Here is a 72,089-nt window from a genome sequence, read left to right on the forward strand (position 1 = left end):
TCATTCCTGATTTGGCTCTCTGTTTGTCTGTTACTGGTGTATAAGAATGCTTGTGATTTTTGCACATTAATTTTGTATCCTGAGACTTTGCTGAAGTTGCTTATCAGCTTAAGGAGATTTTGGGCTGAGACAATGGGGTTTTCTAAATACACAATCATGTCATCTGCAAACAGGGACAGTTTGACTTCTTCTTTTCCTAACTGAATACCCTTGATTTCTTTCTCTTGCCTGATTGCCCTAGCCAGAACTCCAACACTATGTTGAATAGGAGTGGTGAGAGAGGGCATCCCTGTCTTGTGCCAGTTTTCAAAGGGAATTTTTCCAGTTTTTGCCCATTCAGTATGATATTGGCTGTGGGTTTGTCATAAATAGCTCTTATGATTTTGAGGTACGTTCCATCAATACCGAATTTATTGAGCGTTTTTAGCATGAAGCGCTGTTGAATTTTGTCAAAAGCCTTTTCTGCATCTATTGAGATAATCATGTGGTTCTTGTCTTTGGTTCTGTTTATATGCTGGATTATGTTTATTGATTTGTGAATGTTGAACCAGCCTTGCATCCCAGGGATGAAGCCCACTTGATCATGGTGGATAAGCTTTTTGATGTGTTGCTGAATCCGGTTTGCCAGTATTTTATTGAGGATTTTTGCATCGATGTTCATCAGGGATATTGGTCTAAAATTCTCTTTTTTTGTTGTGTCTCTGCCAGGATTTGGTATCAGGATGATGTTGGCCTCATCAAATGAGTTAGGGAGGATTCCCTCTTTTTCTATTGATTGGAATAGTTTCAGAAGGAATGGTACCAACTCCTCCTTGTACCTCTGGTAGAATTCAGCTGTGAATCCATCTGTTCCTGGACTTTTTTTGGTTGGTAGGCTATTAATTATTGCCTCAATTTCAGAGCCTGCTATTGGTCTATTCAGGGATTCAACTTCTTCCTGGTTTAGTCTTGGAAGAGTATAAGGGTCCAGGAAATTATCCATTTCTTCTAGATTTTCCAGTTTATTTGCGTAGAGGTGTTTATAGTATTCTCTGATGGTAGTTTGTATTTCTGTGGGGTCGGTGGTGATATCCCCTTTATCATTTTTAATTGCATCGATTTGATTCTTCTCTCTTTTCTTCTTTATTAGTCTTGCTAGTGGTCTGTCAATTTTGTTGATCTTTTCAAAAAACCAACTCCTGGATTCATTGATTTTTTGGAGTGTTTTTTGTGTCTCTATCTCCTTCAGTTCTGCTCTGATCTTAGTTATTTCTCGCCTTCTGCTAGCTTTCGAATGTGTTTGCTCTTGCTTCTCTAGTTCTTTTAATTGCGATGTTAGAGTGTCAATTTTAGATCTTTCCTGCTTTCTCTTGTGGGCATTTAGTGCTATAAATTTCCCTCTACACACTGCTTTAAATGTGTCCCAGAGATTCTGGTATGTTGTATCTTTGTTCTCATTGGTTTCAAAGAACATCTTTATTTCTGCCTTCATTTCGTTATGTACCCAGTAGTCATTCAGGAGCAGGTTGTTCAGTTTCCATGTAGTTGCGCGGTTTTGATTGAGTTTCTTAGTCCTGAGTTCTAGTTTGATTGCACTGTGGTCTGAGAGACAGTTTGTTATAATTTCTGTTCTTGTACATTTGCTGAGGAGTGCTTTACTTCCAATTACGTGGTCAATTTTGGAGTAAGTATGATGTGGTGCTGAGAAGAATGTATATTCTGTTGATTTGGGGTGGAGAGTTCAATAGATGTCTATTAGGTCTGCTTGCTGCAGAGATGAGTTCAATTCCTGGATATCCTTGTTAACTTCTGTCTCGTTGATCTGTCTAATGTTGACAGTGGAGGGTTGAAGTCTCCCATTATTATTGTATGGGAGTCTAAGTCTCTTTGTAAGTCTCTAAGGACTTGCTTTATGAATCTGGGTGCTCCTGTATTGGGTGCATATATATTTAGGATAGTTAGCTCTTCCTGTTGAATTGATCCCTTTACCATTATGTAATGGCCTTCTTTGTCTCTTTTGATCTTTGATGGTTTAAAGTCTGTTTTATCAGAGACTAGTATTGCAATCCCTGCTTTTTTTTGTTCTCCATTTGCTTGGTAAATCTTCCTCCATCCCTTTATTTTGAGCCTATGTATGTCTCTGCATGTGAGATGGGTCTCCTGAATACAGCAGACTGATGGGTCTTGACTCTTTATCCAGTTTGCCAGTCTGTGTCTTTTAATTGGAGCATTTAGTCCATTTACATTTAAGGTTAAGATTGTTATGTGTGAACTTGATCCTGCCATTATGATATTAACTGGTTATTTTGCTCGTTAGTTGATGCAGTTTCTTCCTAGCCTCGATGGTCTTTACATTTTGGCATGTTTTTGCAATGGCTGGTACCAGTTGTTGGCTGGTTTCCATGTTTAGTGCTTCCTTCAGGGTCTCTTGTAAGGCAGGCCTAGTGATGACAAAATCTCTAAGCATTTGCTTATCTGTAAAGGATTTTATTTCTCCTTCACTTATGAAACTTAGTTTGGCTGGATATGAAATTCTGGGTTGAAAATTCTTTTCTTTAAGAATGTTGAATATTGGCCCCCACTCTCTTTTGGCTTGGAGAGTTTCTCCCGAGAGATCTGCTATTAGTCTGATGGGCTTCCCTTTGTGGGTAACCCGAGCTTTCTCTCTGGCTGCCCTTAAGATTTTTTCCTTCATTTCAACTTTGGTGAATCTGGCAATTATGTGTCTTGGAGTTGCTCTTCTGGAGGAGTATCTTTGTGGTGTTCTCTGTATTTCCTGGATTTGAATGTTGGCCTGCCCTACTAGGTTGGGGAAGTTCTCCTGGATGATATCCTGGAGAGTGTTTTCCAACTTGGTTCCATTTTCCCCCTCACTTTCAGGCACCCCAATCAGACGTAAATTTGGTCTTTTTACATAATCCCATACTTCTTGCAGGCTTTGTTCATTTCTTTTTCTTCTTTTTTCTTTTGGTTTCTCTTCTCGCTTCATTTCATTCATTTGATCCTCAATCGCTGATACTCTTTCTTCCAGTTGATCGAGTCGGTTACTGAAGCTTGTGCATTTGTCACGTATTTCTCGTGTCATGGTTTTCATCTCTTTCATTTCGTTTAGGACCTTCTCTGCATTAATTACTCTAGCCATCAATTCTTCCACTTTTTTTTCAAGATTTTTAGTTTCTTTGCGCTGGGTACGTAATTCCTCCTTTAGCTCTGAGAAATTTGATGGACTGAAGCCTTCTTCTCTCATCTCGTCAAAGTCATTCTCCGTCCAGCTTTGATCCGTTGCTGGCGATGAGCTGCGCTCCTTTGCCGGGGGAGATGCGCTCTTATTTTTTGAATTTCCAGCTTTTCTGCCCTGCTTTTTCCCCATCTTTGTGGTTTTATCTGCCTCTGGTCTTTGATGATGGTGATGTACTGATGGGGTTTTGGTGTAGGTGTCCTTCCTGTTTGATAGTTTTCCTTCTAACAGTCAGGACCCTCAGCTGTAGGTCTGTTGGAGATTGCTTGAGGTCCACTCCAGACCCTGTTTGCCTGGGTATCAGCAGCAGAGGCTGCAGAAGATAGAATATTTCTGAACAGCGAGTGTACCTGTCTGATTCTTGCTTTGGAAGCTTCCTCTCAGGGGTGTACTCCTCCCTGTGAGGTGTGGGGTGTCAGACTGCCCCTAGTGGGGGATGTCTCCCAGTTAGGCTACTCAGGGGTCAGGGACCCACTTGAGCAGGGAGTCTGTCCCTTCTCAGATCTCAGCCTCCGTGTTGGGAGATCCACTGCTCTCTTCAAAGCTGTCAGACAGAGTCGTTTGCGTCTGCAGAGGTGTCTGCTGCGTTTGTTTAGTTTACTGTGCCCTGTCCCCAGAGGTGGAGTCTACAGAGACAGGCAGGTTTCCTTGAGCTGCTGTGAGCTCCACCCAGTTCGAGCTTCCCAGCAGCTTTGTTTACCTACTTAAGCCTCAGCAATGGTGGGCGCCCCTCCCCCAGCCTCGCTGTTGCCTTGCCGGTAGATCACAGACTGCTGTGCTAGCAATGAGGGAGGCTCCGTGGGTGTGGGACCCTCCCGGCCAGGTGTGGGATATGATCTCCTGGTGTGCCTGTTTGCTTAAAGCGCAGTATTGGGGTGGGAGTTACCCGATTTTCCAGGTGTTGTGTGTCTCAGTTCCCCTGGCTAGGAAAAGGGACTCCCTTCCCCCTTGCACTTCCCAGGTGAGGCAATGCCTCACCCTGCTTCAGCTCTGGCTGGTCGGGCTGCAGCAGCTGACCAGCACAGATCATCCGGCACTCCCCAGTGAGATGAACCCAGTACCTCAGTTGAAAATGCAGAAATCACCGGTCTTCTGTGTTGCTCGCGCTGGGAGTTGGAGACTGGAGGTGCTCCTATTCGGCCATCTTGCTCCGCCCCCCCGATATTCTCTTTCTATACAAGTAATACTAAAATGATTATGCTTCTATTTAATTCTATCTTCCATAGACTGATTCTCACATACTTAAATTTTTTCTTTTTCTACATGCCAGAATTGAACATTTTATATAACATTAAAAAGAAATAAAATTGGAGAAATAAGGTAAAATTAATATTGTAGATTTTATATAAAATTTAGGATTTGGTACCTCACTAACTGAAATTACCAGGTAATGAAATGTGAGCATTCCTCCCGGAGCAGGGCTGCAACCTCTATGGCTTATCCCTGACCTCCATTATTTGAAAAAATACACTTAGCCGTGCATTCTAAAGTTGGATTTAAAAAAAAAAAAAAAAGACATCGATGCATGAATGTGTGGTGAAATTTTAAAAAATATGCAATGACTCTTTTAAATATACACTCTCTGCTAGAAAGAAAAAGAAAGAGACAGTATGAGAGAGGATATGCCAAAAATTGTTTTGTTTTTTTTTCCTGTGAGTTGTCCATGCCACAGCAGAGTCTTAGCAATGTTTCCTATGACAATGCCTTAGCTGGTTTCCATTTTTAAAGCCCTACTATGCCTCTGAAGCAAGGCTAACTGCTTCATCTGTAGGAATATTTGTATTACCTCTTTCCTACCTCCTGAGTATCTGTGGTAAATAAGCTTTTGACAAAGTTTTTAAACATTATCATTTTCTTAGTTATAATTATATAAAATTCAGTCACTACTACCAAACAAGGGGGTGTGGGGAATATCATTAAAAGAAAAAAATGTCAAAGGCAAATTCTCTTTCCAACCAGTGTGTTTCTTTAAACACAGACTGCATTGAGTAGTCCTTACTTTTAGCCATGGATATTTTCATATTGCTAGGGGACTTTCTCTCTAAAGTCATATTTTCTTCCCCATTCTAAAATGCCTAGTCACAATCATGTGAACCCCTTGTACTAGAAAAATAATAACCCACCCTGCCTGAACAAACACTGTGGGATTTTTACATAATGATAGGCTTTTAGAATAAACTGTTATCTTGGGACTCTACAGACAGGTTTTGTTTTGTTCACACAGTATTGCTTTGATTGTTAAATTTGATGAATATTTTACAAAACCAGGTAATTTAATATGAAAATCTACATTTCTAGTTTCTCCCCCAAAACTGAAAAATCGCATAATCACAAATCAGAATTTCTACCTGGTAATCATCGACTAGAGCTGAGAAGGCGCCTCCTCTTTATATGACTCTTAAGTTTGTCTGTCCTCTTTCATGAAGTAGCTCTATTCATTACATTCTTGACCTGACTCCTATAAGCTTTGTTTTTGGAATCTCTGGTCAGAATCTCCAGAATAATGAGGAATTAGGCACCATGTGCATATTACCTTCCTTAACTTGTGACCCACTGAAAAATAAAATCCAGAAACAAAGTATCAAAAGATGAGCATCAACTGTAAAATAAAAATGATTAGACTGTGGCTTTAAATCTGTGCCCAAATGTGTTTTTGTATGTTCCCATCTGTAAGCCTAGACCATAAGATATCTCACTCAAGGGGTGAAGAACAGACTCACACAAGATCCTTGCCTCATACTGATCACAAGCACAGAGGAGAGAAATGAAAGTTAATCTCACAGGTTTTTATTTTATTTTTAGATTACCTCTATCCAAGAAAAGAAACCTTGATAATGAATATCATACTTTGTCAACCACCAATTAGCAATTTATTCCTTACCTGAACAGTGGGAATGGTGTAAACAGAGGTCTTGTAAAGAAAGCTCACCACATGGAAGGCCAGGAGAATGAATTCTGTCCTCGAATTACATTTCCTAGTAAAGCAATAAATGGGGATCTGAATCTTCATAAAGAAACGCTAAAATAGGGTAGTAAATAAAATAAACTTAAAAGGGTAATGGTAGCTAATTGAAAAGGTAGTGGCAGAGACATCTGGTTGCTTAGCAAATATTATCTAACACATTTTTTTTTTTTTTTTTTTTTTTTTTTTTTTTTTTTTGAGACGAAGTCTCGCTCTGTCGCCAAGGCTGGAGTGCAGTGGCGTAATTTCGGCTCACTGCAAGCTCCGCCTCACGGGTTCACGCCATTCTCCTGCCTCAGCCTCCCGAGCAGCTGGGACTACAGGCAGCCGCCACCGCGCCCGGCTAATTTTTTGTATCTTTTAGTAGAGACGGGGTTTCACCGTGTTAGCCAGGATGGTCTCGATCTCCTGACCTCGTGATCCGCCTGCCTCGGCCTCCCAAAGTGCTGGGATTACAGGCTTGACCCACCACGCCCGGCCACAATTAATATAATTTTTATTTTAGCTGAGCACATTGCCACACAAGTAAAGAAACAACTTCTGTTTCAACTAGGTGTGGTCATGTGAGTAAGTCTGGTCACTGAGGTACAGGTGGATAAGTGATAGAGAACTTCCAAGGAGTCTTCTTGCAAAGATGGAGGCATACCCTTTGTCTTGGTCCATTGGTGCTGCTACAAAGGAATACCTGGGCCTGGGAATCTATAAAGAAAAGAGATTTATGTGGCTCATGGTTCTGTAGGCTGTACAAGAAGCAAGACACCAGCATCTGCCTCTGGTGAAGGCCTCAGGCTGCTTCCATTCATGGCAGAAGGGGAAGGGAAGCCAGTGTGGGCAGACATACATGGTGAGAGAAAAGGCAAGAGAGAATGGAGGAGGGCACCCATCTCTTTATAACCACCTTTTCATGAAGGAACTAATAGAATGAGAACTCACTCATTACTGTGAGGACAGCACCAATGACCCAGACATCTCCCATTAAGACCCACCTCCAACACTGGAGATCAAATGAAATTTGGGGGAGTTAGATATCCAAGGTATAGCACCCTTTTACAATCCTTGTTTAATTTTCTGTTACTTGAAACACAGATGCAATGACTGAAGCTTTAACAGTCGTTTGGGACCATGATGGCAATGCCGTGTGTTAGAAAGAATCCCAGGCTCCCAGTGCCCATAAAACCATCAGTCCAGTGCTATAATAATCTACAGAATTATTTCACATTAGGGAGAAATGTACATGTATATTATTTAAGTCATTCTTGCTTAAGATTCTATTTTGTAAAGCTGAACTTAAACCTAAATTATAAGAGTTCAGTATGAAACAAATTATTCCAAAGAGATAAATCATAAATTGGCATGATAAAGAAGCTCTACATAATTTCTCTGTGTAGACTACAAATTATTGGAGCACTTAGAGTGTTTGTTTAAAAAATAAATATTCAGTTACATAGTTAATATCATGGAACAACATTTACATCCCACAGAAAGCATATTGTATACTCTTATTAACCTCCCTGTCTGCAAACTTTTTGCCCTGTTCTGCCTTCTTCCCCCTTTCTGTTCTCTGCAAAATCTAAAGCAATTCTGTAACAAGAATTCTAATCATATCACTCTCTTGCTTAAAACATGTTAATAACAAGTCTATGTCTCAGGTAAGGGAAAAAATATTTACTATGCCATACAGTCCCCTTTATAATGTGATCCTCAATGACCTCTTTGCCCTCATCCTGTACCCCTCCTTATCTCGTCTTATGCTATATGTGCCATGCTGTCTCTTAACAATGTGTATTTGTACTTGCTTTTCCTTCCATCTGAAGTACTTTCCACTTTAACACTTCCGTTTCAGAGGCTTTCTATTCACTCCATAAATTCCATTTCCTTTTCCTTATAAATATTTCACAGGCTCCCTTGGATGAGGATAGAATCGTGTAAGTAGTCTGGATAAAAAATTGTGCTCAAAATGATGTACAAAACCTTCAGAGTTAGGTGAAAACATATTGTTCCATCTGCCAAGCTTACTCTCCCTCATTTGTACATCTGGACTAAAAGGAATCTGAGATGATGAAGCCAAGATGATGGACCTTGAAGGAACCAAGACTCTTGAAAGGGTAGTTACCCTGAAGAGCCATCATTCTGCATCATAATGTAGCATGAGAAAGAAGTACACCTTTAGGGTCCTGGTCCACTTTATTTATACCACAGCACAGCCTAACCTAACCTGAGTAACGAAATATGCCTAATATTTCTAATGCTTCAGTATTTAAATTCAGCATCTCTTCCTCATAGAAGCTTTCCCTGACATACCTCCAACTTCTCAGTTCATGTTATATCTCACACCTGAATGTTTCTGAAGACTTCTGTAGTCTTCAGTAATTATTGAATGGAGATGAATGAGATAAAGAACTTTTTTCTTTTTTCTTTTTTTCTTTTTTGAGACAGAGTCTTGCTCTGTCTGCAAGACTGGAGTGCAGTGACACGATCTCGGCTCACTGCAACCTCCACCTCCCAGGTTCAAGTGATTCTCCTGCCTCAGCCTCCCGAGCAGCTGGGACTACAGACACATGCCACCACGCCCGGCTAATTTTTGTGTTTTTAGTAGAGACAGGGTTTCACCATGTTGATCAGGCTGGTCTCAAACTCCTGACCTCATGATCTGCCCGCTTCAGCCTCCCAAAGTGCTAGGATTACAGGTGTGAGCCACAGCACCTGGCCAGAATGTTTTTTAGAAACATTTTTGGAAACAATATATTACCTTATACAAACAACATAAAACAATACTGCTGACCATGAATTATATTATTAATACAAAAGATTGAAAAACAATTACTTTATGATGAAGTGATTTTTAAAATATCACATTTCAAGCATATGGGACTTGAAGTTCAGGTTAGATGTTTGCAGAAAGAAGGCACAAGATCTTATGAAAACTGGTGTTGTTTGGTTGTTAAAAGGAGCAGACTCTGACAGGAAATTTAGCCTGCAGAATAATCGCTAAAGAATGTCCTTGGGGTTGACAATGATGGAAGGAATGGGAGGGGAGTAGGACTGGGCAGAGGGAGGAATCAAGCTAAGAGGCAGGCTCAGTGGCAGCTTTTGCTCACTCCATGGTGCTTCACAAATGTCCTGAGTTGGGTATAAAGGTGGACAAACCTTCAAAGTCATCCATTAATCAGTCATTGGATATAGGCTTTCCAAGGAAAGGATTTGGCCTTGGGCAAATAGTTTCCCACAGATGAAGCAATCCCTAAAGTGGCTGACAGCTGTAGGCTCTCTGCTGGCAGCACTTTCAGAAACTGGATAAGGGAGTTTAGGGTTGCAATACCATAGTTCCTACTACAGTGGTCCTTTTCTCTCAGTTCCACACATGTACCATTGCTCTGGCACCACAATACTTTTGCACATGTTTCAGTTTTGTTCTATTTGACATCTGAGGTGTAAAGATAATAAGGGATTAATACTGTATGACAAAGAACAGCATACTTTGCAGCACACATATAAAAGAAAATATTTAATTCAATTGTCTACAGTTTTAATAAAACTAGTAAATAAAATGAAGTATGCAAAGCAACCATATAATGAAATTATCTTAGAGACTTACGGAAAAGATAGATTATTTTTGTTTTTGTTTTTTTGATTTTTGTTTTTCTATACTAGTCAAGTAAAGGAACATAGATAGGAAATGAACATTATATCTTTGGCTGTTTCTGTATCTCCACGCTTCCCCTTCCCTCACAATTTCTGAATAAGAACTTGTAAAACAGTAAGTATTTATCAATGCAGATTGAGTAAATAAGAAAAAACTGTAAGACTAAAAAGGAGAAAGTTTAATAATTAATGAGTAAAGGTATGTAATGGGAAGGAAAAAATCAAGAGAAAGAGAGCAATATTTTGCTGATCTCAATATTGACCATCCAAACAACAAAGACTACGCACTATTCTGGGTCAAAAGATGTGTATTTCTGAAGGTGATTGCAAAAAGTTGATGTTGAAATGCAGGAATCAAAATAAATAAACACTGGACCCAGAAAATGTTACTGTTGGAAATAATTCATGCTATACCTGTTGAAGGAGTCTCCAAGAATGACTATTTGTTATCCCTAAGATTTTGCAAGTTTTTCAGCAAAACAACTTTTATGTTTTAATTTAGAGGGTTTTCTTTACTGTGCATTGGATGCAGATGTGATTTCAAGATCCCTTAAAATATTTGAGCACCAATATTTTCCATGAAAGCTCTATGAATTGGCGATTTGTCTGTTAAAATTAAAAGCCCACTCTAACAGAACATCTATTCTACTGGGGATAATCAGACAATAAATAAGATAAATCAGTAAAAAATAATAACTGCAATGAAGAAAACTAAAACAGAAGGGAAACTGGGAAGGTGGGGCAGAATATTCAATAGGTTTCACAGAACATCTGTGAGAATGTGACATTTGAATAAAGACCTAATGCAGATGAGGGAGAAAGTCATGTAGATACTTGGGGAAAGAGGAAATGGCAAGTGTCTGCTGGATCCAAAGTACATTAGGGAAACCAGTACAAATAAAATGCCAGAGCACCTGGAAATGCAGTAGATAAGATCAGAGAGGTAAAGGATGGCTAGAGAGTATACTGTATTATAAGGCTGTCAGAAAAATGTAAGCAATTTGGCTTTTATACTAAGTGAAAAGAATAGGTTTTGAAAAAAATAAACCCAGAGTAATAAAAGAAATACTGAAATCATGAAATAGGAACAGAAGGTTATTTAAAAAGTAAAATTCAGAGACAAGAAAATAATTACTGAAAATTTAAAACATGAATGAAATAATAAAAACTACATGAAAAAGGAAACCATCAACAGAGTAAAGAGACAACTTACAGAATGGAAGAAGATATTTACACCTGATAAGGGGTTAATATTCAAAATATATTTTTAAAAAAACTCAATAGCAAAAACATAAGTAATTTGATTTAAAAATGGGCAAAGAACCAGCATAGACATTTCTCAAAGGAAGAAATACAAAAGACTAACAGGTATATGAAAAAATGCTCAACATCGCTGATCATCAGACAATTGCAATTAAAACCATAATACCTGTTATAATGGCTCTTATCAAAAGATGAAGTGTTGGCAAGAATGTAGAGAAAAGGGAAGCTTTGTATACTGTTGGTAGGAATGTAAATTAATATAGCCATTTTGGTGAACAGTACAGGGGTTCCTAAAAAAACAAACAAAAATAGAATTACCATATGATCTAGCAATCCTACTTGTGGGTATGTACCCCAAAGATTTGAAATCAGTATGTTGAAGAGATGTCTGAACTGTCACATTAATTGCAATACTATTTACGATAGCCAAGATATGGAATTAACCTAAGTATACAAGAAACATACATAGTAAAATACTATTCGGTTATTAAAGAAAAAAGAACAAAATCCTTTCATTTGTGAAAACATGAACAATATGAGTCCAAAAGTTGAACTCATAGAGGCAGAAAGTAAAATGTGGTCACCAGGGGCTTGGGGAAGCAGGGGAATGAGGATGCATGGGTCAAGGGATACAAGATTTCAGGTAGGAAAGAAAAACTTCAAGAGACCTTTTGTACATCTTTTGATGACTGTAGTTAAAAACAATGTATTGTATATACAAAAACTGTTGAGAGATTTTAATTACATATGCTGATTAGCTGGATTTAGCCATTCTACCATGTGTACTTATTTCAAAACAACTTGTTGCATACCATAAATATATATGATTTTGTCATTAAAAAGTAATAATTATACAAATAAATGCAATTTTAAAAGTAGAACTTAAATCTGATCAATTTGAAGACATCTCCCTGAATGTAGAACTACAAAGCAAAGAGATGTAATATTGGAAAGAAAAGATAAACAAACATCATTCTAGAGTCTATTACCTATGTGAAACAAACCAGTTAATAAAAAAGCACAAGAATTGAAGGACATGTGTCTTCAAATCGAAATGACCTACAGATTGCCCAGCGTAATAAATAAAAATATATACACACTCACGTGTGTGTATATATGTGTTTATATATATATATATGTCTACACATACACACATAAATATATCAATATATATGGAACCAACGGACAAAATGAAAACTAGTTAGGTGATACACAAAGGATCAGGCAATGGAATAGCATTAGGTGTCTTAGCAGCATATCTTGGAGCTAGAAAACAATGGAACATGTGTATTAGTGAGCACAAACTGATTTCTGTAACATGCAATTTTCAAATCCCAGTGGCTCAACAAATGAGTTTTAATTATTGCGCATGACTCAGACCTATCTGTGATAGTACTTGAGGAGCCTAGGTCTTCTCATATAGTACTTCTGCTGTCACCTATGGCCTTAGAGTTCACTAATCACAATTAGGCTGCAATTTAACGAAAGAGGGCAATTTCTGTGGAGGTTTTAAGGACCAGAGCTGGAAATTGCATACATCACTAGCGCTCAGGCAGGTGTTCCCTACTAGTAAGGAAGGTCAATAGAAAAATGAAGCAGTATATGTTTTGCCATACAACAAAGTGTATATCTTTGCCATATAATATCTTCACAACTCTAGGGAAATACGATTTCCAACCTGGGAACTAGAAACTGTAAATCAAGTCTGAAGGTAACGAGTTCAGCTATGCCAAATCTCAAACTTACCCTCCTTGTGAATTTCTCAGTAAACTTATGAAAATAATCTAGCAATGAGAAAACTCATCAAGATATAAAAATCAGAGTATTCAAGAAAGAAGAATGCAATAAGCCCTAGACTCATAGGGAAGGGAGATCTCAAGAAGACAGTGGTATGTGAGGTTTAGCGAGCAACTAGTAAATACAGGAGGACAGGCAGTTTAGGGAGGGATATATCTGAATAAGAAAATGAAATTGAAGATTGGTAAAAAGTATTTAAACTTATTGATGGAAGGTATTTTATTCCTATGGGCAAAATGTTTGGGTCTATATTAGTAATATTTTCATGAAAAACTAAGCAAACCAAACAGAGGATCAATATTAACTGTATGAGAAACAAAGACATGTAAAAAAGATGTGCAATTATGGTAAAAAATATGGCCTAGTTATGAATAAAAATTATGCACTCATAAAAGTTAAATGCTCAGCATTGGTATAAGCACATACATTGGTATAAAAACAGTGTGAGGGATGGAGAAGGGAATATGTATGTATGAGAAGGTGTTCAATAGAGCTTCATTCTCAAAATCTACAAACAAATCTAAGTAAAAACATATTATTTAAATACAGAGATAAATATCAGAAGAAACACTTAAAAGTGCTGAACTTTGTGACATCTGAGGAGTAGGATGTGGGTTTGTTGAGTAGGGAAGAGACCACTGGATTTTCTTAGGTGCTTTATAAAACTGTAGTTGTAGGGAGAGACATGCATCCCTTATTGCCAAGTATATGCCATCCCTGCTTTAGAGTTATATGATTTAGGATAAACACCCAAAAGAATTAATATTACAAGTAAAGTGGGGAAAAATACTTGGAAGAAAATTATTTTACTTCAGGAGATTTTATTTAAAACCGAATGAGTTAAAGTCAATACACAACTCATAAAAGCAAGGAGTGAGAAGTACTTACTTCCTTTAACAGATTGCTACACTTTATTACTGGGATTACTAAACAGAGCTCAAAACCATATACAGGTTACACATACATATACCTAGAAAAATTGCAAGTAGAAACATTCACAGATGAATTATGAGGCATCAGGAGAAATGCAGCAAAGTTCAAGGAACTAGTGAAAGAGCTATGCATAGGAAAGTCAATGTAACAAGAAGGAGAGCAAAGATAGTCATAATGAAGTGTTCTTAGTAGATATGGTAAAATATTTTAAAAACTTGAAGTGAAAGTGATTTAAGGAGAGAAAGAGGAGCAAAGTAGAGCTAGAATGTCATTCCTAAAAAGCAGCAGCCACTCAGGAGAGGATTTGGTCTATTGTGAGTCTAAGTGTGACTTGTGTGTGTCAGGTTTAAAGTATTTTCTTCTCTTGACGTTATATCTCAATGCAAATATCACTAATGTTCTGTTAAAAAAAAAAAAACTGTGATTATCAGCCAGACTGATTTTTTTTCCAATTTATCACTACAATAGTCCTCCCTTATCCTCTAGAGATACTTTCTAAGACCCCTAGTGGATGCCTGAAATGGTGGATAGTGCTGAGCCCTATATATACTATGTTTTTGCTTATACATGCATACTTATAATAAAATGTATACATTAGGCACAGTACAAGATTGACAAAAGTAATAATAAAATAGAATTATAATAATATGCCAGCATCACTGCTTTTGTGTTTTGGAGCCACTGTTAAGTAAAATAAGAGTTATTGAAAACAGGTACTGCAATACTTCAACAGTTGAACTGATAACTGAGATGGCTACCAAATGACTGACTGGCTGGTAGCTTATACAAAGTGAATATGCTGAACGAAGGGATGATTCACATCCCGGGAGGAACAGAGCGGGATGATGTGACTATTTCACCATATTACTGAGAACGTGACTCTGTTCCTCAATTCCAAGAACTCACACCTATGTGCTTGGCCTGTGACTTTAGTTCCACCTACACTTTATTTCAATTCTCTTATCTCAATTCAGGCCTAGAAAACAAAGTGCATGAAGAGCCTGTGCTTTCAAAGATACTAGCTCATTCTTGACATCAATGTTTCAACTTGTATTAGTCCATTTTCACACTGCTATAAAGAACTCCTTGAGACTGGGTAATTTATAAAAGAAAGTGGTTTAATTGACTCACAGTTCAGCATGGCTGTGGAAACCTCAGGAAACTTACATTCATGGCAGAAGGTAAAGAGGAAACCAGGCACCTTCTTCACAAAAACGGCAGGAAGGAGAAGTGCTGGGTAAAGGAGGGAAGAACCCCTTATAAAAGCATCAGATCTCGTGAGAACTCTCTCACTACCACAAGAACAGCATGGAGAAAACCACCCCCATCATTCAATTACTTCCACCCGGTCTCTCCTTTGGCAGGTGGGGATAATGGGGATTGTAATTCAAGATGAGATTTGGATGGAGACACAAAGCCTAAGGATGTCAAGTTGGTTTCTCATTCCATGGCACAGACTTTGGCCAAGGTTCTGACCCCTCTAACCCAATCTTTTCATCCATGGGTTCTGAGATAATAACCAAGCCCTTCTTGTCTAAGTTCTGGTCCTTATTAGCCAATATTTCTTTGTCTGCCTCTGTTGCCCATTGGTAGTAATATATGTTTATAGAATACAGTACATTATTCACAACTACTGTAAGAACATAATCACAGTGATTATGTCAAAAGATAACAATTCTTAGGAAAAAAATAGATGCGAAACATTAATTTTTACAATCAATAAAAATATCAAGGTTAGAGTGAATAAGAAATAAAGAAAACATGATGTGAATGAAAAAGACGGCTATTATATTTTATGTAAATATGTGTGAAGAATGATTTATAAACTAAACTTGCAAAATAAAACTAGTGTGCTTATTAATGAACATTCTTATTAGGATGCTCAATAAATGTTTGTTGATGATGATTTAAAACAGAAAATTTTAGGAGATTGCTTAGAACCAGACAATTCCATTGAGCAACTTTAATCCTTTGTCTTTTATACGTTAATTCTGTTTACTTGCTACCAACTTGATGTGGAATATCTTTGTGTAGAGAGTTTTTTATTGCTTTATGGAACAGTAAGCCCAAACAATTGAAAGGCAGCAATTGAAATCATTGTGGAGAATATTCAATCTTGTAGCAGGGATTGTCAATGCTGCTCAAAAAAGAGATGATGTTTCAGGGTAAAACCTTACCAAAGGTCAAAATGTGGGGGAATAGAGGACAGACACAAAATCACGTCATAAGAGGTTGTTGCTCAAGGGTGAGAGGTTTGGTGAATCAATGTATAAAAAATATTGAAAATCTATAGTTTCAAATGGCAGAGTATAAGGAAAGGATTTAAAATTAGTAACAGAGGATGAAGAATATGCTGTGAGCAATAAGGTAGTAATCAATTAAGACTCTTTAGAATAGCCACATTGATTATTTTAAAACCAGGGTTAACACTACAGTGAGGAAAATGCCAGAAAAAGTAAAATATACCATCAAGACAACAAATTAACTTTGAAATAACTAGGGAGAAAACCATGCTACATTTACAATTACTCTTTAACTCTGGCTTTGAAATGAAATGTTCAAAAGAAAGAATAGCAGATAACTGATCAAAATATAGATGAGTTGAGACTGCTAATGTAGAAGCAGAATGAAACGAGTATTTTAAAGAATAGTTTTATGTTTTTATATACTGCATTAAATAATATGATAATAAAATATGTAATCAGATACAATGAGTTAAATTATGTAAAGTGCTTTAGAAAGGAAAGTACACAATGCAAATGCAAAGCACTCTATTATCACTTCGAAGTCCTTGTATTTCAAGACTCAGGTGTACACATAAAAAACCAATGCTTGCTTTTAGTAGCATTATCTTTCTCTTTTTTTTGTAGAGGGGGATGGTATTTAAAAGAATTAAAATGAGGGGTATAATTACAGTCCATATCTGAGTATATATTCTTGAGAAACAGTCCAAATTGGCTAAACAGAGGCAAGAACAACTTAGAAGAGAGTAAAAACCTAAAAAAGAAAAAAAAATCAGTGAACGAAAGTATGTTAGAAAGATTTGCAATATTTGATACCCACTATAGAGTTAAAATCTAAATGTATTGATTATTATAGATTATAGAATTTCCTAGAAATCTGTGGAAATAAATTTTTCAATAATTTATAATCATATACACTAATTCCATTATACAGTACCTGGATTATATACCTGGATCTCAGGTTGGACTAGAGAAAACTGTATATCATATAACAATAGGAACACACATTACTGTTCAATTATGATTGAAATTTTATATCGAAAGACCATCTTAAGTTTAGTTATTAATTCCTGTAGATTCTTTGAGATTTTCTACAGGCACAGAGTATACTTGTACTCATAACTACAAGAGGTCTAATGTGGCTTCCTCTAAAGCCAGTGATTCCACCAGATTATGGCCCCATGCTCATGAGTTTAATCTTAGTTACCTCCCAAAGGCCCCACCATCTCCAAATACAATCACAAGGGGGTAAAGGCTTTAACATATGAATTTGAAGGGACACAATTCAGTCTGCAGCATGAGCTGAAGGAGAGAGAGAGAGAGATGATACATTCACAGATTGGTGAACCTTACAAAGTGGACAAACTAGTAAAAACTGCTTGGTCAAGAAATAAAATATTACCAAAATCCCAGAAGCTCCAATATGCCTTTTTCAGTCACAGCTAGACTGTCTATCCAAAGACAATCATTACCCCAGTATCTAACACTGTTAGTTTTGCTTGTTTTAAAACTTTGTATAATGAAATTATATAATACATATTATTTTGTGTCTAGCTTTTCTTCATTTATAGTAATAGCCTGATATTCATTCATGTTGCTGGTGTAACAATATTTAATTTATTTTCATAGCTGTATAGTAGTCCATTGTGTGAAATTGCACATTTATTTACCTATTTTATTTTTGGTGGTCATTCATTTTCCAACTTTTTTTAAACTTTCATTTTAAGTTCAGGGTTACAAATGCAGATTTGTTAAATAGGTAAACTTGAGTCATGGGTGTGGGTTGTATAGATTATTTCCTCACCCAGATATTAAGTCTAGGACCTGTTAGTCTTTTTTCTTGATACTCTCCCTCCTCCCAACCTCCACCGTTCGAAAGGCCCCAGTGTATGTTATTCCCCTCTATGTGTCCACGTGTTCTCATCATTTATTTCCCACTTATAAAAGAGAGCATGCAATATTTGGTTTACTATTGCACACAATGTAACTTATGAACATTCTTGTATATATGTTTTGGGGAACAGACATATGCAGTTCTGACAAGTGTATGCATATCAGTAGAATTACCTAGAATATGCATTTTCACATTTGTAGATACCACTGCAGTTTTTCAAAATAATGCTAAATATTTAAACCCTGTCAGCAGTGTATGAGTTCCAATTATGCTACCTCTTTGTCAATATATGGTATTGTTAGTATAATTTTCGCCATTCTAGTATGTGTGGTGGTGTATCTCATTGTGATTTTAGCTTGCATTTCCCTGAAAACTGATGAAGTTAAGTACTTTTTAATGTATTTATTGCCAGCTTTCATATTTGGTTAGCTCTTTTTCATCTTTAATGGTTTTTAGAAGCTTTTTTTTTTTTTTTTTTTGAGACAGTTTTGCTCTTGTTGCCCAGGTTGGAGTGCAATGGCGCGATCTCCGCTCACTGCAACCTCCTGGGTTTAAGTGATTCTCCAGCCTCAGCCTCCTGAGTAGCTGGGATTACAGGCATGTGCCACCATGCCTAGCTAATTTTGTATGTTTACTAGAGATGGGGTTTCACCATGTTGATCAGGCTGGTCTCGAACTCCTGACCTCAGGTGATCCGCCTGCCTCAGCCTCCCAAAGTGTTAGGATTACAGGCATGAGCCCCCACGCCCGGCAGAAGTGCTTTATATATTCTGCGTACATGTACTTTATCAGTTATATATGTTAAATATTCTCCTGCCCTGTGACTTATTTTTCACTCTGTATATTAAAATAGCATATTTTAATAAACATGATATCTTAATTTTATTACACATAAATTATCAATATTTTCCTTTATGATTGGGAAAAACTGTTTTCTGTTTAATAAATATTTACATATACCAGGGTCAAAACTCTTCTATATGTCATTTTCTAAAAACTTTATGCTTCATCTTTTATACATTATTCTGTAATCCACATGGAATTGATTTTCCTCCTGATGTGAGGAAGAGTTAACATTTATTGTTTTCCCAAAAAGATGTCTCAGTGACCCAACATCATTTATTGAATAGTCAGTTGCTTTCCTATCACTTGAAGGCATCACCTTGTTATCAGTCCAGTGTCTTTATACTTGTCGGTCTATTTCTAGACACCCTATTCTATGACAGTGGCCATTTATCTATGCTTCCATTAAGGGTCCCCTCATTTTTTAAACTACGGTGGCTTTACACCAATTCCTAATATCTCATAGTGTAAATCTTAAAATTTTGTTCTACTTCAAGCATGTCTAATGTGTCTTGCTTCTCCTCTGGCTGTTTGAACTTCTGTATACATTTTGGAATCTTATCAGTCTATGTAAAACAAAACTTTTGGAATTTTTATTGGGATTACATTGACTCTCTGGATCAATTTGGGGAAAACTGACATTTTCTTTCATGGGCATAATATGCCCTTCTTTATATTTAGGCTTTCTTTAATCTCTCAAAAATACTTTGTAGTTTTTTGTGTGGAGAGTTTGTATAAATTTTGTGAAATTTATTCTTATTCAATGACATTTGGTGCTCTTGCAATTAATAATAATTTTCTCGATTTTACTTTATAACTGTTCATTGTTGGTATATAGACATAAAATTAATTTTATTTACTAATTTTATATTAAAGACCATGTTAAATTTAGATATTAATTCTAATTGATTCTTTGGAATTTTCTACATGCTTTCAACATTATCTTAAGAAGACATTTTTATTTCTTCATTTTGAATTCCTATACCATTCTTTTTCGTGATATGTTGCACTGACTACATCTCAAGTACATATTTGAATTGAAGTGATGATGGTGGATATATTTATCTCATTCTTGATTTAGATGGAAAGCTTACTGTAATTTTTTGTATGCTCCTGAAGAAAATTTCTACTTCTAGTTTACTAATAGTTTCATGGTAGCTGTCTTTCTCTGCATCTTTTGAGATAAACACATGATATTTCTCTTTTGCTCTGTTAGTCTGATGCACTACGTTGATGGGTTAACAATTGTCCAACTTTGCATTCACATAAACAAAAATCCTAGTTGGTTTTTTTAAGAACTTTTTTTTAAAAAACTCTTTTTAAGAATTTTGTTTAAAGAGATTGGTATATACATTTTTCCCCATTCTTATAAAAGATTGTTGACTTTATAAAATAAATTGGGGATTGCTCCTTCTTTGCTTTTCTTTGGAATATTTCATATAGGATCACATTACTTTTTCTGAATGATTTGTAGAATTCATTGTTGAATGGAACATATTCTATAGCTTTAATAGGAAGAAGGTTCTCATTTAGAGATCTGACAAATTTAACAGATATAGGGCCATCGCTTTTCTTTTGTAGATCTTGTGTCAGTTTTAATATATTGTGAAGACCTTTTATTACTGGAAAATATGTGAATTTCATATAAATTTTTCATTTTTTGAGTAAGTTGTTTTCAACATATTCTTATTATTATTACAAATCTTTAGTTAGAATCTTAGTTTTAATATCTATATAGGCTTAGTAGTGTGTTCTTTATCGTTCATGATAGGCTAATTTGTTCCCTTTCCCCTCCTCCTTTCTGGTCAGGCTAAACAGGTTTATCAGTTTTATTGATATTTCATAGAACCAATTTAGACTTTCCTCATCTCTGTGTTGTTTTCCTTATTAATTTTTAGTGTTATCTTTATTTCTTCCTACTAACTTCTTGAGATGAATAATTTTAGTAGCCTCTTGGTAATATAAGTAGTGTTTTTAAAATATTATCATTTTATAATTATAAAATGTGCCATATGCTTTTACCAAGTATGCTCTTTATTTGCATCTCACTAGTTTTGATATGCCATTTTTTATTGTCAATCAGCTCAAACTATTTTCTAATTTACATTTTAACTTCATTGGCCCATGGGTTATGTACAAGTTTGTTGCTTAATTTCAAAATATTTGTACATTTTATTATTGATTTTAATGTTAATTCTACTATGGATAGGGCACATTATGTATGATTTCCTATTTTGATTATTTTTGAGACTTGCTTTATTGCACAATGTATATTACATTTTCATAAACACCCCATAAGCCCTTGAAAACAATATATATTTTGTATTTTATGTGGTTGAGTGAGTTTGACAGAAAGATAGCTCGAAGGATGGATGAATGGGTGGACAAACAGATAGCAAACATCAATTAAGTAGTTTTTAATTGTGTGGTTCAAACATTCACATCCTTATTTATGGATAGACAGGTTTGTTCTGTCAGTTAATGAAAGAAGTGTTAAAATACTTATTTATAAATATCCCCTTTTCCTTCTACCAGTTTTAGCTTTATGTACATGGAGCTATGCTAGTAGGTACATAAAAATGTATAACTATTATTTCCTCTTCCAGTTTTTCTTCTTAATAATTATGAAATATCCCTTTTTATATTAACTGATGCTTTTTTATTTTAAAATAAATTCCACTAGTTTTCTTCTGGTGTTTATGTGATATGCTTTTTTAAATATTTTTTCTTTCAAAATTTCTATGTACTTATATTCATATAGTATATAACACACATATTTACATTTGTATATCTTGTATTTATTTACTTATTTATAGTAATTTAAGTGGTATAGAAAATTTCCCTTTCTTTTATTTTGATAATCTGGGTTTTTAGAGCAAGGATTGGGATTTTTTTAAATAAAAGGCCAGATTATCTTTTATTTTGTGGGTCACATCTATTATGTGTCACAGCCACTCAACTCTGCCATTGTAGTTCAAAAGCAGCCACAGACAGAAATAAATGAGTGTGACTGTGTTTCAATAAAACTTTATCCATATTTTTAAAAAACAGATTAAAGCTATAGTTTCCCAAACCTTTCAAAAGTATTAATCTATACTAATTGCATTAGTTTTTATTTTGAGGTTTAAATCTGCCATCTTCTTATTTGTTTTTGTTGATTCTGCTTATTATATATTTCTTTTTCTCTTTTCTTTTTTGATTAAGCATTTTTTATCATCTAGTTTTAGCACTATACATTCTTTTTGAAATCTTTAAATTATTTTTTAAAAAATTATACATCTTCATGATGTCCTAGGATTTTAAGTAAATTAGTTCTCTGTTACTTTCTGGAGGATCTTAGAATGCTCTTTATTCACTTCCTGCCTCTTCCTGCCTCCTACCTTGTAAACAAATGCACCCAGGGACCCAACCTCTAAAATATAGCAATTTGGAAGTAGACTATTAAAAAGCTCTACAAATTATTGTGATGCACGTTCTTACTCAAGAAATACTGCTTTAGCCATTGAAGGATGATATTACTTTTATGTGTTTTTTCTTCATAGGTCATTATTATTTTTATGTCTTCATAATTCATATTTAATCAACTATTATTTTATCCCTTATCTTTTCTCTACATTACTTTATAAAGTTCCATGCTTTCATATTGGAAAAATTTTATTTGGCTTACATAACTTCCTTTAGTTTTGGTGCAAGTAACTGGAAGGGTGAGGGAAGAAGTGGCATAGGATATTGATAAATTTTATTTTTATTTTAATTGAAAAATGAAACTCAAAAAAATGAAAATCATGGAACCTTCCATTTTCTTTTTTATCTATACCTCTAACATTCTGGTTAATGATGGCTTCAATTTTTTTTTTTTAATTTTGCTCAAATTTTATACTTTTTTGTGGTAAAGTTGATCTGCATCAAGCAAATATGGCATAACCCAAGTAATTTTTTTTTGTTTTTCCTTTGTATTTCCATATCATCTATTTTTGCCCATTAAATGCTGATGGAGAAAAGGAGATTGACAACAGTATATTCTCTCGTATATTCTAAAAACACTAAAATTAGTGGAAGTAACATGCATTGTAGGTTATTTTTTTGCTGATTTTTTGATAGTAGGATCCTGGCTTCCTATTTATGTTCAGGTCTTGTAGTTTTTATGTAAGCTCTCCTGATTTTCTCCCATTATACTCTTTTAAATTGATATGCTTTAAAGTTTTCTACCAGAGTCACACTCATCCAAACAAATAGGCACTTTGACTATATATAGTCTTAATGGGTTATTAGATTGCTTATTTGGCCACTTAGTCATAATTTCAAATGCCTGTAACTCCATTTTGCAAAGCAGATCAAATTGTTTCAACCATGATTTATCAGCATAAGTTCATATATTCTGCTAGGAAGTCTTTAAATTACAAAACATTAAGAAATAAGTCTTTTCTTCATCTCATGTTTTCTATAAATTATCTTGATTTTTAAAAATTTAATATAAACATTTTATAACTAAGATTCTTGTTTTCTAGCCATGCTGTTTTTATTTTACTTGATAATTGCAAAATATGTCATATAAATTTCTTTTGTGTAAAATAAAAATAGTAATTTTTTTCATAATTTTTCTTTCATTAAATACAGGTTTAGAGTCATTTATTCTCAATTTCATCTAACAAAATACAATAAAAATAGGACATTACACTAATCTTTCATATGAATATTCCAAAGTCCTTTACCATGCTTCTATAGGAAATATATAGAAGCACAGGTAAAGTGATTTAACTTTCTTAGGACTGTGTAGGCCAAGCAACATAATACAGTTTAATTTGCATATCAGTCAGCTCATTCATTAATCAATGTGCACTGTGTCCCATGTTGGTTAAGACAGTGGCTCTTAACCAGAAGAATGCACCAAATTTTCTTGGGATGGCTTTTAAACCAGTACACCCAGGGACTTAAACGCTAAGATACCTTGTAAACAAATGCACCCAGGGACCCAACCTCTAAAATATAGCAATTTGGAAGTAGACTATTAAAAAGCTCTACAAATTATTGTGATGCACGTTCTTACTCAAGAAATACTGCTTTAGCCATTGAAGGATAAAAAGGAAACAGACTTTGACCCAACAAAATTGAAAAAAACAAATATTTTAAAAATATATAAAATAATATGTAATAAAATGTGAAATTTTCTGGTTCTATGTGGGATAGAAATACTTCATTAGAAAGATTAGACTTAATCTGTACTTTTAAAAATAGGTTGGAGTCAGGCGTGGTGGCTCACACCTGTAATCCCAGCACTTTGGGAGGCTGAGATGGGCGGATCATTTGAGGTATGGAGTTGGAGACCAGCCTGAATAACATGATGAAACCCCGTTTCTACTAAAAAAAAAAAAAAAAAAAAAAAAAAAAATTGCCCGGCGTGGTGGCACATGCCTATAGTCCCAGCTACACCAGAGGCTGAGACAGGAGAATCGCTTGAACCCCGGAGGCGGAGGGTTGCAGCGAGCCAAGATCACACCACTGCACTCCAACTTGGGCGACAGAGTGAGACTCTGTCTCAGGAAAAATAAAAAGGAGTATGCTGGCTTTTCAGAGCTGGCAGATATATGTGGAAAGAGAAAAACTATATAATACGAGCAAGAGCACAGAGGCAAACATAATTATTGTGTGGGAATCAGCAAAGAACAAACTGGTCACCTGAAAGTACGTTCCATGACTCTAGAAATGGTTTCTGCCTTACTGACTGCTTTATATACGTTACTATTACCTGTCCAACAAATGCGAATAAATGAATAAACCAATCAATCCGTCAATAATGAGCATGGCATGTTCTTACAATAGAGTGGTGGGAAATAGGTATATACACATTTAGAACAAAATCAAATTATGGAAGATTTTAAGAGCCAGTAAAGAAGGTAAGGCAGGGACCCCTAAAATGAAGAGAATATTTGAGCTAGATTCATGAGGGGATCGTAACAACGTTCATTAGAGTGGCTCTGCATTTGAAAGAAGAGAAGCCAGTTGAAAATGTGTTTCAGTAATACAGGTATGTAATAATCAAGGTTTTACATTATTTCCATAAAATTATGCATAGTGCTAAAAATAATCCCTAATAGGAGAGTTCAAATATTATATAACTTTTTGACTCTTCATGTTTAATACAGCATTTTAGCTAATTTGATGATTTGTTATCCTCAAGTTGCCCTTGTTTTTATTTCCTTTTCTACTGTCTTCTTCATTGTCTCATCTCTCTTCCTTTACTCTTGAACTTTTATATTTTCTCTGTCAATGTAGCTTAAAAATTAAATACTAGAAAATTCTAGTTGCTGAGATTGTGATTATAATTGGTTACATTCTAGTTGCACAACTTCAATAAGCTTAATTTAGACTTTAATAATATTTTATAATTGATTTACCCTAGAATAATGTTAGAAGAATAAAAATGAAACTTAACAAAAAGTTGTTTTTGATCAGCACGAGACTTTAATATTCTTAGATATTGTCTTGGTATATAATGTTTATATTATAGTTAAAGTAGTGTCGGTAAATGCCAGAAATTTATCATCTGTTATTTGAAAGTTAAAAAAAAAAAGCCTAGACAATATTTCACAACTTTGCTCATATTTTATAGACTGTTACTTTCTTCACTCATGCCTTATTAACTTCCCATTAAAACTCTTAGGAATATGATTTAATATACATCTGTAGAAATACAGGTATTCCACAAGTTAAGAATATGTGAAGTAATGATCAGGCAGTTATACAGCATCTGATAGTATGTAGAATTAAAGCTGATTCGGAAGCCAAAACACATAATTAGAAGAATTGCTGGGATTACAAAAAATAGGAAAGAAATCTAAGCCACAGATTAGCTTCAGTCCCACAATTACCTGAAACAAGACTGATGAAATTATGAGGAGAAAATAAAATATAAATCCATTTTCATGGATAATTTGATATTCAAAGTAGTCACTTTCACTCTTTCAGGCCATTGGGAGAATGATGCAACCAATTTAATGAATTACCACCCACGTTAACAGCCTAAAGGGGTGGGGGAGGATACATTTCCTCTGTTTCATATTACCAGGAAGTTTTAGCTACAATGAAAATCTATGTAGCAGGAGAACAGAAAACATATTTTTATGGTTTAGGTAGGCTGGAAGCAACAAGAACTTTTTCTGAAGAAAGCAAGAAAAAAATATTGATGCCATATGCAGAAATTATTGCTGGATTTTAATGGGCTGAGATGGCCTTAGGAAGGAGAAAAAAATGACTATTAACTGTTTCTAATGGTTCAAAACAACAGCTACCGCTATAAAAATTTGTACTCTACCAGTGCTCACTAAATACGCTCCTCACCATCGCCACTCCCCATCATGCTTGTGTTGACAACATCCATGAATTAAACAATTGACCTTTTAAAAAACCCATGGTTACTTGGAAGCTGAGGTTTCTGTCTTACTATGCCAATGTTCCTAGTTTTGGATGAGATGAAGAAAAAATACAGTTGTGCATATAAAAGCTACGTTCGCTTGAATGTTTGCATATTTACATTTGAGTGCCGGCATCTATCAAGGATGCAAACCAAAGAGAAGCAAGAAGAGTATTTAAATCACGCGTGGATCTTAGAGACAGAGAGAGACATCTACTGGTCCATTTACTACCAATCCCAAGCGCCTCCCCCTCCACTGTAATTAACGTAACATTTTCTCTCTTTACAGCTGACAGCCAAGAGCATAATTAGAGTCTAATAAAACACGGAAAAGTCACAAATGCAAAGTGGAATAAACAGTAAACACTGAGCGAAGTGAAGATCCCGGAGTGTGATGGCTGGGTAATGTCTTAGATAAACTGTGTGCACATTGACACTGTCACGCTCTCGGCAGCCCCAAGTGTGCTGGTAGCCTGGTGCAGACAGACAGCTCGAATTAATCCCAAGAGGAGCGCATGACAGGCGAGTGAAGCAGACAATTAGAATGAAGGAGGAAATTGGAAATGGCAAAGGTGTGAACATATGTCAAATTACAACTAAATGATAAATTACAATTCTGTCATTGGAATAAGCGGTAATTAAGAAAGATTTCAGCTATCCTTCCTGAAAAAAATAAGAGAGAACCGCGTTTTTCCCCCCCCGTTTAGATTTGTTTGCTGAATTGTTTCCATCCGTCTCACACATGGTCCTATATCTTCCTGACTTTGGAGCTGCATTATTTGTGTACATTAAGGATAATTCTTTTCTTTCCTCTTCTCCATTTTCCAGACTGGCAGAATAATAGTGTCAAAATGAACAGGAAGCTGATAGTATTTGATATAAAAACCTGCACTGAGATTAAAAAAAAAAAAAAAAAAAAAAAGAGGTTTGCTGCTGAAGCTGCTGTGGCACTCTAATTATTTTAAACAAGCCCTGCACAGTCCAGCTGACAATTAGGAAAGTCTGCTCTATGGCTTGGGGGATTCATATGAAACTTCATAATCACTGTATACACGTCCTTTTCGTTTAGACAGTAATGAATGTGGGTGGGGTTTCTTGGCAGTTTTTGGCCACTTAACCACAATTTAAAACAGCTGTGTAATTATCATGAGTTTTTGAATCCAACATCGAATTCCAATTTAGAGTTTGTAACACCTGTGGTTTGTTACAACCACTAGGACCAAGGCAGGGGATGACAGAAGCAAAAGTGCAGTGCTGGCAAAAGCAGCCCTGGAGACGGCATGTTGCTGTCCCACGGGGCTGCTGCATGCCAAGACACAGACGAGGCAGGAATCTTCACAGTGGCAAATCTCACATGTAAACATAAGGTGCTGTGTGCAGGAAGGTTTTCTTCAGCAAAGTCAAGACAGGATATACTGGTCTTGAATTCTTTAAGAAAGTGGACATTTCTGACATATAACTGTTGCAAACTCTATTTTTAAAAAAAGTAAAAAAAAAAAAAAAAAAAAAAGCCAATGGAAAGGGCTATACAGGTTCTGTACCCAAGATGATGATTTGATTATTTAGCACATTTCAAAAGCGATAGAATTATTATTTGGTTAATACTTCATCATTAATTTTATAAATGCAACAACAACAGTAGTAATACAAATTTATGTGAGGATTTAGACTGAAATAAAATTTTTTGATAGGTAAGCAAAACATCCACCACATATCATTTTAGTATTTACAAGATAAGCTAACTAAATATTCTTTGCATTATATAATTTTGCAAGTGTATGTAACATTAAACAGCTATAGTTCAACCTTTACAGAATAGTGACTAAATGCAAATATATAGTATTAAAAAAAAGATTGAAATAGTGAAAGCTTATCTTAGAGCATATGCAAATATTTACATCTTTTTTTTTCACCCTTCCTCTGGGGCAAAAAGGAGGCAAATATCTAAAAAACTAAATAAAATTCTCTAACAGAGAGGTCAGAAGCTCCAATGATCTTCTGGGATAAATCAATTTCTAGCAGCTGTGGCCAGATAGTGTAGTTCAAGGCCTTGAAAGCTTAATTGGGGAAGCATGTTAAAAGTTAAAGGGCCAGAGTCATGTTAATTACATGAGGTTTTCGTTGTAGAAAATCTGCCCAGCACAATGCCACCCTCCCCCTTCCGTAGATAAGGGTATGCTTCACCACATTTCTGTAATTTGACAAGGTTTATTTTAAAAGCAATATATTTAGAGTCATCTGTATGCTTCACAAGTAACAGAGCCTAATGTGTTCATTCATTGCATTCTTAGTACAATTTGGGTTAAGAAGCCACTGACAATGCATGCCAGAACTTTAGAAAGATCCAAATATGGAATAAATTGCAATCTGAGTTTCAAATCTTTCTTCTTTGGGGAAGTAAGGAGTGAGAAGAAAAAAGGCGGAATGCTAATTGTTGTTCCAATACTGTTTACACGCAGAAATAGAAGTTCTCTTATGGAAACTTGGATATAGGAGAGTAGCCTTAAAAAATCTTGGAATTTTACTTCAAATGGAGAAAAATATTCGTAAAATGTAATCTGACAGAATAATTATTATATATTTGTTAACTATAACAAAGTAAATAGTAGTCTATATAATAAAAGTTACATGTGGAATAGTGTCAATCTTCAGATTTTACACGTTGTATATAGAGAGAAAGGCAAATCCAGAAGGAGCATTAGAAATCATTTTTCCAATCATATAATGTTCCTCATTCAATTTATTATCATAGTACAATCAGTATGTGTCTATTAAAATTAAAGAGGTTAAATAGCCTTCTTCAAAGTTAATGGCAAAGTATTAACTCCCTTCACAAAATAATACTGGTGGGTGTAAAGTTGATTTCTGTAAGTTATGTGTTTTAATAGCAAGTTAAATCCTGTATTTGCCACATCTGTTAACTTTCCAAAGAGCAGCCTCTGTTTTAAACACCACAGGGGTGTAGAAATAATTTTGTTAAAAAGAAACGTTGTTATACTACGTGTTCTCTTAATAAAGACTTTGGATATAAATGTAATATCAGAGACCACCTTTTCTTTTAAAGATTCTTGACCTTTAATATATGTGAGATTTGGATGGACTCCCCAGAAATCTTCATTCTGGACAAACATTCTAGGTAGCTTTCATGTAGATTGAGGCTCTACCCCAAGCTCCCACTGGGCTGAGACCCAAAATAGTTGTGAATACTAGAGCAGGATAACTAGGAATAGAAACCAGTCTTCTCACTTTCTGTCAAGTTTTCTGCGTGTAAAAATTATATGCTTGATCAGATTACTGATATATGCTTTATAGTGGACATACTATGTTTCTGATTTATATTTTCAATTACCTTCTTAAAATAATTAAAATTTGATAATCACGATTATTCTAAGTACATTATTTCCAATGTAGATTTCAATGTCAGGGCTTTTACAACTACAGACACATATGAAGAGTGACAAGCAAAGCACTAACTGATTTTAGTATATATGGAATACTGAAGAAGAGGAAAATATGAAATTGTATAGAGAAATATTAAGAATTAGATCAAAAGTATCCATAGTCTATAATGTAGTCATTCAAATGTATAGTTTTCTTTAAATATTAAACCCTTTTACTGTTTAAACTCTCCTTATATAGTTGTTGGCACAGTTGCATACTTAATAGTTATATATTCAGGTAATGACATTTCAGATATATAAATTCACTCAATATATTCTGAATGCTATGTTGAAACATTATTGAGTGGTCAACAGTCAATGACCTAAACTTGATGAAATATTCCACAAGTCTAATCTCAGCAGAAATGAATGGAGCCTTATTGAAAAATTTAAGAATGCTTTGTAAAGCATTGATGTATATCCACTTTCAGTCTTAACAAAATAACTGGTACTGAACTTGCCCTCTCACAAAAAAAAAAAAAAAAAAAAAAAAAAAAAAAAAAACTTTAAAAACTAGAAAAAAAATATAAACAATAGGTAATGTAAGACTGTGAACTTTGAGGTAATTACTGCAATCTCATGAGCTTCTGACTGGGAATATTTATTGCTCTGGTGCACAGGGAGGTGAAGCCCAAACTGAGTAACAATTTTGTTGCACTGAGGAGGCAGGGATGAGAATTCAAATCAGCAAAAATGTCTAGAATGTTTGAGCAGAATACTGGATAAGAAGGAGCAGCATAGAGTTAGAAAACGGAAGTCTGCATAGGGATGCAAAACATGGGCCTTGGCTAAGAGCTGGCCTGGATACACAGAGATGAAACTCCACAGTGTCTATAGGTAATCATTTGATGTTTGGCTGACTGCTGAATGGGACACCAGAAGTTACAGTCAGCCTAAGAGTCTTTGCTGAACAACTTGGCTATTTAGTAGAGATATGGAAAGCCCATACTTTGGGTGTAAGAAAAACACCTAGAGCAATACTCAAAACTGATATAGAGCCATCAAAATACGAATTAAACAAACAAAAAAAATGTACAGGAAAAAAAGTATTTTCCAGTTTATCTACTGCCTGCCATAATAAAACCTAACACCACTTACCAAAAAATAAAAAATAGAAAAGGCATACTCTAGAGAAAAGTTGAGTACATTACACCACATAGGCAAACCACCAGTTTTTGTAAATAAAGTTTTATTAGAACATAGCCATATCTGTTTCTTTAATTATTTTTTGTTGCTTATTTCCCATTATAACAGCAGAGTTAGGTAGTTATTGCAGAGAGCATCTAACATACAACCTTAATCTATGTTTTTAAACATAGAGCTAGGCTCACTACAATGCATTACCACAATATCTAACGTACAATAAAAACGTTACTAGACAGGAAAATGAAAAAGAATGTGTCTAAAACTAACAACAACAAAAAAAGTTTTCTGTAGAAATGAAGCCTGAAATGACCCAAAGGTTGAATTAGTTTTCAGGAACTTATAAACGATGTTTATACATATGTACAAAAGTTTGAAGAAAAAGACCATTATAATGAATCTCAGCAGATAAATGGAAACTATTTTTAAAAGAACTCATTGACAATTATCAAACTAAAAACACAATATTTGAAGTGACATATCAACTGGGTGACTTAACAGAAGATGAAAGCCTGAAGAATTACTGAGCTTAAAAACACATGAATAGAAATTCATCAATATGGAAAAAAGGCAGAAAATAGATTGAAAAATATTTAAGAGAACTTGAAGGAACAGTGGGACAAGATCAAGCAATCTAACATACTTGTAATTCAAGTAGCAGAGGGAGAGGATAAAGTAGAACAGGAAATATATTTAAAACATATAAAATATAATGGTTGAAAAATTTCCAAATTTGTGAAAAAAGAAAGAAAACCTCAACTGGCAGATCAAAGAACTTGTATAAAACCTAAACAAGATAAATGCCTAGACAAGCACACTTAAGAAAATTATAGTAAAACAAATAGAAGCTGAAGGAAAATAATAAAAGCAGTCATAAAAAAAAAGACAGATTATGCAATGGATAACAATAGTGCTAATAATAGCAGACATTTTCCTAGAGACAATAGAGGCTAGAAGGCAATGACCAAACAGCTTTAAAGTATTAAAATTAAAAATATCTTTCAGGTCATATTTTATATGCAGCAAAATGTCCTTCAAAAAATAAGGCCAAATTCTCACATAAACAAAAGCTAAGAACACTAGTCACCAGTACAGCTACACTATAAAAAAATAAAGAAAATTATTCAATTTAAAGGGAAGCCACACTAAATGAAACTTTGATCTACAGGAAGAAATAATAAATACTGGGAATAGTAAATATATGAAGAATATAAAATATTACCTTTTGTGTCTTAATTTAACTCAAAAACAATAAATTATTTAATGTAAAAATAACATTGCACTTTGGTATTAATGAAATCTATAGATGTATTATTTAGTTTTCATAAAATATGTGGAGCTATGTAGCTAAAAGTTAGAGGATAAATAGAATCAAAATGCATACCATAATAGAATATGTGGTGAAATATAATAAAATGTTCTTAGCACTAAAAAAACTGTGCTAAATTAAGGATTTTTATTTCCAGGAAAAATATAAAATGATAATACTAAGATAAAAGACAATAGAGAAATTAAAACAGAATACTAAAAAATTGTGCTAACCAAAACAGGCAGTAAGTGAAAAATTGAAAAAAAAAAATCAGATGGACAACTAGAAAATAAATAGCAAGGTGATAAACCTAATCCAAACAAATGAACAATTATATTAAAGATAACTACATTCTACAATTAAAAGGTTTGTCAAGGTATTTTGAAAGACCCAACTATATGCTCTGTACAAGTAATGTATCAAATACAAATACACAGATAGGTTGAAAGTAAAATTGTGGAAACATATAAACTGTGCAAATAGTATACACCAGAAAAATAAGAGTTGGTATATTAATGCCACGTAAAGTAGACTATAGGACAAAAAGTATTACCAGGGGTGAATAGGAAACATTTCATTAAAAGTTCAACCCATGAGAAAGAATCTAACATTTCTATCTGTATATGAACTCAGTAACAATGCTTCAAAATGCCTGAAGGGAAAAAAATTATAGAACTAAATGGAGAAATAGGCAAATCCACAAACACAGTTGGAGGTTTTAACACCACTGTCTTTGTAATTGATTAAAAAAGTAAGCAACATCATTAACAATATTGGAGATTTGAACAACAATACCAACAATTTGAATTAATTAATCTTTCTGAAACATTACAGCCTATAAATTCAGAATATGTATATTTTTAAGTGCACATGGAATGCTCTACATGATAGACCACATACTGGCTCATAAAACAGCAACAACAAATTTCAGCACAAATAGATCTTATGGAATATGTTTTATTTCCCTAGAAAACCCCCAATATTTGGAGATTAAGCCACATACTAATAAATAAAAGAAGTAATCAGAAAAACAAATTGAAATTTTGAATACTCACCACAAGATCAAAAACAAGGCAAGGATTTTTGCTTCTGCCATTTCCATTCAAAATTGCAATGGATATCCTAGCCAGTGCAACAAGGCAAGAAAATGAAATAAAAGGCAAAAAGGCATAAATGTTGGGAAGATAAGTTAAACTCTTTTTATCCACATAGAGCATGATTATTTTAGAAAAAAAAAAAATTACGTTAGCATTGTAGAAAACGCTAACACATAATACCAAAACAAACTAGTAAATTTTACAAGATTTGAAGTATAAGAGCAATGTTTAAAAATTAATTACTTTTGAATTCTTACTGGTGACTGGGGTGGAAGTCAATAAACTGCTGATGATTTTGGTCTATTCTACCATATGCATGTGGTACTATTCTTTTCCAATCGTTAGCAAGACTGTAGCTATTATAAATATAGCAGTAAGACATTTTACACAGTGATCATCATCGTACCTTTGAGTTTAAGTAGAATATTATTTTAATTAATATAGTATCATTAAAAAATAAGAAACCCATATCTGCATCCTAGCCAGTATCACTTTCTTGTTTAACTTAGCTGATGTGCATATAAAGAAAGTCATCACACGTGCTTTATAAGATACCTTGTTTGCCAAGAAAATTATTTGCAGCACCCTTATAAAAATGAATTTACAAATGACAAATCTTTTGATTAATATTTCACTTTTGTCTTTTTGCTAGGATACAGAGAATACTATCAACTGATAATTAAATGAAGGTAAATAATATGGTAATGAGAGAGAAATAAATATAAATACTAGAGAGAGAGAGAGGGAGAAAAGGTAGGGAGATATTTAAAAATTGTTAAGGCTTGGTTTTAAAATATTTGTAGTTAGGTCATATAAATTATACAAAAAAAAAAAAATTAGCCAGGTGTAGTGGTGGGCACCTGTAGTCCCAGCTACTTGGGAGGATGAGACAGGAGAATGATGTGAACCCAGGAGGCAGAGCTTGCAGTGAGCGGAGATCGCACCACTGCACTTCACCAGCCTGGGCGACAGAGCGAGACTCCGTCTCAAAAAAAAAAAAAAAAAAAAAAAGAATTGTAATAAATAGAGAAGTGGTATTAGCTGGTTTATGCAGACCTCCTTCGTTATTATAGCATTAAACTGACTGCTGTGCCATGAATTGCTAATAATTGTCAATATCATTTTGCCAAACTGACTTAGCAATAGTTATTTATGAAGCCATTTCACAGAGATTCAAGAATTATATCCATACCAACTGACTAGAACCTAAATACTTTATAGCCTCCACTGTACATATTATAGCAGTGTACATATTATAACAGTTGAGAAGTATGCTTGCCACTTTCCTCTCAGAAACAATCCAAATAATTCTAGCACTAGCCTGTAAAACACAAATATTGGAAAAATATTTGTTAAAGTATAATAATAATCTTTGTGAAAGATAAAGAGGCATCACAGAAGTACAGCAGGGACTATATTAGTATTTTTCCAGAATAGTTGTAGAAGTTTTAAAAAATGCATATTTCAAACACCCTAAAAATCAGTACTGTTTAATATTACCAAACATATAATTTAAATTATATCTACAAGTAAAAGTGCGAGAAAGAATACATAATTTAACAATGCAGTGAATTTTTCCACTTTATGAGGTTTGGATTACATTATAGCAATTTTTACATTTCCTTGAGCTTCCAACAAAAATATACATTCACGTATTTTTCTATATATTTATTAATTTATTTTTTTCTTTTTTTTTAAGAGTAAAGTTAATTCTAGAGCAGTTTTAGGTTCACACAAAATTAAATGGAAGATCCATAGATTTCTCATATATTCCTTGCCCCCATGCCTGTACAGCTCCCCCTATTATCAACATCTTACCACAGAGTGATGCATTTATTACTCTTTATATACCTATATTGACAAGTAAGGTGTATTCGTTTATTGTACATTCTTTGGGTTTGAATAAATTTATTATCACATGCATTCATTATTATAATGTCATATAGAATAGTTTCACTGTCCTAGAAATTATCTGTGCTCTATGTATTTATCCCTCCCTTTTCCCTAACCCCTGGCCACCACTATTTGTTTTACTGTCTCTAGAGTTTTGCCTTTTCTAGAATGTCACATAATTGAAATCATACAATAAGTTGCCATTTCAGATTGGCTGCTTTTACTTACTCTTATGCACTGAAGTTTCTTCTGTATCTTTTCAAGGCTTGATACCTCATTTCTTTTTAGCACTGAATAATATTCCGTTGTCTGGATGTCTGGAGGTACCAAAGCTTATGTATTCATTCACATACTATAGGACAACTTTGTTGCTCCCGAGTTTTGAGAACTGTGAATAAAGCTCCTGTAAACATCCATGTACAGGTTTCTTGTATGTGTGGACATGAGATTTTAAGTCCTTTATGTAAATACTATGAAGGAAAATTGCTAGATGGTACGGTAAGAGTATGTATAGTGTGGCAAGAGACTGCCAAACTGCCTTCCGCGGTGGCTGAAACCATTTTACATTCTCAACAGGAATGAATGAGAATTGTTCGTGTACCACCAGATCCTTGCCAGCATTTTGTGTTGTTAATGTTCTGAATTTCAGCTATTCTAATTATTGTGTAGTGGTATCTCAATTTTTTTCAACGTGCATTTCCTTGGTGACATATGATGTGGATCATCTTTTCATATGCTTGTTTGCCATCTAAAGGTCCTCTTTGGTGAGAGTTCTGTGTCTTTGACCCATTTTTAAAAATCAGGTTGTTTGTTTTCTTACTGTTGGGATTTAAGAGTTTGTTAAGTGATTATCACAAGGTTTTAGGATACAAGGGTAATATATAAAAGTTTGTATATACCAACAATGAACAAGTGGAATTGGACATTGAAAACACAGTACCATTTGTGCAACATGTATATGAATCTATAGATCAATGCTGGAAGAATTTAAATATTGACAATATTGAGCCTTCCTATCTATAAACATAAAATAGTTTTTCTTAGTTCTTAAAACTAGGAACTAAGAATCAGTAGTTCTTAGAACCATTTTCTTAGCTCTTTGGTTTTCTCTCAACAAAGTTTCATACTTTTCTTCGTATATGTATTTTCCTGATTCTTTCTACTTTTCAGTCTGAGGAGTTTCCAGAGACACATATTCGAACTCATTGATTTTTTTCTTTGGCCATGACAAGTCTACTACTTATAAGCCCATCCAAGGTATTGTTTATTTCATTACAGTGTGGCTTATTTCTACCATTTCCTTTTGATTCTTTCTTAGAATTGCCATCTGTCTGCACGAAGCCTCGGCACTGTAAAAACATCCAGAAAATAAGTCTATTAACTGTACTCAGTCTACACTGAAGTTGAGGGAACCCCACATGCAGAAATAAGGAAGAACAAACACAAGAACTCCAGTAATTCAAATGGCCAGAGTATCATATGTCCTCCAGACAACTCCACCAGTTTTCCAGCAAGAGTTCTTAACCAGGCTGAACTGGCTGAAATGACAGAAATAGTTGTTTTAAATTTCCAGGTTGATAAAGTCCAAAATCTCTGCCATATCTGAGTCTGATTCTAAAGTTTATTTGGTCTCTTCTATGATTTTTTTTAGTATGCCATGTAATTTTTTGCTGAAAGCCAGACTTTATACTGGGCAAAAGGACTGAACTACATAGGACTTAAATGTTATACTTCATATTTATGCAGCTAAGTTGGGTTATATACACTGTTTGCTGTAGCTGTCGTGTCAGAGGCTAATATTTCTTCTAGTGGCCTTGTTTTTGTTTCCCCTGTTGCCTGTGGATTTTCCTAAAGACTCCTTCTTAAATAGGGTCTGATGCTTGAAGTTCTTTCAGCAATAATCCTCCATTAATATACAGGAGCTTGATTGAGGTGGTGGTGAGGTGGTGGTAAGATGGCAGGAGGATACTACTACCCTACTATTAGATCTTGGTCTTTTAAGGAGTCTGTGTCCTTGGGCTGTAACTTTTATAAGCACTTCTCAGCCTTTTTATTTCTCCTCTTCATGTGAGACAGGAAAGCTCAAGGGGACTAGTGTTCAGTATTTCTCTTTTTCAGGTTGATTAGGTACTGGTAAAACTCAGTCAATTAGGCTCTGCTAAAATAGTTTTCCTTGAGGGCAGGTAATTTTTTAGGAGAACAGAGCACTCTAGGATTATTTCAGAATGTTTACTTTCCCCCTTCCCTGCCAGAAGCATGAATGCATATATCTCTTATTTTTCACCCTGAGAATATGGTGGGGCTCTTGGAGGTAAAGTGCACAAAAGGTTATGCCCCTTCTTCCCCCTAGGATTGAGTCCTCAGGAGTTTTTGTTTGTTTTTGGTTCTGACTTTTAATTTCTCAAATCAATACTCACACATTCTCTGGCAAGTAGTCAATTACCCCTTAACTGTTACTATTAGAACCCAGAAGTGGCTTCTGTTTCCAGTAAGCTGTGATTCTCTGAATTCACCTGTTTCTCCAGTTTTGAGATAGCAGTTTTCTCTGTGACCTCAATTCTCTGATGGAGAATTGAGGATTTTTGAATTATTGATTTTCAGCTTGTTTACCATTTTTCTTGTGATGATGGGAGTGAGTACATCCAAATTATCTCTATCTTAAATCAGAAACTGGGTCTCCACATATTTTTGGATGTACATTTTTTTATTTAAAGTTTTACTTGTCAACTACTTGAGGTTAATTGAACATATTTATAGGAGTGATTTGTAAACTCTTGGAGTCATTTGACAGCTTGAAGATACCTAATATTGATGAGGCAGGACAAGGAACAGCATAAGAACTCTAAGAAATTAGAAATCATAAAAAAGAAAGGAATAGATGGACACCCACAATCAGGAAACAATGCAGAGATATTTGAAGGAATAAATATTAACCAAATGTATAAAGTGAAAGCGATGAAACAGATCAGCTAAGCGTATATTTTGCATAATTCTACCAAGTAATTAAGGAAAATTAGTTCAGCTCAGAAAAAAAAAAAAAAATTAGTAGAGCCTGTAGAGCCTATAGTTTCTCCTACAATATTTATCTTTTTCTTTTTCTTTTCTTTTGTTTTTTTCTTTGAGACGGAGTCTCGCTCTGTTGCCCAGGCTGGAGTGCAGTGGCGCGATCTCCGCTCACTGCAAGCTCCACCTGCCTGGTTCACGCCATTCTCCTGCCTCAGCCTCCCGAGTAGCTGGGACTACAGGCGCCCGCCACCATGCCCGGCTAATTTTTTTTTTTTGTATTTTTAGTAGAGACGGGGTTTCATCGTGTTAGCCAGGATGGTCTCAATCTCCCGACCTTGTGATTCGCCCACCTCGGCCTCCCAAAGTGCTGGGATTACAGGCGTGAGTCACCGCGCCTGGCCGATATTTAACTTCTACTTGTTGTTTTTATTTGCCAAAGTTAGTTGATCTAACAGTTCTATGGATATAAATTACTAACTGGAAAAAATCCTAAATCAGAAATAAGCTTGATAATCCTTCCAAACAACACTTTTAATTGGACATATTATAGTGTTTAAAAGCTTTATCTCTGGAGACAAACCAATTTGAATTTGAAATTCAGCTCTCACACTATTAGTTGGATTACCTGTTTGGGGGAGAGAAAGGGAGAGAGAGACATTGAGAATACACCCTAAATACAGAACATAAAAACAGTTTAAGCACTTTAAAAACATAAAAACAGAACACTGCAGACAGTTTATTTCTCCTCCTTGTAGAAGTCTGGGGAAGTTTTCTGGTCTGGCATTATAATTAGGCAGTGTTGAAGTCTCAGGATGCTTGTATCATATCTCTTTGTCACACTCGGAACATAGCTTTGAGACATGTGGCCAGTAAGATCCAGTTCCTTTAAATATAGGACCTAGAAGTTGCAAACAGCATACTCTATTTCAAACCTATTGACAAAATGTAGTAGTGTGGCTGTAATTAACTGCAAGAGAAGTTAGAACATGTGGTATGTAACTGGGTTGTGAGTCACATGGCTAATTTAAACTTAAGGTTTCTATTATTAAAAGGAGAAGGAGAGAATGGTATTGGGGGACAGCTAGCAGTGTTCAAAATACTACTTATTTATTGTATGACCACAGGTAAGGCATTCAGCCTCTCAGAGACTCAGTCTTCATTTGCAGACTAGGAATGTTGATCAAACATGCACATAAGATTTATATTGCACACTGTCAGGCACTGGGTTAGGTGCTGATGGATGTTAGCTATTATTATTAATGTGTATTCTTTATTTGAAGAACAAGTAAATAACAAGAGCCTCAATGGAAGTGTTCCTCCATTCTCCACTCATAATAAGTCAAATGTTTGCCCAGGAAGTTTTTCAGGATTCTGAGTTTAGGATTTTACCACAATTTGCATCAATGGTATTTCTATAGATTTGAAAAGAGAGCCATTAGCCAAGAAGTGTGGTTATTTACCAAGAATTGTGGTTATTTACCATTACAGTCTTTGCTGGTCCTTATTTGTTAACGCAATGCATTGGTAAAGCCATAATACTTTACTCTCACTTTTAAAAATGAAGCTATATGTTTTTCATTATTTGCTTATAATTCAAAGATGACATCTCTTAGTTCCAGTCTCTCTCAGATTCTGGTATGTCCCCACAAAAGTGTCCATGCAAAATCACCAAATAATCCACATGCAAAGAATTTTTACTAGTTTAACTTAAAATGTTTAAAAAATTAAAAATTTAACATGACCATATGACATGACTGGATAGAAGCTGATGCTGTGATATTTATATGTTGTTTTATTTTTTATTTAACATTGGGATTTAAAATCAGTAAAGTCCCAATTTCCAGTAAGCATATTTAGCCCATATAAACAAGTTTTTTCTTTCCTCTGGAAAATGCTAATTATATTTTCTTACCATTAATTTAATTATCACACTTAACATTTGGGTGGGGCACTAAATATTTCATATATAACTTTTACTTGAGTAATGACTGTTGGAGTTATTCCAATACAAACTTCAAACCACAACAAATCCATGTCTTCAATGACAATGATTCACTTGCAATGAATATTTTCCTCACCCTGACAGAATTCATTTATTCTGATTTCAACAAAAATAACTGGGTTTTTTTATTAGATTATATCACTCTATGGAATATATGCCATTGTTATATTGTGTCTCAAGCATCTGAGGTTGTAGTTAATGTACTACATTGTGAAAAGTAAATCTATTAAATAAAATACAATTGATACCCACTTGAACTTGGATATAATTTCCAGTTTACTTCTGAAAGCTCTTTACCCTTCTTCCCTCTCTGCCATCCATTTTCTAGATATACCAATGTATGAACTTAAAACCCAAAACAGCAATTTTTTTAACCTTCTAAATCTAGATCTCAAACTTGAAAAACACACTATTATGTCAAGTGAGAAAACTAAAGGAAAATACATTATAATTTCTGGGTTATAAACAAACTAACATATGACTGCAGCAAATTGTGCACCTCCTTTATTTTAATATGCTGCAAGGCTATCTAGTACAGCACCATTCTGCTTACAGTTGAAGAAAACTCTGTACCTGATATTGACCTTTTAAAGAAACCAAGGACAATCTTTTTTACAGATTAAAAGACCATAAAAGTGCTAGTTCTGCCATTGCCAGAAGCACTAACTGAACCTCTAAAGAGAATTATTTGCAAGAAAAAAAAAAGAAAGATTTAGACAAGTTTCTATAATATGCACCATCCTTAACAAGGGAGACAGAAAAGAAAGTATATCAAATCAGCTATTAGGTTAAATGAATTAACAAGAGTGGCTTGATGTCTTCTCAGCCCGGCAGTGTTGTGTTGTGGTTTTGCCTTTAAAAAAATTCCTTATATGTAGTCAGCAGGACCTGGCCTTTTAACTTTTAGCATGCTTCTACAGTTAAGCTGCTCTGCTCCACACTCAAATAGCTGTCCACAGCTGCTGCAAATTGATTTATCCCCAGATAATGGCTGCAGCTGATGGCCAAAATGTCACTTCGAAACTCTTTAACAATTTAAGGTGTGTTTGGCCTAATATAACCTGATTTTAACCCTACTTTTAAATGTATTAGCCTCTGCATAAATTCTTCTAAAAACGTTCAGGTTGCATGTAATATTCAAATTTTCTTTTCTCACGTGTTTGGAAAATTTTTCTGTAGCTAAGCTTACAACATAGCCCTCAAAATATTGTAGAAGCTGCAGGAAAGAAGCCTTGCTACCCAGAGCTGGAAGCATCCAGGCTACACACAATGCCAGAGCTAGATTTTGTTCAGAGAACACCAATTCAGATCACATTTGAGATTAAGTAAACATCATATAAGTCCTCACAGTACTAGTAAAATAGGTTAATCAGAATGAATGTGGATGAAAGGAAAAAATTACCCTATTCTTTAAATAACCTTTAGGCATTATAAATATATTAGGGATCTATGTGTACAGAAAAGTATAACAGTGGAAACCTATGAATAAAATATTGTATTTTTTAAAGTGTGAGTATATGTTATTATTTTCATTATCCATGAAGTGGAATGCTTTCAGTTCAGGTTAATTCTCAATATGGATCTTCAGAAATCTTTATCAAAGAGATTTTTCGTAAATACATGATTACATGTAGGATAGAATTAAATTGGTTAAATGTTTATAAGTTAGATCATTTCAAGTCTCAAAAAAACTTGTGTATGAACTATTCACATATGGCTGATTTGAGCCTTTGAGGACTTTCTTAGTAAGATGCAATATACAACTAAGGATATTAATCTGACTTGGTTAGGGGAAATTCTATCTGGACTTCAAAATCTCCCTGTGAGAGTTTCTAAAAACATATTTAGTGGATTTTCCACTTCTGTTTTCAAGCAATAATTTATAGGCCACCGAAAAGAGTTAATCTATTAGTGATATCCAAAATAGCAGGCAAAGTTATTATATTACTAATACTCACTTCACAAGATCACTAAAATTACTTAGTGTAACATGAACTTAAAAAATGAACAATGTCTGATCCCCATGTCTAAACCAACATTTTTTATTTCTTTAATGGCTTCTGGGTTTCCTGAAATATTAGTGGCTGACCCAGTTTTACACATAGATTGAATTCAGCCACTTTTAATGCTGAAGTAATATTATCAAGAAGATGGCTTTTGTCCAGAACCTTCTCCTTTTTCATATGTGCATGTTTGCATTCTTCAAAAAATGTAAACAAAAGTATTATCAACACATTCCACTCTAGAAAAATTGTGGCAATTTTCTAAAAGCAAAGAGTTAATTATTTCAGAGCTATTTAATGTAGACTATTCCTATTTAGAGTATGTCTCAAATATAAGATGAATTACTCAACAGCTGATAAAGGCTATAGAAATTTCTAATTCACATAATAGTAAAAAAAAATAATCCCCAGGCTTCAGGCATTTCAGTAAATAAAAAATGTAAAAGGCAGGAATAAGTGAAAGAAATATCTGCAATGATAAATGTAAAGTAGAGAGAAAATTAGGTCACTAAATGGAGACCTGTATAATGAATCATTTGATGTCATATGTAAAAGACTGTTCAGTATTTATTGAAAAATGATTTATAAATAGAAAAATGATTTGTAAATAGAAAGTTCATATACAAAGCATTAGTTTTAATCTGAGAAAAATAAGTGATTCTGTCATAATTAACATATTTATTACATGAAGAACATATTACAATTCATTCCTTCTGTTCATGACAATATTAACAAATACCCCATGCATTGAATTTCAGGCTCTGCAGGATGATGAAGGAAAATGTAGAGCAATTACAATTCTGAAATTAATGGTCATTTCTAAGAATCAGTCACATTTCAGAACATTGTCCACTGCACATAAAAAAGTCATTGTCTTTTTAAGATTTTTCTTAAAAAACTAATTTTTGTGGATAAAAATTTGTTTGTTAGTTATTGCTTTTAGATAGCTTGAGGTCAAGAACAACTGGCTCTGGGTTCAACTGGGTATTTGCTGTGCTTGAATTTTAACATATTGAGAGATAAATCACTGTATGTTTGATATACCTTAAGAAAACACTTCTTTTCCCTTTAAATTTTAAAGTAACATAAACTTCTCAGCAATGAGCAATCAACATCTTCTACAGAAGCAATAACACGTTTAATTTTTTAATTAATTTTACTTTATAAAGATAATTTCTCTTCATCATTTTGGACACCAATTCACTGAAGTCAGGAAATTGGTGGCCTTTTAATATACAAATCACATAAATTTAAAAATAATATTCTTAGTGTTTCACTTGAAGTTAGGTTATTTCATCTTTTATTCCAAGAAATGTTTAATTGAAGTAAATGGAAGGGAGTTTCTCCATGAGAAACGCTATGATCTTAATTGTGTTTTGCTGTATTGCTTTTCCTCCCCTGGGTGAAAAAGGGGTAGGACTAGAAAAATCTCCATTTCCCATTCATCTAACAAACATATTCACCTACAAAATAACTCCATCCTCTCCCTCCCATTTGTGTTTCTAAAGACTGCAGAGTTTACACACATGTGCATCAACACCTGAGAGTGACAGGGTCTGATGTGTGTCTTCCTGCAGATGCAGTGCTCATGGCCATGAGGGAATGGATGTGTAATACTGTGCTGATACCAGCCAAGTAATATAATGTGGTGCCGTTAGGAACATTATTCATAGTTGATGAACACATACCTTTTCTAGTGAAACACATACATTTCAGAAAGAAATGCATAGATCATTTACTGAAGCACATTTATTATAGCAAAATGTGTACCTCAACTAATGAAACACATAGATCATAGAGTAAAATGATTATAGTTATATCGAGCAGGTTTAACCATTTACGGATATTTTAGGAACGAACCAGTTTTTGTTCAGGCCAAAATTCAGGCCAAAACTGAATTGACAAACAAACTAAATATTTGCATCGGTTAAATATGACACAATATTTAATTATTTAATTGCATTTTGTATTTGACTGGCTATTTAAAACAATGAAGTTTTATGCATCTCCAGCTCTATAGTTTTAGCTACAATTACTTATGCACAAATAACAGGATGCATCTTTTAACATCCCTTCCAGTGAATTAACCAGCACTAACTATGAGTAGCAATGAGAAAGTGAAATATGATGTTTAGGGAAGGCAGGGAGCATTTGGGGGTGCCAATTTATTGCCTCCCTTCAAATAAAATTTAGCACTTGCATTTTGACACAATTGTATTCTAGGACTAGCAGCACATCTTGACACAATCTACCTTTATCTGCACTAACAAATGCCAAGAAAAGCCAGAAATAGGATGTGAGTCAGTGCCCCTGCCCCTCCAGGGTCAGCAATAAACTATCAATTCCCACTGTATAAATTCAGTTAGCCCTGGCTCTCTGTTGCCCTGAGGAATAGAGTGGGTCAAACACTTTGTTTATGACGAAGGAATCTCTCAGTACACCAAGCTTTGACCATAACCCTAACTCACCAGAGCTGGGGATAGATGTGAATTTCAGGCTCTTGCTTTAGTGAGAACATATTTCACGTGGACAAACATTGCACTGAGAAATTTTGCAGGATTGATCTGATTTGTATCATTGTTCTGTGTTGTGTGAGAAAGACTGTTTTAGCCTGGGTTTCTCCTGAAGTCATGCAGAATGGCCTCTACCAACTTGGAGCCTAATTTTCAAAAGCAAAACTAAGTTGAAGAATTATCTTCTCTATTTTGCTTCTTTTCAATCCTATTAGTACATGAGTTGAACAAAGGTACAGAGAAGTAAAGGGAAAAAAGCAAAATCAAATGTAAAAAATTGTTATCAGAGGAAGGTAAACAAAGTCTTTCTAGTTGCATAATATATATTTTTTCATTATTTAATGCAACTTCTCAGCCCAAATTTCAAATGTTTACCTATATTCAGAAGAAGTAAATCTTAATTTTATGTATCATTTTTTAGGATCTTCTCCTTGAGATTAAAGAGTCTTCATTTTAGAATGAGACATTGCCCTGCTGATGTTTGTAGCTGACTTGAGAACTGCCATCCTTTCCAACTTTGACTTGAGAGCTTGGTTACAGATGTTCATTATATTTGAAAGGTTCCGTTTTTAAATGCATAGTACATCATGATTAAATCTTTCATTTGTAGTTTGTTTTTATGTTCCCCTCCCCCATACTGTGAAGCCTTGAGTCCTTGGGTATAAGAGGTGTAGGAGACAAAATTGAATTAACTAGAATATTCACCATAATAAACAAGGAATTTTTTGCTGAGATTCTCCACTTTTTCTTAAGTTATAGGAGCTCATTTCATTATTTGTTGAACCCTCCAGTGACCCTGAGATTTCACTATATAATTTATGTTTCCTGATACAATTCAACAGTGTAATCTTATGATTTATGTGCTTCATTTATAATTTGATCATCTCAGTATAATGCATGTTTTTCTACATGATTTATGTACTTTATCCCATAATATATGTGTTTCACTGTATGATATATGTATTCATCAGCTATGTATTATGGCCCTGGTGGCACATTCCTAGGAAAGGAGGTAGAATACCCCAGCCTGAGGGTAAGTCCTGAGGTTAATTGCAATCAATTCACCTTCCACACAATTACACTTTCATCTGCTGGAGCTTGTGAAGTGAGCATGCTTAACATGGCAGCAGCAGGGAGGCAAGTGTGCCAGTTTCTTTTTTTCTAGATCCAAGAAAAAGCAGATTTAATCAGCAGATCAGGAAATTGGAACCCTACAATATGGTTTTCTCCAAAACAACAACGACAACGTATTTTCCATATTATTAATCGCGGTTCCATTTTTCTGATACGACCTGATTTAAGCTATAATAAATACATATTTACAGAAAGACTGGAAACAAATAAACTTTCATTTCAAATAAGTAGTTTTTAAAAATAGTAATTATTTAAGAATCGTTGAAACATCTCAGGGAGCTCTCCGCAAAGCATACTTTCAAAAGAACTTTCACTAAACTCATTTGTTCAGCAAGCATCACTGAGTTCTGGCACGCATTTTTATTTTCTGAAGGCTTTTTTTTTTTTTTTTTTTCCTGATGCGGAGTCTCGCTCTGTGACCCAGGCTGGAGTGCAGTGGCTTCATCTCGGCTCATTGCAAGCTCTGCCTCCCGGGTTCACGCCATTCTCCTGCCTCAGCCTCCTGAGTAGCTGGGACTACAGGCTCCCGCCACCACTAATTAGCCCGCCACCGGCTAATTTTTTGTGTTTTTAGTAGAGACGGGGTTTCACCGTGTTAGCCAGGATGGTCTCGATCTCCTGACCTCGTGATCCGCCTGCCTCGGCCTGCCAAAGTGCTGTGATTACAGGCCTGAGCCACCGCGCCCGGCCTCTGAAGGCTTCTTTTCTGTTACATTTACTCATCCATTCGTTTACTCAACAAATATTTATTAAGCTCTTCCTTTGTTCCAGGCTACTATAAAACAGACCAAAAGCCTGTCTTCATAATGTCTGTATTCTGTGGTAGGAAACAGAAAATAAGCAAAATTAGTAAGTAATCAAATAATACTGTACACTGGGATATGATATGGGCTATACAGCAAAATAAAGCTGGGAAAGGGAATAAGCGTTCCTGGTTGGAGTTATGACATTTTTAAAATTAAGTTAGGCACTTGATAAAAGCCACACTGAGGAGAGATACTTGAACAAAAGGAGCAAGGGGAAGAGAGGAGGAAGATGAGTTCAGGGAGGTGGTAAGTAGAAGGTTGATCAAGCAGGACCATGTGGACCGTTGCCAACATTTTAGATTCTATTTCGAGCAAGGAGGGAGGCCTGTGATAAACACAGAGAAATAACACGAGCTGACTTCTGATTTGAAAGGACCATTCTGGGTGCTCTACGGACCCATCTGTATGAAAAGATAGAAAGATGGGAACTAGTTTCCGGCGGCTGAAATAGTCCAGGCTACAGGTGAAAGCAGATTGGTTTAGGGTGACAGTAATGAAGACAGTGAAAAGTAGTCGGACTTAAGATAATTTTTTCAAGTTAAGCTGATAGAATTCTATGAGGGATTGGATATGGAGTGTGAAAGAAAGAGAGAAGCCAACTTATTTGCAAGCACATTAAAGTAGAAGCTTCAAGCAAATACTTGAGTACTGCTGCATTGTTATTCATTCACTCGGAAAGTGCGTGTTGATAACTAGAAGACTACTGACCACATTATTTTAGTTCATGTTTTCTTGATACATATTCACACCATATCAAGACTAAAGCAAAAGAATGGAGAAAAATGAAAGTGTATTTAGTTATTGTGTTTGATTTGTTGAAATTATTTGAAATAATTCCATTTATATTTTGTGATTTTATCAATACATATCTTAAAAAGCAATCATTTACAATATGACTAACATTTTAGTAGAATGATGTTTACTTAATATATTAAAAATATTTCAATACATTTATACATAATTTTCAGACAACAAATAACATTTATTTATTGACCATAAAATAAACAAAGATATCTAATTAAATATTTCCATCTAAGCCAAATTTATTTTCAAACCAATTTTAAATTACACCGATATCACTATTGCCTCCTAAACCCTAAAGATAGTATAAATGTTGCACATTTTCTAAGTCTGAAAGGTAATTTCATAAGTGTTTTAAGACTGGACTTCAGATATGAAATATCTATCTTAGGAAATAATTATTATTTTGGTACCTATAAGTAGGTTCAAGGAAAGGAAAAGATTAGAGAAATCTTGACTAATTTTTCACTAAGTTACAAAATTAAAAAGAACATGCCTTGACTAAAACAATCACTTTAAAATATTTATTTTTAAAATTCAAATAAATCAATTTTTACATGTTATTATCAGAAAAGATTTCTTAAAATTGTTGGGATTGTGAATTTTGAAAGTAAAAGTGATTAGTAGTATTACAAAAGTAATTTCCCAATGTTTAAATATTATTCAACACCAAAAAATTATCATTCTTTATTTCAGATATACTAAATAGTATATTAAAAGTAAAATAACAGACAAGGAAAAATATATGAAAATGATTATTATTTCTGTTGGTTTCCTTCTATTGTCTAATAGAAAGGTATGTCTTAATGCAGTTTAAAAGTTAGTTTTATAAATTGTGTGTGTAAAATCATTAAAACTGAGGTTTTGAAGATTCTCCAATCTGTAAGATTGGAGTGCATAATTTATGGGGCCCAGGCCCCACTCTGTCTATTCTTCATGACCTGGGGCACATTATCAACCCCTCTGCATCTTTAGTTCTAAACTAGTAACAAATGTAAGAGGTAGTCTATATGGATAAGGAGTGGTTTAATAGAAAATCCCTGTGCTCCTTCACTTAGGAAGATAATTAGTAAAACTAAAAAGAAAGAGTCAAGACATCCAAGTTTCCATTACACATATATAATTCAAACATTTCTTATATACTCATTACTGTGTTAATTTGTCAGGCGTTCAAAAATAATTAAGATTACTCACTAAAGAATGTATTCATTTACTAGGGGATTCCGTTATTTGTAAACATTGTGTTAAGAGCTATGACAAATAAATAGATAGGGTACTGTAAGGTGTGAGATAAATTCATCTAACCTGCTTGATCATATCAGAGTGAAAAAAAGGCTCCCATGATAATTCCTGGAAAAGGTGGGACTTTCACAGAGACATAAAGGATAAGTGCCAACTCAGAAGAAAGAGTAGGGGGCATAGTAGTTAAAGAAATTAAAGGAGCAAAGGCCCAGAAGTAATTGAAATGCTAAGGCTTCAAAGGCCATGCAGATGAGCAGTCAAGGACTTAACCTGGAAGGATAGACAAAGATCAAATTCCAGGGTATTTGAATTTTATCCTGTAGAACAGAATTCACCTTCCCTTGTGCTGGCTACACAGGTATGCTGTGAATGGATTTACAACTGTGATCCATTCAGCTTTAAGGTGAAAAGAGGGACCCGGTTTAGCCAGAGCCCCAGATGAGTCATCTCAGACCTTGGACCATTGTACCAATTTTTTTTCACTGTGCTCTGTAAATATGATCATTTCCTGTAATGTCATGACACGAAAAAGTTAGCAATCATTCTTTGATCATGGTAAGTCTTAAATAGTACCCATTGAAAGGCAAGTTTGTTATAGCCAGACATGTCTGCTCAGAGAAGTTGTCTCCCTACCAACCCAAGACTGCGAATCCCTCCCTATGGCAAGAGAGAACACAAGAGGCAGCAGAACACAAAGGAAGGCAGAGTGCTCAGTCTGCACCCAGACACAACAGAGCTGCAATGCCACATAGGTATTTCTGGGTAAAGAGGGAAGCTGGTAGCCAGAATTTTCCAGAGCACATTGGAAGGAAGCAAAGCTTCCATAGTAATGCCTCTGAAAAACACTGGGCATTTAATAGGAATCTTGAACAAATGTATCTGCAAAGAAGTACGGATGACGAGCCTGGTATAACAAAAGGGCATTCTAGTACATATCAGCATGGGGCACTCAGAAGAGGCCTGTATAATTCAGCAAGCTCAAGGAAAGGAGAAATCCACAGGTACCAGAACAGAAAGCACGTCTCAGATCTCTCAAAGGGGTTTCTCCAGTTCACTAGTGGTGAGAAGCTGTGTATTTACATTGTATTTAACTAATGTTAGTTAACAAACATTTTTAAAGAGCTGTTCCATGTCTTTAACAAATGTGGCTACACCTCATAACAATCCAGTGAAGTAAGGTCAATGGAATCTATAAGTATTCTGATTTTACAAATGAAGAAACAGATTCAGAGAGGCTAATAAAAGTTTCAAGATTACACAGCTTTAAAATGATAGAGTGAAGATTCTACCCACTTGTTTGACTCCAGAATTGGTGATCTTAACAACTATGCTCTATTATCTCATAAAACTCTACTGCCTACATTCTGTGATTATAATATACTATAACATTAACACATAGCATAATAAATATATAATGTGATATATATGTATTCAGGTGTACAAAATCTGTGTAGCTTTCAGCTACTAATGTTTTTACTCCCAATGATCCATTTTCCATATAGCAATAAAGAAAGCTCCCAAAAATATTAACGAAATACAGATTATGCATTATTTTGCATGAAATCCTTCAGAGGTTTCCCATGGTTCATAATTTAAAATCCACAGTTGCTACTATGGTTCAAAGATAATCTATTATCCATTTCAACCTTTAGCTCCCAGGGTCATAAAATTCTCCCTTTATCACTCAAAGCACACTATTCAATTCACTTGTTTTTGTTCTTTACAAGACTCTTTGGTGGTGGACTCCTAATCATTCAGATTGTTCCCCTAGTGCCATCTGTCGTAACTCTTCATTGATCACCCTATCTAAAATAGACCCTTCCCATACCTTGTTTAACATCATCTTGATTACCTCCATAATATTTATCATTCTCTGAAAAAATATTTTTAATTTGGTTACTTTTTACTATGTATATATTATGCCTATTGTAGAATATTAACACATGAAAGCAGGAACTTTTCATTCGGTTCACTTACATGTGAGTCATAACAATACCTAGAACAGTGTGACATTACCTAGACAATTGGTGCTCAGTACTTCTTGAATAATTAAATGCATGAATTATCCAAAGAAACAGATTAGCTAAAAGCTTTAATTCAATCAATGATAAAATTCTGTTTACTTCTGAGAAAAATCATCTTAATGGCAAGTAAAACATGGGTGATTTATGAAATTTCCTAATTTTTATAGAATCAGAACAACATAATTCACAAAACTGTGACATTTACAGACAGTCTTTGAATCCTGGCATCTTTAATTACAAGTTCTTTATGAGCTTGGGTAAATTATCTAATTTAGTTATGACATAGTTTCCTTGAATTCATATTACATTACCACATAGTGCAATGTATAGACTAAATAAAATAACATATAAAATTTTTATCCTAGAACCTGGTACTCAGTTAATGTTAGCTTTCATTATTACTATTATAAAAAAATTAAAATAAAAAACCTCCCTTTCTACATTGAAAATTTCAAAATAAAGACATATTGCTTTAATTATTCACAATAGGGTATAACAGTGTATGCTACACCATTACATGATGATAACTTCTTTGAAAATGTGGAAATGAAAGAATAATTGCTCAATGTCAAATGATGAGAATTAGAATCCAATCATATTAAACATTTTTGTACAGTTAGAATAAGAAGAAAACAGAATTTGTTTAGATTCAATTAAGAGTATATGTATAAAAATGACCCAACATTTCATTTCAGCAAAAAAAATGAAATCTGCCCTATTAAAACAGTCAACATACTTATATTTAATATATTCAACCCATAGCAATATTCAATTATAAAAATTCAAAAGGCATGCTTAATACATAATAGTAATGACATGCAACCCATATCTATTTGTCAGTTCAATGACAACTATAATATGGCATTAGTTCGATGGCATTGTAGTTGTGCAAAAGGAGTCCAAACTTTGTGTAAAGTATTAGTTACCCTACCTAAGTACAGTGACATACGATAATTCTATATAGCTGTTTTAATAAGGTACATAAAGTGGTCATCCTTCAGAATGCTTAGAAATCACATTACTGTGACCAGTAGCCATTAGACTTGGAGATTCATTTCCAATCAGTGTTACTAAATGTATATACATTTAGTATAATCCCCAAATGTATTTTCCCCAATCTCATAAACACCTCATTGGTCAGTTGTTCAATTATAATAAGAATAGAATTTTGTCTCACAATTTTCAGTTCTTCTTCATTAAGTCTGGGCCACCCACTTCCCTCCAAAACTCATTTCTTACTTAATTTCTCCTCAAACTAGAATTTTAGAGGAACTGTAAGTCAAGAAGAAAATCTCAGGCATATTGAACATAATATATATATTGGTTGACTGATAGGTTTTGCCAAATTTTTTACAGTAAATGAATGCTAGAAAATATTATTTCACCGTATACAGTAACAGTAAGTGTAATTCTTATGAGTCACCTAGGAAAGTTATCAAAGCAAAATATCCAGGTTGGACAACAAATATATATATAATAAATATATATTAGAATATATGTTATTTATTATTATCTATATGTATTTTTATAATTATTTCCAGCAGGAAGTTTTTTGAATAAAGTAAGTTTTCAAAACTGAAGGAAGAAAAGGCTTGGAGTGAACTTTACATTTCTCTGTGGTTATTAGTCTAGTTTTGGAAACCCATGTTATAAGCGTGAGTAAGCTAGCTCTCTGTCTATAGCACAAAATTCAAATGGTCTGTCTGGGAGACACAGTAGTGAATAAACACAAGGGGTCACCAGCTATTTTCAAAATTTCATATCTAAAGGAATTCATTCTCAGCTTGTTCCTTGACTTTGGCGTGCATGGTTTCACTCATTGCAAGTTAAACCACTGCTAAAGGGCCCTCTTTCCAAAAGGACATCTTCCTTTACAAGTTAAAATCCATAAATCACATATCAAATTTTTTCTAAGGAAAAGAAAGCCTATTTTTGGTTTCCCCTAGAAAACAAGCAAACTTGGGAAGGGGGGGAATGAAGTAAATGAGTCTGGTAAATTATAGTTATCAAATCATTTATGAAAAATCTCAAATATCCAGTCCCCTCTGCTGCTTCAGTCAGGCTTTCCACACTGGCAGTTCTGTGGAGCTTAATAACTCTAAAAGCATCTAGATTTTCTTTCATTGATCAGATTGTCCTCTTTTCCTTTCTGATTTTCATCTGTTTGGAAGTGAAGCTGAAAAAGAGGTTCCTTGAAGCAGCTCAGGAAGGAAGAAAAAATTTAAAAGGCCCAAGCAAATAAACTGTTAAACTGCAAGCAGCGATGTACAACACAGCTCTCTTTACATGAGGCTTGGGAGGCATTTTACTGAACTGTCTGTGAAAGAGCTATGTAAAGCTAGGGGATTGAGGGAGTTGAAGTGAGAAGGCACAAAATTGTAATGCTTCCCAGAGTGGTCCAGCTCAGTTCCATCCCCCAAGGCACCTCCCCCGCCCCTTCCCCCCTTCCTCCTCTAATGAGAACACATTAAGCCTTTCTCAATGCCCTGATGTGCTCTTACACTGCAGAATCCTTGCATTGCAATGCACAATGCAGTCCGAGGATTTCTAACATTATAAAGAGAGAGAAAATGCTTTCTAGACAGCTCATCCAACCCCTCCCTGGCGCTCAGCAGGGATTTAAGTGTGTCTACTTCTACTGAAAGTAAATGCATGTTTTTGCCCCCAACTAAAAGGGACTTTTTCCCTGTTTCCTGCTCACAAAGGCATCTGTATATTCTCTCCAAATCTTACTCTTACATGTGGACATTGTCAGAATTTGGAATTGTAGACCACACACACATAGTTTATGCTCTCGGTTTATAATACCTTCACATTTTATTTCCTCACACACATTGCCCATTATTTTTAAGCTCTTCACGGAGATAAAGGAAATGTTTAACCAAGCTAGGAAAGCTGGAAGTCCAAATTAATTTCAGGAATAATTTCATCAGTTAATTCCTCTTTTGTTTTTATACGCTCTCAACTGTGTAGGAATCCGAGATTACATTTTCAAAGAAGTATCCAAAAAACTTCCACTATCCAGCCTCCTTTGACTTCAGTGAAGATTTCATATAAATAATTAAAATGATGGTGCCTCTTCCTTCAGGATTTCCAAGATTATGTATGTACTATATTCAGTGAAGAAAAACTCTGAATGTTCTTTGCATGAGAAATGCTTTCCATAGACCCACATTCTGCTGTTGCTCAGCCCAAGGACAGTTTCTGAGTCACCAACAGGCACTACAAATGATGGACAGCAGGATGAAGCCTCTGGTCTGACCAGAGGTTAAATACTTGTAGGAAACCAAGCAGCTTCCCAGCCCCTGCTACTGTCCTGGATCCCTCCCCTGCTGGCAGAGTATCAGCAACATTTATGAAACATTGACCTGATAAAAACAAATGTAACACGGTGATGGCTTTAAAACAGGAGAAAGTTTCACTTATCTAGTGGAGGGAGGATGCATGAAGAGGTTTGTAGTTTTAGTCATTTTAGGTGATTCTTTTGTTTTAGTTGTTTCTTGGAATTTAACAGTTAACTCCTGCCCCTACCCCCAAAGCAGTTCATCTACTAAAACAAGCTCTTAGTGGCAGGTGGAAAAATAATAATAATAATAATAATGTTCAATTTTTTAAACTTTCATCAAGCCAGAGAGCTAGCGAGTTGGTGCTGGATGGGATTATACGACAGAGATATGTTGTGCAGGCTCCAGGTGAAAAACTGAATGTAAATTGTTAACTGATAACTGGGCATTGGAACTCCAGTCAAATTAAAGGATTGATCAACTATCAATACTTGTATTTACCTTGCCCTGTATTCTCCTGAGCTTGTTTTTGAGACGGAAAATACTACCCTCCCCACCCCCTTCAAGCTAAAATGAACAGCTTCATCAGTCTCAGACTGTCTATTCGACACAGATTCATGGTCAGTTTAGAACAAAGCAGTCAAGCAGAGTGCTGGGCACCTGGATGACAGAGCTGCTGGATGAAGATTTGCTATTTCTTTCTTTTGTTTGCTTTTTGCCAATTATTTTTTGTTCTTTGTCTTTCAGGTATAACTTCCATCTAATATAATTTATTCAAGTCAACCAATATTATTGACTAACACCTATGTACAAGGAAATTAAGAAATGTGCTGACAACTGGGAAAGGTAGATGATAATATAGTCCAAGGTCTCCTTGCCACAGGTTGAGCAGGGTTTTTTGCCCAGTGTGTGACAAAGTGATTTTCTCCTACACAGTTCTCTAGCTTTCCTGGTAGATTTGTACCCAGTCTTTAGTGGGTCACTGCTTATTCCAGGCTTACACCAGCCTCCTAGATATAAGATGCCCACCTCTCCTTTGCAAACCAGAGGACAACTTGCTCAGCCAAAGGACGTGGGAAGGTGCGTAGGCCCTAATAGTCATTTATTACTTTTGGGGTTTTGTTTTGTTTTTTTGAGACAGGGTCTCATTCTGTGGTCTATGCTGGAATGCAGTCGCATGTTTATCTTTGACTACAGCCTTAAACTCTTGGACTCTAGTGATCCTCTAGTCTCAGCCTCCTGAGTAGCTAGAACTACATGCATGTACCACCATACCCAGCTAATATTTTTATACTTTTTGTACAGATGAGGTCTTGCTCTGTTGTCCAGGCTGGTCTCAAACTCTAGGCCCTCAAGTGATCCTTCCACCTTGGCTTCCAAAAGTGCTGTAATAACAGGTATGGCCACTGCACCTGGCTCTAATAGTCATTTATTATAGGAGTTGGTACCGCATGCTGAGTTCCCAAATAAGGGAGTGGTCACTGTCATCTAGGAATATTAAGGAAAAGTATGAAACATTTGACCAAACATGTGAGTTAATCCCTGGTATATTTATTGGTTCAAGCTCTCTAACCTTTGACTTTTATTTAACTGGTCATCCATCATGTACCCTATCATTACTACCGGCAAACATGATTAATTATACCAAAATAAACCAAGTTCATGAGAGTAAACACACACATATACATACACTCTTCTAATGATGGGAACTTCTAACTTCTATAGAGTCCCATTTCTTTGGTTTCCTCAAGGAGCTAACTGCCTCATTATCAAATAATGGTTTCTAATATAGTTTCCTCCGGGTTTTCTGCACTTGCTTTCTTTAATCTGAATGTTTTGGTGCAATCTCTTCAGAATACGGTGATCACCACAAGAGGTTCTTGGATCATTCAGCATCCAGGTACTTCTTAACCTTAAAATGTCTCTAGTTGCTAAGAAGAACCATTGTTTGTTCTAACTTTCAATATACTTGCAATTCCACAAAAAAACCAAAATAGAAAGTAAAATGATTTTGGCTAGCTCTGTGTATGCTTAAGTCTAGTTTTTAGGCAGCTCTATAGCCAAGCATTTCTGACAAGGGGCATTTGCCAAAAGCAGATTTTCATACAGTTTCCCAAGTTTTTAAAATTGAGTTTGAGGTTTTATTTCTTCTTTTTCTCCTTTTCCAAACTTAGTGGCTTTCTTTTATTGGCTTGGGCTCAGATTGAGCATACTAGAAAATAAAATAAAAGTTAACATATATCATTGGAGACAGGCCTGAGAAACTAATTTGAATGTTTGACATATTTTAGTTAGATAATCTGACAGGGAAAATTTCAGGTCTTAATTAGATGCTTTAATTATTCCTTATCGGTAAAATGAATCTTTATTGATAGGAATTTTAAAAAATTAAATTAAAAACACTGAAATTTGCCTTTTCTTTATTATAATTACTGTTATATTTTCAAAAATAAATCTTGATTGCTTATCTCTACTTTGTTCTTGTTTTAATTATTATTTTGCAGCCTTTTATTCTTGTTTGGGATGCCAGAGAAAATAAGTGAGGTTTAAAAGCCACTTCACCGTTGTAGTTTTTTTTTCTGATTATTAGTAATCATGGGAACTTTTTATAGAATATCTAAAATTTAAATGCAGTCTGGAGGAAGACAATAAGCCTTTGTGTCTGTTGAGAGAAACCTCCTATTTGCCTTTGTTGTCTGAACGTATTTCACCCTTCTGTCAAAGTGTGTCCACTCTAACCTTCCCTTTCCCTCTGCTGGCATCTCTCCAGTCTCCAAAATGCATGTTTGGCTCTCATCTGACACCTTTATCTGATACAGTCACAACACTTCTTTGCATAATGAGCAGGCATTCCCTACCCATCAGAAAGGTAATTAAAAAAATGTTTAGATTTTTGTTTTCATAGATGTAACAGTATAAATGCAACTTCTGCTCAATTAAGCTCCAGTGTCAGTGAGAGGGGAAGGGGAGGAATGGTTCTTAAATAAGAGCGGATTTTATGCTTCTATCTTAAAACTGGAGATGCGGATTTGTGATTTTCCCTCCCCCATGGAAAGAAATCTTTAAATAAAGATGTCTTCATCTGAATTGACCACCGTTTATAAAAGCAAATCTGGTTGGGGCTCTGCTGCTTATGCTGAAGGAACATTCCTCCCCATTACAACGGCATTTGCACATTTATAGGAGGAATAAAGAAAAAGATGCATGATACATGTGAAGGAGCCTTCTCTCTGCCATCCAGAGAAAGAAGAACTAAAAGGATTATAAAAGTTCAGATTAAAATGATATAAAATCTAGCATTTGGCTCCAACACTAGTGCCTTGGTCCTCTGAAGCTAATCTGTATGCACTCTGTGACCTCCTCGCAGCGAACCCTGCTAAATATATTATTCCCACGGGGGCTTTCACTGCTGCTTGGTGTCAGAAATCAATATGTATGAGGCGCGTGGATGGGAATTTCTAATAGATCTGCCTGGCCCTGTGCTGCTTTTCAATATCTGCCTTGGACTATTAGTGCCGGCTCGGTGCCTGTGAAATAACCGAGATAATCTTTTAAGGTGCACTGTTAAGGTGGAACCTAAATGTTGCTGTTTCAATTAAAACAAAAATTATATTCATAAATCAGTCAGGTCTGTGTAACCTTGTACAGTCACTCTGGAAGGCTGATTAGAAACAAGGTGGGATTTAAAGCTTTTGGGAGTGCAATGTTATTTTTAACTTCTACTTAGAGTTTGGAGAAAGGTTTTACATTTTAAGTCTAATAACATGTTATATGGAAAGGGATATCAGATTAGAAATGAAATTTAGAAAGCTGAGAGTTCTCAAATCAAACAGTGTTTGTGTATGTTGGGGGGGAGGAATCATCTTAATAACAGAGAAAAAGGACTCATAATATGTGGTTAGCAAAGTCATTTTCCCCATATTAGATGAGAACACATTTACACATGGCTCTTTTTCATATAATTTATTCACACTAAAATTATTGCATGAGTGATTTTTTTTGGATAACTGCACAAATTAATTTTATCACCATCAAGCAATTGTACCATGTCTTTATTTGTACTTATATCTGTACAGATATTTGGAGATAAAAGTGGGCAAGAAAGTAGTTCATTAAAGTTCCATGTTACCCACCCTCATTGATGAATATCTTTCTTTCTTCAGTAGCCTGAGCACAGTGCAAAGAGGCATTGGTCTGAGCAGTGTACAGAGAGCACAGCATCAGTCTGGATTCTCCTTGTTTTCCTCTTTGTTTGCAGGTGAGTGCTCAGAGAAAGCTGTTCTGGCTCAATGCACAGAGATGCAGCACCCCAAAACACTAGGAAAAGTACTTCATCCTTACTGGTAGTGGTAGTATTATTATTAGTATCAAGGGAGAACAGGGAGGTAGTCTATGACCCACACATGCATCTGGCCCTTCATGCAGCAAGGCTGGGCTCAAATCCCTGCATGGTGTGGCACGAAGAGAGCCCTCTCCCAAGAAGATCATGTTTGGTCACCTTTAGCTCTGTTGCCTTGTGAGGTTGTCACCCTACCAAAGATGGAAGAACTGGCATATAACTGCTTTTTGTTTTTCTTCTTTTCTTTCTTGCACACTTCACTTAGCACAGCACAATCCACCTGACAACCCTCTGAAATGCCCTGACTGCTTGTTGGGCCTTCTCTGGATTGTATGTGAGGCCACAGCTTACAATTGGTGATATGGGACCTTAAGCTGGAAACATCAAAAAGGCAGCACCAAAAAGTATAAGGCTAGTAACCCTCTGTTCATTAAGAAACTGCCTTTAAATAATAGCTTCATCTACTCCATCTTTATTTATAGTGATAGCAATATAACTGTTGAGGAAAAAATATATATACACTTTTTAAGAATACTAATTTTTCTACTTATTTACTGATTTTCAAAAAATTGAAGAAATTGAACTTACTAAACTGTGAATATTACTCTTAGCACAAAATTTCTAGACAAAATGTAAGAAAACTCCCTTTAAGTCAGTTTCTCTTTCACACTTGTTTTGTTTTAAATATGCTATCTCATAGGTACATTTCTATGTGATCTATAACTGCACTTCAGAACTATTAAAAATTTTAAAAGTTTAACACACAAGAAACCGAACTTGTCTTTGAGTTCTTTGTTAAAGATATGGAATTCTATGCATTAACTTTGTTCAAAATATTACCAAAACCCATAAATAAAATGTAAATGTTTATAAAGTATTATACCACTAGATTTGTTTCCTTTTTTCTCTATCATCCAGAATGGAGAAAACAAGCCACTCAGCTCAATTTTCAACTGGGCATATAACACAGTCATGATCTCACATGTGAAATTCCAGGCAGTTTAATCTGTCTGGAAGCCCCTCTCCTCTAAATCCTCCCTTCTTTCAACCCTTCAATTAGAGATTTGTGAAAATCATCTGTGTTTTCTGCATCTCCCAGAGAGGTGTGACTTTGTGCGGCAGTGACCATAAGCTTCAGCATTAGTGAGAGGAATTATAATAGAATTATATAAATGAGTACTCTTATTTAATATAAAATTTAAAAAGGGAAAAGAATAAAACCCCACCTATATAGTAATGTTAAACTATCTCCATTTATACTGGCTGAAGAATAGTAACTTCCTAAGCAATTTTACTAAACATAAAGAAAAGTAAAAACGAATACATTTTAAAGGTGACTTCTTATCAAGATATTGATGCCTAAGATCAAATCAAGCAAAACACATAATAAAATAACCAGCAGCTGTGAATATAAAATGTGTAATAAAAATGAGTATAAGCATAAGGTGTTTATAATGACAAAAAGATACTATTTTTGCTCAATATCCTTAATATGCTATTTTTGCTTAATATCCAAAAATGCCTTGTTAATGAATTTGCATAATCTTTTTTAGTATTTCTTTCTCTGACAGAGTCACTACAATTATATCTGTCACAGAATGCCTGAAGAAGTATATTGTATAACATCCTTATCCTCATTAAATATCAATTACTTCTATAATAGTTTGAACACAAAGAGAAACAACTATTGAAATCTCATGAATCTGTCCATCTCACTAAGATAACCAAGAACTTTTCCTTTGTGAACAGATGCTCCAACCTGGTGGTCAAAGATAATAAAATCTTTATTTTACAGTCAACATCATTGATGCAAATTCTGCCATCCAAACAAATAAGGGAAACATATATTCAATCACTTCTGCTCATACCTAGGATTAGAGATAATTCAAAACATAGCATTCAGACATTGCCTAGCAAGAGAGTCTGAGCTCACATAAAAAGCCAAGGTTCAATCTTGACATTTTGTGCAAACTTAGAAGAAAAAGGCTTTGCTCCACAAGTTCTGTGCCCTTTCAATGAGATAAGAATTTCCTAAATAGAAATTTAAAATGCATTGTTACTTATTTCTGTCTGAATTACTTTACTTTCTACTTTTCTGTTCATTTCTTTGCCCTTTAAGTAAATACATAAGAGATATATATAAGAACACAGTATTTGACTAAGTAGATCACAAATACAGGAAGGAAAGTGTAGAAGAAAGAGAAGTATAAGGTAAATGGGTTGTCTCCTCCTATGAAATCATAAGCTCCTTGAGGACATCAATCCCATTAATATGATTTGGCTGTGTCCCCACCCAAATCTCATCTTGAATTGTAACTCCCATAATTCCCACATTTTGAGGGAGAAACCCAGTGGGAGATAATTGAATCATGGAGTGGGTCTTTCCCATGTTATTCTCGTGATAGTGATTAAGTCTCATGAGATCTGATAGATCTGATGGTTTTATAAAGGGGAGTTTCCCTGCACAAGGTCTCTCTTTTGCCTGCTGCCAGGTAAGACATGCCTTTCACCTTCCACTATGATTGTGAGGGCTCCCCAGCCACGTGGAACTGTGAGTCCATTAAACCTCTTTTTTTTTTTTTTTAAATAATTGCAGTCTCAGGTACATCTTTATTAGCAGTATGAAAACAAACTAATACACCCATCACCTTGTTTTACATTTTCCATGGATCCAATTATTAGGCTGGTGCAAAAGTAATTGTGGTTTTTACCATTACTTCTAATATAAAGATTTTATTGGGCCTCTAAGTTTTAGCCTATGTGACAGACTCTGCAAATAAAAGGCTAATAAGATTCAATGCCCATGCAGAGTTTATATTCAAATAGAGGAGAAGGATCTGCAAATAACATTTAAATTATTACATAGTAGGAAGTTCAACGTATCCTGTAGTTTCATGAAGTCAGGTTTTCAGTCAGCTTGACTCACCATGATAGCCCCAATGCAGTCTTGCACTCACATATGGTTAGTCAAGCAATCAATGTCCAGTCAAAAAGAAAAGGCCACTCAAGATATTTCTAGGGGAGAGGAATTTAATGTCAGGAACTCATTACAAATGACTTAGAAGAGCTGTAGGGGCTAAAAAAAGAAAGTGGGAGCCAGCCAGTGAAACAACATGAGGTGGATTACCCAGAGCTCAAGAAGCTGCTCCTACACCTGGGCTGAAGCCTAGAGTCTATACTGACTATTTGAGCTGGTGGAGGCAGTGCAACTGATGCTGACACTGTTGGAACTGCACCACAGCTAAGCAGGAAAGACCCAAAGAAATACATTTGTGCTAATCCCACTGGAGGTGCTGCTGCTATTTCTGCTGTTAGAACAGCATTGCCTAAGCAGGAAGTTGGAGCCCCTGCTGGGGCTGCCATGGTGGAAAGCATCTTCTGAAGCTGGGACTGGGAAGGAGCAAGTTCCACCCACCACGCCCCCCTCGTTGGTCTTCAGACCCCTACTAGTGTAACCCATTGGTGGAACCTAACAGGAAGCCAACTGACAAGGCAGACTAGAAAAGTAGTTTTCAGGCTTTCAGCCTGCTGGGATACAAAGGAGAAGAAGGAAGAGTGTGAAAATCACTAAGACATAGGAGATATATAGCCAGCAAGTAGCTTTTCAGATAACATGTGTTGAGTGAAAAATAGACATATATAAAATAGATAAACGTAAAAGAGAAAGGACTAGTAACTCTGTCTAGAATTACATGTTTAACTCCAGTGATTTCCAAATATTTTTAACAACAAAATCCATATTTTTTCAAATGAAATTTTAATAAGAAGCACTAATATATCTTAAGTGACAAAAGGAGATACTTAAGTTATAAGTTCAAAGGTATTTAATACAAGTTACAAGTTATTGAATTTATTGAGAATAAAAAAAGCTGTTACAATAAATGAAAACACTCTTATATAGTGATTCCAATGGACACTTTCAGTCAAGAGTCATAAAATTCTAACTGAATATTAGGAGTTTTCCTGAATGAAGCACCTATACACAATCCTAGGGTTTCAAGAAACATTAGAACATTTCTATACCCACAAAAAATTAAAAATAGTACATTTGAAAAAGAATCTTAAATTATAACAGATATCAAAAGGTTCATAGCAATAACAATATTTCACTATAGTGAATCTTAATTTTTTAATATAGTTCATTACAACAGAGATGTATGTATATCCAGGCAATAATTAGTTTACTAAAATTTAACAACTGCATGTGACAAAAGCATTGAAATGCAAAGTCTCATAATAAGCAGTTAATAAATTATATTTATCTGTAGCATTTAGGATACTCCAACTCCCTTTATAAGATCTGATAAGATAAAGAATCTGGCTTTGCCCACATCACTCTTTTGCTCAAATAATTTCAATATTTCTTCACAGTGCACAAGATAAGCAATAAATAACTAGTTGGCCTAGAATTCAAGGACTTCTAATGTCAAGAATATAACTAATATTCCAATCATATCTTTCAAGATTTATTTAGATAAATTCTTGGCTTCAATTCATTGGTCTCTGTACATTATTCACATTTTTCTGCCTTTTCACCTTCAATCAAGTCATTTCCTTTATCAAATTTCTTTATCAAAGCCAAACCATATAAAATTAAAAATTACTTTAAAACATGTTCCCCTTGCTGAATGTTGAACTTCAGTGTTCCTTATTCTACTCCAGAAACAATTCTGGATATCCATGCCTATATCTACTCCAGTTGCCTTTGTAGTATTTCCATCCTCTCTCTCTTTCTCTGTGTGTGTATGTATTCAGGGCAAGGGATGTTGAAAAATGTTAAATTGGATTTGAGAGCACCATTTACCAACATTCAAATGCAGGTCAAATTTTTAAATAAAAACATCCAAAATATAATAAAGGATGGCAAATTCATGAAAGTAATTATGGTGTATGTTTTACTCACAAGCACCTATTATAAAATGATAAAATGTAGTGCTCAGTATTTGTTGATTTAATAAAATAAATTAATTTTCAGACATGGTAAAATATTATAGATAGGTCTCTATCTAGCTCTGCCTCACCATTGGCAGATATCAAAAGCTAATTAAGGTATTTACTTACTGAACCCAAATTTACTTTCATGATCCTTCTCAATATAAACCAGCCATTACTTATCACTCAGAATGGAACAGAAGATAGTTATTTGCGATACATTGACACAGATTCAGTGTATTAGTCTGTTCTCATGCTGCTAATAAAGACATAACCAAGACTGGGTAATTTAAAAAGGAAAGAGGTTTAACTGACTCACAGTTCTGCAGGGCTGGGGAAGTCTCAGGAAACTTACAATCCTGGTAGAAGGGGAAGCAAACACATCCTTCTTCACAGGACAGCAGGATGGATAAGTGTGAAGCCAAAGGGAGGAAAGCCGCTTATAAAACAATCAGATCTCATAAGAACTCACTCACTATCATGAGAACAGTATGAAGGTAACCACCCCCGTGATTAAATTACCTCCCACCAGGTCCGTCCCACAACATGTGGGGATTGTAGGGACTAAATTCAAGATGAGATTTCGGTGAAGACACAGCCAAACCATATAATTCAGTCTTTAAAATATAGTAATTTGTATTTTCATTTAACTTTTAATGTTATTTCAACAATTTGCTTCACCAACTGGACTATAATTCATGTGAAGACAGGGAGAAAATATATCTCCTCAGCCTATGCCAGCCTCTACACATAATGTGTAATTATTAAATATTTGTTTAAAATGATGAAATATATGCAGAATCCGTGTATTATGATTCATTTCCGCAACGCACTCGGGTCAGTGAGTGTAGCTCAGGAGAGCTTAAAAAATTACTGTAAAACATGTTCCCATTGCTGAATGTTGAACTTCTATAGAGCATATGCAGTTGAAATTTCTGACACAAATCTCCTGAGGATCACTGTCAAATATAAGGCCATTTGAAATGGACATAAACTCTTCTTCTGCCCTTTCCCCTTTGCCTCTAAGTTATTGTGCAATTTCAGATTTTTTTCCCATGTGCTAAAAATATAGCAGAGAAAAACAATTACACTATTCTTTTCATCTGTAAGTCACACAAATGATATCTGGTCTTGCAAATGATGATGTAATCAGCTCTTCTTTTAATGTTATATAAAAATAAACCCTCATCAAATAAAGCTGTACATAAATATTAATATAATCAGGTAAGTGGGGTAGAGTGATAGGAACTTTAGTGCCTTTAGTCACAAAAACAGGATATAGGATTTGATGTGAGTGGTACGAATCCAATCACAATTATCACCAAACAAAACCATGATTTAGCTTTGCAGCTTGGGCTTCACCATTTTTACTGGATGAACAAGACAACAGCATCTATGCTGCAAACGAGGACTGAAAATGGTCCAGCTCTCTTTCTTAAAAGGAGGAAAAAAATTCTTATTTTTTATCATCTTTCCAGTCTGCCTCTAAAACACATCCTGGAGGAAATGAGTTGCTTACAAAGTGTGGAACAACCCATTACTCCTATATTTTTTATTCTATAAAAATAATGAGTTTGATATTGGTTAAAATATTAAGATGAATCCAGTCAGGATCCTTACAGCAAACTCTCATTTATCATGCTCAGCCCCTCTATCATATCTCCTTGTAGCTAGATAATCCCTTTCCCATTTTGGTTCAGAGAGCTTCATACACACTACCTTATTAACTTCACAAAGAGCTGTGTGAGCTAAAGAGAAGGAAAGTAAACCAATATGAGACCTGGAAGCAAGTTGCCGAGTGCCAAATGATTCACCAAATACCCATGGACAACTAATGCAATTGAGTTTATTAACCAAGATTTCTAATCATTTCTTTTTCTCTTACCTCTGTCAATGAGCCCATGAGTCTTCACACAAATGTATGGCAGACAAAGTTAAACAGAAAGTGGATCAGTTCTCTAGGAATGATCTTTAGTATATGTATCATTAACCAGGATGATTCAGTCAAAAAATAAGTTTAATTAACTAGCTACTCTGGACTAGCTTTGTACCAAATAAAATGAGATTGGTAGCAGCAAGTAAACATTATCCAAATTGGCTATTTACCCACATGAATTTACCAGATATCTGTTCAGTCTTCAAGATGACTTCTGTTGGGTGAACCTAACCTTGATAGACATTTTTATTTTATTTTATTTTAAGTTATTGGATATATGTGCAGGACATGAAGGTTTATTACATAAATAAATGTGTGCCATAGTGGTTTGCTGCACCTATCAACCCATCACCTAGGTATTAAGCTCCACATACATTAGCTATTTATCCTGATACTCTCCCTCCTTCCATCCTCTGACAGGCCCCAGTGTGAGTTGTTCCTCTCCCTGTGTCCATGTGTTCTCATTGTTCAGCTCCCACTTATAAGTGAGTACATGCAGTGTTTAGTTTTCTGTTTCTGTGTTAGTTTGCTGAGGATAATGGCTTCCAGCTCCATTCATGTCCCTGGAAAGGATATGATCTTGTTTCTTTTTATGGCTGCATCATCAGATTGAACAGACAACCTACAGAATGGGAGAAAATGTTTGCAATCTATCTATCTGACAAAGGTCTAGTATCCAGAATCTACAAGGAACTTAAACAAGTTTGCAAGAAAAAAAGCAAACAACCCCATTAAAAAGTGGCAAAGGACATGAAGAGACATTTCTCAGAAGAAGACATGTTTTCACTTGTGATTGATCTAGTTTATAGAGACTTTTTGTTTCATTAGTTGAACTCAATATCAAGAAATAATTTTCCGAGAGATCTGTGAGAATAGTATATTCAGTGCTTAATATAAGCATGAAACATATTATAGGGAAGAATCCAAACTGGTCTCCAAAAAGCTATAACAGATATTTCTAAGCTCCATTTCTATGATTATGAGCTGTATTAAAATATTGGATATTAAAAAAAACTATAAAATGAAAGTGGTAAGTTTTAGCCAAAATTCTCTATCATATGTATTTAACTTCTCTTTGGTAAACCTTTTCTACATACTCTCTAATACAGTTTTCCTTTTCACTCCATCAAAATTTTTATTCTAAATAACCAATCAAGTAGGAATAAGTGAATTACTCCACCTGGATTAGTAATGAATATGAATTTACTGAGCTCTTTATTGCACTCAACACAAGGACTAGAAATTGAGGAATGCAAACTACTACAACCATCAAAAAGTTTAACGATCCTTAAATGCATTACCTATAACTTAACCCCTCAGTCTACCTCTATTTGTTCCCTGTCTCAACAAATACCATCATCATTGTCTGTCCAATTGACTCAAACTGGAAACTAGTAACTCCTCTTCCCCATTGTCCCCACACACCTAGAAAAGTCTTATGTATAATGCCTCTTTGTCAATTCTGAAACTGATTGCTCTACCACTGTCTACATCTAGAGCACCACTGTCTAGAGTCTGAATTATTCCCCCAGCTCTAAGCTTGTCTCTATTCAATCTAATTTTAGCATGTACATGCAAAGTTGTCTACTGAACGTCCAAATATGATATTGCCTCATCTCAACTCAATAGCAGTACTCTGATACTATTTTCTTCAGGGTTAAGTTTAAACTTAGAGTAAACTGTCCTTCATAAATTAGTCATAGTTTGACCCTCCAACCTTATCATTTTTAATTCTACTAATTCTATGTATGTGTAGCTTAGCCTACTAAATGTTTGTTAAAATCCATTTATTTTTCAACTGTTCACTTAGCAAGACTTCATTTCCCAGCATTTCTTACCATTTTGAGTGTTCATATGACAAAATTCTGACCTGTAGGATGTAAGCAGGAATGATACGTGTCACTTATACATCAGAATGGTTGAGAAATGGGTATGTCTTTCCCATAGTATCTTTTTCTATCTGCCAGTTAAATAGGGAGGCCTTTAAGGACCCAGAAAAGGAGAGAGATATAAGACAAAGGAAGGCTAGATCCCTGAATTATTATATGGGAAGCTGCCTCACCAGGACCCCCGCAGTGGAATAAAATTTATGATTTATCTTCAACAGAAATTGACATCCTCTTAGTTTGTACATGATCCTTACCTGAGCCACCTACTTTTCCAAAATGTTTCAGGTATTCACTCAGTTCCAGGTTTGGCACATGATGTTGACTGTTTAAAATCCTCTGACCTTTATGTTGCTTTTATTTTTCTCACTCCTGATCATCTGCTAGATTTTGGATTAAAGCTCACTTCTGCAAATTATTCTTTACCAGCCTAACCCTTCCCTAAAGCCATACCTGTCATCCTTTTATGTGATTTAAAACATCTTGGACCTACCTTATTTAAGCATTTATCACACTCACAGTATTATACTTTCCTATTGATCTGTCTATCCCACTAAATCTAGCAAGCTTCTTAAAAAGTGAGCCTATGACATGATCACTGTTGTATATTTAGCAGCTTACACAGGAACTGGTACATAGGAAGCATTTATATTTAAATCAATAAATCATCAATAAACTGCCTATAATATCTTTGAATCAATAAACTCCTTGTATGTATTCAATTCACAAATATTTATTGATACCTATTACATGCCAGCCACTATGACAGATAAATTAGATATAGTGGTGAACAAAACAAAGTTTCTGCCTTCATACAAATTAGTGTGAGTGGGAAAAAGATGAAAATTGTTATAAATGCCAACAAGAAAAATTAGAGAGCATATAAAAGAGTATCAGGGTAGGAAGACTAATTTGGATTAGAAAGTGAACATTCTCTGATGTTGAATTCTGAAATAAAGTTTACTCTAGTTCAAGGAGCAAATTACCTCAATCATGATGTATAAATAAGGAAGTCATGTGAGTATAACATGGAAGTTGCATTGGTTCATACAGTTTTTCCCCTAGCATTTTACTATATTATTCCTCTAAATTCTCACACAGTTGAGTCCAGCTTGCAAGCGACAGAGTGGTATAGTACTACGCACGCTGCTCATTCACCCCATGCTCCAGCTCTTAGCTTAGTCTGGCCACGTGCTCCATCATGAAACCAGTATTGCAGGAGTCTGCCTACTGGGTATACATTTTCTCTTTATCTCTATAACTCAGCAGTCTCAACTTTTTGTTGAAATCCTTCCATAAACCTTCCATTACTGATTTTTTGTGAGAAAATATCCTGTATTTACTCCTGTAGCCCTTTATGAATAAGGAGCTTAACACATTTTTAAAACTGTTCATAGTTTCATTGAGATTATTATTGATTTGTGTTAGTCCATCAATTATAAATTTTCAATGTTTCATGAAAATATGAAAATTTCATGTGGTCGGTCCCAGATCTATTCTCATATATACCCTGTTATTTTTCTGTATTTTATGGAATGAAAGGTTCTATAGGAACCTGTATATTTTGTTATAGTCAAAGATCTATACCTTCCCTGATTTTCCTCTTCCTTCTTAAATTGCTCCCATACAGCTTTCTCTGGAAGTTAATAGATGCCCTGCTCTTCTTGCCATACACCAAACACTGGGCATGTCATTTGGTTCCATCTGTGTACAGAAAACCTGTCCAAATCTACTTGTCTAACTGTGAACTTGGCCTCTCCATCCAACTTGGCAAGAGTTTTCTGTACACGGCATTTCAAACTGTATGTACTGTCACTAACAGAAATGAAATGTGGAGAAGACAATTCAGCTTATCATCTCACAGTGACAGAACTCTGTGCCTGGTTTCTTTGTCACACTAGGTAATGCCACTATATCAGCAGCCAGCCACACAGGAAATCTTGGAGTAATTGTCAACTCATCACTGTTCTTTGTTCTATAGATTCATTTTCTTTAACTCCTTCTGTAATTGTTCTTATGCTTCCCAAACTTGGCCTTTCTTTATTATGCTTTCACTTTATCCCCTTCTTACATATATCATATTAAAATTTTCTTATCACCAAACTTTGTGTGGGCCTAAAAGATAAGCATCAAAATCTTTGCTTTGTGAGACCCACTGCAGGTTATTTAACCTGTCTGAATCTCTACTTTCTCGTATGCAAAAATAGGAATAATTATATGCACAATTGTTATAACATTTGACTAATGGTGCGTAAACTAAAATCAGGTTCAAAAAATGTAAAATCAAATTTAAAAAAATGGGAAGACATTTGCCAAAAGCCTAAAAACATTAATATTATATCTTAATATGTTTACAAGCTGTTAAGAAATAGACTGAAACCCTAGTAAAAAGATAGACCATTGCAAAATATACATCTTTGGAGTAAATATCCAAGATACATAAGAAATTCAAACAACTCAGTAGCAAGAAAATAAATAACTTGATTTAAAAACAGGCAAGAGCCAGGCATAGTGGCTCACCCCTATAATCCCAGGACTTTGGGAGGTTGAGGCAGGAGGATTGCCTGAGTTCAGGAGTTAGAGACCAGCCTGGGCAACATGGTGAAACCCTCTCTACAGAAAAAAAAAAAAAAATACAAAAATAGCCAGGCGTAATCCCAGCTACTTGGGAGGCTGAAGTGGGAGGATCGCTTGAGGCTCAGATATGGAGGTTGCAGTGAGTGGAGATTGTGCCACTGCACTCCACCTGGGGCAACAGAGAGAAACACCCCATCTAAAAAGAAAGAAGAAGAAGAAGAAAAAAAAGCAATGAACTTGAATTGACAATCCTCAAAAGAAGCCATACAAATTGCCAACAGGTATATGAAAAAATGTTCACCATCACTAATGATCAGGAAAATGCAAATAAATTAAAACCACAATGAGATATCACTTCACATCGGTTATTATAAAAAAAATAAAAGATAACAGGCTTTGGTAAGGATCTGGAAAAAGGGAAACCCTTGCAAACTATTGGTGGGAATATAAATACATCTAGTCATTATAGTAAACAGTATGGAGATTACTTAAAAAAAATCTCTATATAATTACCATATGATCGAAGAATCCCTCTACTGGGTACGAGTCCAAGGAAAATGAAATCAATATGTCAAAGAGATATGTGCATTCCCTTGTTTACTGCAGCATGATGTGGCTATACCACAATCGCCAAGATGTGGAATCAATGTAAGTGTCCATCAACCAATGGATGAATATGGAAAATGTGATATTAGATAGATAGATAGATAGATAGATAGATAGATAGATACATAGATACATAGATACATAGATACATAGATAGATTACTAGGCAGCCATAAAAAGAAGGAAATTCTGTTATTTGTGACAAGATAGATGGTCTTGGAAGACACTAAGTAAAATAATCTAGGAGCAGAAAGACAAATGCCACATGATATCACTCAGGTGGATTCTTATAAAGTTGATCTCCATAGAATTAGAGAGTAGAAAGGTGGTTAACAGGGACTGAGGTGGTTGGGGGGATGGAGACTGGGGAGATGTTGACCAAAGAATACAAAATGTCAGTTTGATAAGAGAAGTCAAAAAAAAATCTATTGTACAACATTATGACTATAGCTAGTAACAATGTAATATTTCTTGAAATATGCTAAGAGAAAAGATACAAATGTTCTTGCCACAAAAATAATAACTATGTTAATTAGTTAGATTTAGTCATTTCATAATGTATGTATACTTCAAAACATCATGTTATACACAACAAATACATACAATTTTATCTGTCAATTACAAAAGAGAGAGAGAGCACTACAGCCTTCTGGGTATATTCCACTTCTTTGAGAAGTTTTACACTTGACAGTTATAGGCAAATATTATTGTAGGCCACAAGATTATTACTCAAACTAATTGTTGTGCAAAACAAAATTGGTAAAGTGCAAAGTCTATCTTAATAAGAAATGTAAAGGTCTTATTGTTATTTTTGTATCATAACTGTGCAGCTGATTAAATCGTGGATTGTTTGTAACAGGCTTGACCCAATCTGATGAACCATAATTGGAGGTGGTAAACTTCACAGAAAAATCACGGGACTTTGGGTTGGAAGATCTTTACTGATGTTTAGCTTTCTTACTAGCTGTTTGGTCACAGCGAGATACTTCTCCGAATTTGCGTTATAAAACACCAAAAATTTTTAATCCTCAGGATTCTTCAAGCAAGGTGACCATAAACAAATAGGTAGCTTTTGTGTTGTACAAAGGCACTCATACAAGAAAAAAAGCAGGCTTAAAGCTCAGTCTGTGCTTCAATGACCAAATTTTAAGTCCCGGAGTTGGGGCCATCTATTAGGAGAAGCTATGACATTTTTCTTTCTAAAGTTTCCTTTGGCTTATTGAGCCCTAAGGTTGCATCTGCTCAGAGAAGGTACTTTTTATAGTTTACTGAAAGTTTCTACATAGGTTACCTGATTGTGAAAATTATAACAACAACAACAACAAAAGAGCAACTGTAGAATTCTATGCTTATGTAAAGTATTGTTAATTTTAAAAACTGTTAAGGAAAAAAGAGTAACTATATGAATAGTTATCTAACAAACTAAAAACTAAAATACTAATATTATGGGAAAGACTTTAATAATACAAGTAATCAGGCAAATGACAATTAAAATAACTACAAAATATTATCTTTATAAAATTAGTGAATAATTCAGTAATAAAAGTCATTATTGAGATGAGGATGTATTGAAGAGACACAAACTGCTAGCAGTTTAATTGGTATAAACTGTCTTAATTATTTTCGCAAAATTTATCAGAGCCTTTTAAAAAAATTTTGACTTAGAACTTTAGAACTTAAAATATAATAATAATAAAAAATCTGACTTAGTAAATTTCCTGAGAGTTCATACTACCAGCATTCTCAGAATTCTCCTTTTCCTAGGAATATAAGTAAAATATAGGGCAATCTTGCAAGAAATTATGAAGACAGTCATATTGATGAGGTCCATAGGTAAAATAACTTCTTACCTAGCATTCTCCAAAAAATGAGAGCAATTTAAATAGATGCTTTCATGCCTTAGTGCTTCTTT

The sequence above is a fragment of the Macaca mulatta genome, chromosome 5 (assembly GCF_049350105.2).
Source record: "Macaca mulatta isolate MMU2019108-1 chromosome 5, T2T-MMU8v2.0, whole genome shotgun sequence".
In the NCBI taxonomy this organism is placed as follows: Eukaryota; Metazoa; Chordata; class Mammalia; order Primates; family Cercopithecidae; genus Macaca; species Macaca mulatta.